At 49.6% G+C, this 68,763-nt stretch overlaps 4 protein-coding genes and 1 non-coding gene across 5 annotated transcripts in view; all 5 read left to right on the plus strand.

The window, feature by feature from the left end:
- The first annotated feature begins 8,836 nt into the window (after positions 1 to 8,836).
- KRT78 (keratin 78) lies at positions 8,837 to 17,389 on the plus strand. The gene is made up of 10 exons (XM_020894990.2): positions 8,837 to 9,751; positions 10,101 to 10,315; positions 11,364 to 11,424; positions 12,095 to 12,190; positions 12,973 to 13,137; positions 13,485 to 13,610; positions 15,890 to 16,110; positions 16,359 to 16,393; positions 16,474 to 16,572; positions 16,720 to 17,389. The coding sequence occupies exons 1-10, from the start codon at positions 9,386 to 9,388 to the stop codon at positions 16,878 to 16,880; spliced, it is 1,545 nt and encodes a 514-aa protein (XP_020750649.2). The 5' UTR covers positions 8,837 to 9,385; the 3' UTR covers positions 16,881 to 17,389.
- A 5,438-nt stretch (positions 17,390 to 22,827) lies between these two features.
- KRT79 (keratin 79) lies at positions 22,828 to 35,200 on the plus strand. Its single transcript, XM_020895020.2, has 9 exons — positions 22,828 to 23,386; positions 25,300 to 25,520; positions 26,580 to 26,640; positions 26,741 to 26,836; positions 31,920 to 32,084; positions 32,280 to 32,405; positions 33,343 to 33,563; positions 34,278 to 34,312; positions 34,541 to 35,200. Exons 1-9 carry the CDS (start codon positions 22,910 to 22,912, stop codon positions 34,744 to 34,746), a joined length of 1,608 nt encoding a protein of 535 aa, XP_020750679.2. The 5' UTR covers positions 22,828 to 22,909; the 3' UTR covers positions 34,747 to 35,200.
- A 4,767-nt stretch (positions 35,201 to 39,967) lies between these two features.
- LOC139031001 (U6 spliceosomal RNA) lies at positions 39,968 to 40,074 on the plus strand. Its single transcript, XR_011483431.1, has one exon. It is a non-coding gene; the product is annotated as a U6 spliceosomal RNA (small nuclear RNA).
- A 2,635-nt stretch (positions 40,075 to 42,709) lies between these two features.
- On the plus strand, positions 42,710 to 51,419 carry KRT4 (keratin 4). The gene is made up of 9 exons (XM_020895018.2): positions 42,710 to 44,826; positions 46,457 to 46,671; positions 47,585 to 47,645; positions 47,978 to 48,073; positions 48,620 to 48,784; positions 49,042 to 49,167; positions 50,097 to 50,317; positions 50,567 to 50,601; positions 50,710 to 51,419. Exons 1-9 carry the CDS (start codon positions 44,128 to 44,130, stop codon positions 50,946 to 50,948), a joined length of 1,857 nt encoding a protein of 618 aa, XP_020750677.2. The 5' UTR covers positions 42,710 to 44,127; the 3' UTR covers positions 50,949 to 51,419.
- Positions 51,420 to 63,912: 12,493 nt separating this feature from the next.
- Positions 63,913 to 68,763, plus strand: part of KRT3 (keratin 3) — a 6,143-nt gene continuing 1,292 nt past the window's right edge. Inside the window, exons 1-7 of the mRNA XM_070454370.1 lie at positions 63,913 to 64,608; positions 65,646 to 65,866; positions 66,416 to 66,476; positions 66,804 to 66,899; positions 67,181 to 67,345; positions 67,768 to 67,893; positions 68,212 to 68,432. Of these exons, the coding sequence (XP_070310471.1) occupies positions 63,913 to 64,608; positions 65,646 to 65,866; positions 66,416 to 66,476; positions 66,804 to 66,899; positions 67,181 to 67,345; positions 67,768 to 67,893; positions 68,212 to 68,432 (1,586 nt within the window). The remainder of the gene's footprint in view (positions 64,609 to 65,645; positions 65,867 to 66,415; positions 66,477 to 66,803; positions 66,900 to 67,180; positions 67,346 to 67,767; positions 67,894 to 68,211; positions 68,433 to 68,763) is intronic.

Raw genomic sequence — 68,763 nt, forward strand, 5'->3', positions numbered from 1 at the left:
GAGAAAGTGGGCTCAGTAGTTGTAGTGCACAGGCTTAGTTGCCCCATGGCATGTGGGATCTTAATTCCCTGTTCAGTTCAGTTCAGTTGCTTGGTCATGTCTGACTCTTTGCGACCCCATGCACTGCAGCACACCAGGCTTTCCTGTCTGTCACCAACTCCAGGATCTTGCTCAAACTCATGTCCATTGAGTTGGTGATGCCATCCAACCATCTCATCCTGACCAGGGATCGAATCTGCGTCCCCTGCATTGAAAGGTGGATTCTTAATCACTGGACCACCAGGGAAGTCCTGTAACTTGCAGTTTTGAAAATACTATTCTCTCAGGCTGAAGTCTGAAAGCAAGGAGACCAAACCAGTCAATCCTAAAGGAAGTCAACTCTGAATATTGATTGGAAGGACTGAGGCTGAAGCTGAAGCTCCAATACTTTGGCCACCTGATGTGAAGAGCTGACCTGTTGGAAAGGCCCTGATGCTTTGAAAGATTAAGGGCAGGAGGAGAAGGGGGCAACAGAGGACGAGATGGTTGGATGGCATCACCGACTCAATGGACAATGAGTTAGAGCAAATTCTGGGAGATAGTGAAAGCTGGCATACTGCAGTCCATGGGGTTGCAAAGAGTTACACACGACTTAGTGACTGAACAACAGGCTGAAGTTCCTTGGGGATGGAGACAGAAGATTCAACCCCCTCCCTAGGGCTTATTGCTTAAGATGGCCACGAGAGGGTGGCTGGTGAGAGGGGCTGAGGAGGGGCAGGGAGCTGGTCCAGGTAAATCCCCAACTTCATCTCCCAGTCTAGTAGTTCCTACTGGGCCCCAGACCTTATTTTCCCAGGGTTGCAGGAATCCTGGGACCTTTCCCCTAGAAGTTGCCTCATGGGCCTTTCACCCTTGGGTGTTGGGAGGCTGTAACATGCCACATAAATATTTGCCAAATCAGGAGCGGTTGCTAGAAGCAGGACACCCAACTGGCTGAACCTGATTGGGTCTGAGTGGCAGTGACTGCGTGCTGGGCCCTGATGGGCAAGTCTGGACTCAACTCGTGTCTTCTGATCTGTACTCTGCCGCTTCCCTCTCAGCCCAGCTCTCTTTCCTCTGATACCATCAGCTTGCTCCTAAAGGGGTGTTCCTGGCTCCCACAGTCTGGGACAAGTCGTGCTCCACAGAAGGGCTTCCACCTTCCTCACCCCCGGCCAGGGGAGTGCAGGAGCCAGTTTGTGCAAAACTCGTGAGAGCTAATTGTGTTCACTTCCTCCCAGCTCTGCAGTCAGGGCCAGGATGCTGGGAGCTTGAAATCAGCCATGGTGGGAGCGTTTATACCCTAGAAAGTGATGGCACACACTACAAAACAGAGACGTGTTCTCACGACCCTGCAGACAGCCAGCTGTTATCCTGCAGCACCTGCTGTTCAGTGAAGCTCAGCCAGTCCCCTCCCTGCTGCTCTCCCCAGCTCCTAGCAGAGGGGAGGTTTCCGGTTCTCTGTTGACTAGGGAAACATGGGCACAGGCCTATTCTCAGTGGAGACTGTGGCCTTCCTGAGAAGACTACAGGATCCTTAGAAGAGCTGGGTTCTCCTCCTGGCTGGACATATTCCTGTCTTCGAGATCTTGGGTAGTTGCTTTTGCTTCTGTGTCTGTGAACAAGAACAATACCCAGTTTTCAGATTGTGGTGAAGACTAAAGAAGGTTAAGTTTCTACAGGGCCTGGTACAGTGATTGGCACTCAGAGGGTCTGCAGTAAAATTTATTTTGTGATAGAATTAATTTTTTTATTAAAGTATAGTTGATTTACAATGTTATGCTAGTTTCAGGTGTAAAACATGGTGATTCAGTTTTACACACACACACGTATATATGTATATATATTTATTTTCCTTTATAGATATTACAAAATGTTGATATATTTCCCTGTGTTATACAGTAGGTCCTTGTTGATTATTTTATTTATTTCTAATTAATTAATTATAATTGGAGGGTAATTACTTTACACTATCATGATGGTGTTTTGCCATACATTAACATGAATTGGCCACTCTATTTTATATCTAGTAGTGTGGAGAAGGAAATGGCAACCCACTCCAGTACTCTTGCCTGGAGAATCCCAGGGACAGAGGAGCCTGGTGGGCTGGTGTCTATGGGGTCGCACGGAGTCGGATATGACTGAAGCGACTTAGCAGCAGCAGCAGTTCATATCTGTTAATCTCAAACTCCTAATTTATCCCTTCCCCCCCATTCCCCTTTGGTAACCATTTGTAACTAAAAAAAAAAAGATTCCATGTGTGAGAGATATCTCATGGTATTTGTCTTTGTTTGGCTTACTTCACTGAGTATGACAATCTCTAGGGCCACCCATGTTATTGCAAATTCTTTTTAATGGCTGAGTAATATTCCATTGTACATATGTACCACATTTTCTTAATCCATTGCTTTGTCACGGGACCTTTAGTTTGCTTCTGTGTCTTGGCCATTGTAAATAGTACTGCAATGAATACTGGGGTGCCTCAACAGAATTTTAAAAACATGAACACGTTATACATGGAAAATGGCTATCACTTCAAAGTTAAGAGTTTGGTGTTGTCCCTCCTCGCTCCCACCCTCAACCCAGAACTTGGAGACACGCATTTAAATTCTGAGCTTCCAGGAAAGCTTAGAAAATCCTTCCTTTCCACATTCTTGGGAATGTGCTCCCTGTGGGTTTTGGGGGCTCACTACCTGGGCACAGAGGGCCCACAGGGGCACTAGTTTGGCTCACCTTGGGGGCACCCTTCCCTGTTATAGTAAGCCCATCCCTGGGTGGGCATCATCTTCCTTCATCACCAGTGCAGTGAGGAGGGCAGGGGCTACTCACCCCAGCCCAGCAGGCAGGAGGGTGCCAGGGCAGAGCAGGCTGGCATGAGGGTGCTCTCTCTGGCCTGGGGGAGAGTGAAGGGCAGGCCTTTCATCTCCCCCCTCCCCTCATGCCCTGACAGGCCAGGAGAGCTGTCAGCTGTCTTACAGGTGAGATAGAAATCAGCCACATCCCATGGGTGCTGCTCCCTCCCTCCCTCACTGCACTGGTGATGGAAACTTTGAATAGGGTTGAGGTTGACCTGTGTTCTGTGTAAACCAAAGCACAGAGAAGAATGTTTTACATTTTAATAGTTATGTTTTATGTGAATATGAATTAGAAAAAGATTAGAACTAGCACACAAAAGCTACATTTTCAAGGATATTATGGTTTAGGGTCAGGATAAGAAAGGGGTGAATCCATTTAAATTCTATTTTAAGAATATATTAAGGACATACCAGTATGTCTGGCATTACACAATGGCATGATGTTGGAAGTTGAATGTGAGTGCCTGATGTTTGGGAGACTTGGAAGATTCTGGGTTAGAATTTGGTATGTATTTCTCAGTTGCAAAGGCTGAGCTGAGGAAGGGGTCCGTGGTGCCTAGATCAAGGAAGTCATGGGCTGTCTGTTATCGGGAAAGGGAGACTGACTAGAGGCAGGCACAAGACATTTGAGCCTTTCCGTCTAGTTCCCCACAAACAGGATGGGACAGGAACCAGTCCCTTTGTGGACTTTCGAAAGCCAGGGAGACCCGAATGGGTGTGGGTAGCCATGCCTCACCTTGACCCCAGGCGATGACTTCCGTTCTTTGGGGATGTGCCCAAAATAAGCACACCTGCTTTTTCAAGAAGACGCCAGAACCACAAGAATTGTACCTGCATCTATAGTGGCACCTCCAACACTTTATTGCATTTTCAGTTCAGTTCAGTTCAGTCGCTCAGTCATGTCCGACTCTTTGCGACCTCATGGACTGCAGCACGCCAGGCTTCCCTGTCTATCACCAGCTCCTGGAGCCTACCCAAACTCATGTCCACTGAGTCAGTGATGCCATCCAACCATCTCACCCTCTGTCGTCCCCTTCTCCTCCCGCCCTCAATCTTTCCCAGCATCAGGGTCTTTTCAAATGAGTCAGCTCTTCCCATCAGGTGACCAAAGTATTGGAGTTTCAGCTTCAAAATCAGTCCTTCCAGTGAATACCCAGAACTGATCTCCTTTAGGATGGACTGGTTGGATCTCCTTGCAATGCAAGGGACTTTTACTGGTCTTCAACATATATTTCCCACTTCTTCCCTACTCCCCATCCAGACTGCAAACACCTTGAAGGCAAGAACTTTCATTAAATTTTGTTTAACTTGGGCTGGCATAGTGTCTGGTACCAGCTGGTGTTTAATTAGTGTTGATCAGGGATGAATGTGGAGGAATGAGTTTCACTTTCAAATCTGCTGTGTGACTTTGGGCAAGTCATTCTACCTCTCTGGACTTTAGTTGGTTGAGGTGTCCTTCAACATGGACATTCCTAGGTCTCCTAGAGGAGTGCGGTGAGGTGGTTAACGGCAACGACTCTGGAGTCCATCTATGTGCATGTGTGCTCACTTTGGTCATATCTGACTCTGCAACTCTATGGACTATAGCTCACCAGATTCCTCTGTCCATGCGGTTGTCCAGGCAAGAATACTGGAATGGGTTGCCATTGCTTCCTCCAAGGGATCTTCCCGACCCAGGGATCGAGTCGGAGTCTCCTGCATCTCCTGTACTGCAGGCAGATTCTTCACTGCTGAGCCACTGGGGAAGCCCTGGAGTCTATCTACCTTTGTTCAAATCTTGGTTCCATTCCTACTAGCTGTGTGGCCTTGGGGAAATTATTTTTTCTCTCTGTGCCTCCCTCTGTAAGGTGGTGATAATCCTAGTACCTACTTCATAGGGTTGGGTTGTTAGGATCACCTGGTTGCTCTAAGTAAATAGCTTAGATAAAGGACAGCTGGGTAGATTCCCAAACAGCTGAGCGTAGAGCTACAGCTGACTTGTAGCTATATGGGGATCTGTGAAGGAGCATGCTAGAAGGAGGGAACAAGTGCAGAGGTTCTGAGGCAAGAGTGTTCCTGGCATGTTTGTGAAAAAATTAGGGGATAAACTAGGTTAGGTCTCTTTCATGCCCTGTGCTTTTCCTGAAAGAAATACACTGAGACGATGTACAATGGCAGAGGAAGGGTTTCTAGTGGCATGCCACAAGCCTCTGTCCTTGTTTTCCTTCAAGACAAAAGAGGAATCCCTCACTATCATAACAACATGTCTACTTGCACCCCAGGGCAGTCTCTCTCAGATTTTCCTCCCCATTCTGCATTCATATGTGTATTTCTCCATGGCACTGTATAACTGTATATTCTTTTCAGATGGGAATGGGGCCTTATCCATCTTATATTTCCTGTATCATTTAGCTCAGTGCTCTGCCCACAGTAGGAGCTCAATAATACACACACACGCACACACACACACACACGCATACACATGACTATGTTTGCTTGCTCCCAGCCTTGTCAGGGAGTGAGGTGCTTTGGACAAGAGAATTGAGAGTTACAAGGATATCCAGAGCTTGAAAGATGAAGGAGATCAACAAGATGACATTGAATGGGGAGTCATTTATTTAACAAGTGTTTACCGAGCACCTACTGTACTTAGGCAGAGTTCTAAGTACAAAGGATATAGAAGTGAGCAAAGAGACCAAATCCTCACGTTCATGGAAATGATATTCTAGAGTAGGAAGATTGACAAACAAAATGAGGAAGTGAAATGTATGGCCTGTTAGAAAGTACCAAGTGTTCAGTGGAAGGAGATAGAGCTGGGAAGGAGGTAAGAAGTGTCAGAGCAACTTGGTGTTTCAGTTTTGGTTTGGGGCAGCCAGAGATGGTGACTTGTAGTTACTTGGGGTTCTGCGAAGGAGCATTCTAGAAAGAGGGAATAGCAAGGGCAAAGGTTATGAGGCAGGGGTGTTCCTGGCATGTTTGAGAAAAAATTAGGGGATAAACTAGGTTAGGAATCTTTCATGCCCTGTACTTTTCTCTCCTTATCTTAATTGCAATTAAATACTTGTTTAATTACCTGTTCAATGTCTCTTTCTCTGCTGGACTCTAAGCTTTCTTAGTGCAGAGGCCGGGCCTTGTTCTCTGCTAAATTCCTAACTCTCAGCATAGGTCCCGCCCGGCACACAGGAGGTGTTTAATCATAATTTGTTGAGTCCACAAGTAAATGTGGGGACTTCCTTGGTGGTCCAGTGGTTAAGAATCCGCCTTCCAATGCAGGGGTTGTGGGTTCAATCCCTGGCCGGGGAACAAAGATCCCACAAATCTCAGGGCAGCTAAGCCTGTGGGCCACAACTAGAGAAGCCCAAGCATTGCAATGAGAAGCCCTTGTGCTGCAACAAAGATCCAGTGCAGCCAAGATTAAAAAATAAGTTCAATGTGAATAAATGGCTATTGGGTAAAAGCATCCACTGCACAAGCAGAACAGGCTTGAGTGCAATTAGAGGGAAAGAGGTTGAGGAGTTCTAGTTGCAGCCACAGGTGAACTCAGGGTGGAGCAGTAAGAAAAGGGGCCGCCGAGGAGTGGTTAATACAAGTAGCTGCCCTGGCTGGGTATCCTCGAAAGCAGGACTGTGGTAGGTAGGGATTGTAGGGCTTGAGGTGTGGCTGAGGCTGGTTGACTTGGAGCAGGAGATTTAACCCAATGGGTAAAACCCACTGGAACTGTCACATGCTGGGTTTAATGGTAAGTCCATGATTTGAGCCATTTGCACTTTACTGCCCTGTAAGTGGGACCCTTTTGTGTACCTTTGTGTGTAACACTTGGGCTTCCCAGGTGGTGCTAGTGGTAGAGAACCCACTTGCCAATGCAGGTTAGACATAAGACTCGCAGGTTCAGTCCCTGCATCGGGAAGATGCCCTGGAGGAGGGCATGGCAATCCACTCCAGGATTCTTGCCAGCAGAATCCCCATGGACAGAGGAGTCTACAGTCCATGGTGTCACAAAGAGTCAGACATTACTGAAGTGACTTAGCACGTGTGTACCACTTAGCCTCTGAGGGGTCTAGTATTCATATCTCCAGATCATTTTGTCATTCTCTCCATCGTGGCATGATTTTTTTTTTTTAATGGAGGAAAACATGTTACAGTAGTGTTTGAGAATTTAAGGGGATTCAAGAAGGTCCCTGGGTATAACTGTCATGGGTAAGAATTCACCTGTTAGACAAGTACTTTGAATGCCTAGTGTAAGCCAGACCCTGAGCTGGATGGAGGAGTGGACAAGGCAGACATGGTGGAGTCATGATTAAAGGTCTGTTTATGGGCTGTTCCTGAATCAGTGGTCTGAGCTGGGTGGGGGCTCAGGCTTCAACCCTATCAGCTGTGTGGGTGGCCTTGAGCAAGTCGCTCAAACCAGAGTGATGGGTCAAAGCAGGCTTAGAGGTCATCTGGTGCAATCTCTTAGATTACTCAAGGTTGCAGTCTCTGCACCTACCCTAAACCCTATGGGGCCTCAGAATCCTTAAGTGGAAAACAAGGGCATTGGACCAGAGAACCTTGAAGCTCTCTGGCTTTAATACTCTGTCACATGCTCAGTCGCTTCAGTCATGTCCGACTCTTTGCGACCCCATGGACTGTAGCAGACAAGGCCCCTCTGTCCATGGGATTTTCTAGGCAAGTATACAGGAATTGGTTGCCGTGCCCTCTTCCAGGGGATCTTCCCAATGAAGGATCGAACCCTCATCTCCTGCAGTTCCTGCATTGCAGGTGGATTCTGTAGTGCTGAGCCACTGGGGAAGCCCTTCTGATACTCTGAAACATTACAAATATGGGGAAGTTTCAAGTGTGACCTTTGCCCTTCACCCTTGATATTGGTGGGGAGGGAGTGGTTGCATCCAGCCGGCAGAGATCTTTCTCAAGAATGTTTGTGCCTCTGTGGAGTGGTCCCCAGGGGGCTAGGGTTTGGAGGTGGGTCCTCAATGGGAGTCAACCCATTTCCCAGATTCTCTTTCTAGACTCCAAGTCTGCCTGCACTGCCTCCTCTCTTCTTGGTGTACCTGAATCATTTCTTGGATTGTTTTCCTTCTCTTCTCTTTCTCACCTGAGTCCTCAGTCCCTTGATCACCTTTGTTTTCCCCAGAGGAGGCCTGGCCTCTTCCTCCCCTTGAGGTCATCTGTCATTCAGTTTCCTTCCGGGTTGTCTGCTGGATGGGGCTATAGGGGAAAGAGGAAGGGACTTTTAATCCTCTAGAGGGAGGGGAGACACGCTCACTGTTGTCTGTTGCCAGGGTTGGAGCGTCTACGGGATTGTTTGCATTGCTAGGACTGACTTCCTCATAGCACATCTCTTGCGTGTTCGTTATTCTGTGAGTCTCTGTACTGGCTTTGAGTTGCATTATCAAAGACCCCAGTACCCCAGCTTCAGGGTGCATCAGGCTCTAAGAAATGAGGGGAGGACGAGGGAGAAATAGCCCTCCCTTCATGGAAAGTAGACATTTTGGAAATTTCTGAAAATCAGAGCTGCTAGCCCTCCCTGCCTGCAGTGGGAGGGCAACAGGGGAGGCAGCTGAATGCTGCCTGCATCCTCCACTGGGTGGGAGAATTGCTGAGTGATGAACCGTCCTGCTCCTCTCAGGGCAGGGATTGAATCTAAAGCCACAAAGCTCCTATGTTTGTTCCCAGTCCCCAAGGGAAGGGTGCTTCTAAATGTACATTTTATTTTAGAGCCTGGGAGCTCTGATGAGTAACTTGATAAATGCAGTGCGAGACCCAGGTTGATGGGCCTGGTGCTGTATGTTTGTGGAAGGGACACAGCTGGGCTTAGGAATGCTTTATCTGCCACCATCCCAGGTGGAGAGGCCTGGTTTGTGTCGGGTGGCGCCTTGTCGATGATTGCTGGGTTGGGCAAGAGGAGGGACTTGGATACCCTGTTTTTCTGTTTCATTTCCAAATCTTGCAGTGTCTTTGAGCCAGCGATGACAGTAACACCTCTATTAACCTCCTGGCTTCTCCTGTGCTGTAAAGAGCCTTCCTTCTTCTACTCTTGTATGTGGAGCCTCCTTTGAGAAGCTGTGCTCCCCTGTCCAGCATCTGCAGGGCACTCAAGTGCTCCATTTGAACCCCCTCCATCTTCTTCTCCCCTTGAATGTGCCTCCCTTCTTTCCCATCTCCTCCTCCAGGAAGCCTTCCTTGAATGACCCTCAGTGACTTTGCTCAGGGCCCTCTCTCCCCATCCCCCAGCACTGAAGTCCCAGTCTCTGGCTGCTTCCTGGTCTTCAGAATGTGCCCACACTTCCTGTAGCCTGGAGCTCAGAGGGCAGGCTCTGGGTCTCTTCCCTGGGCCCTGCACGTGCCGGGCATCTATTCCCAGGCGTGTCAGAAGAGGTCAGCTGGAGCCAGTGACAAACACAGTCAGGCCAAGAGCATCTTGCTCTCCAAGGCCCAGCCCAGGCACGGGAGGGGATAAAAATCTCGTGCCGGGCCTCAGGGCAGGAACTCGCTCTTGAGGATCCTTTGCAGCCCTGAGACCTTCAATCACTGCCATGTCTCTCTCTCCCTGCCAGGCCCGGAGGGGCTTCAGTGCTCGCTCAGCCTGTTCTGCCCAATCAGTGGGCCGAAGCAGGGCTGGCTTCAGCAGCAGGAGCCTCAGTTCCTTTCGGGGGTGCCGAGGAGGCTCTCGTGGAAGGACCTGGGGTTCGTGGGGAAGGCTAGGGGTGCAGCTTGGGGAGGGGAGTGGTGGGCCTGGGCTTTCCCTGTGCCCTCCGGGAGGCATCCAGAAAGTGACCATCAACCAGAGTCTTCTGACGCCACCGAAGATTGAGATCGACCCCCAGTTCCAGGTGGTTCGGACTCAGGAGACCCAACAGATCAGAGTCCTCAACAACCAGTTTGCTTCTTTCATTGACAAGGTGAGGGTCTGCTCAGCTAAGCCCCTGCCTCGGAGGAACTGTTTTCGATGGACTTGGGAAAGGGGCAGTCTAGCCTCCTACTCCTTTTCTAATCACTTACGGCAAGGAAGTCCCTCTTGTGGTCTAACTGGAGTCTCTCTGGTTATGCCGAGGCTATGTTTAATTGGTGTTTTGAAATTCCCTTTATAGAAATGTCATTATAATTCACTGAGAGTGTGGGCAAATATTTATCAAAGGCCTCAAAGGCTCCAGGCCGGCTAGTGTTGCTCAGGCTAGAGAGTTGTCCCGGAGGCTGTGCCCAGGCAGGGAGTCTGGCAGGAGCCTCAGGAACTCTCTGCTTGTGTGGCAGGTGAGGTTCCTGGAGCAGCAGAACAAGGTCCTGAAAACCAAGTGGCACTTGCTGCAGCAGCAGGGGTTGAGTGAGAGACCCCAGGGCCTGGAGTCTTTCTTCGAGGCCTATCTGGTCCAGCTCAAGACACAGCTGGAGCGGCTGCAGAGGGAACGAGGGCCTCTGGACGCCGAGCTGAAGTCCTGCCAGGGCCAGGAGGAGGAGTATAAAGCTAAGTATGTGAACCACAGCATCCCCATGGGGCCTGGGTGGTAGCTGGGAGGGCTTGAATCAGGCTGTCTGCTGGAAGTTGTCCTTCCTCTGAGCTCCCGGAGTCATAGGACAGGCCTCCCCTCTGGCCTCTGCATCCCCACTCTCTCTGATTCTCAGGGGGCCCCATCTGCTGCAGGTAAGAGGCCCTCCTGCCTCTGATACCCAGGACTAGAGAGCCTCAATTCTAGCAGGCCCTGACTATGAGGGCCACGTTTCTGGTCAAGGTGGGGAGGGGCTTATTTAAAGAATGTTCCTGTGGGTTTTTTTCTTGAGAAATTCCTGTTGAGCAGGCTGTGGGCTAAAGTGACTCAGATATTCTCTGGTCTCAGAGGTAGAAGGGAATTCACCTAGTGGGACCATCCCTGGGCCTGTGGCATGATTCACAGCTGGCTGTAGTTCTGGATTCCCCACGAGGTCACCTGGTGATATGGGGAGAGCTCTGAAGCCACAGAAGGCTCAGGTTTGGCGACTATGAGCAAGGAATAGCTGTGTGGCCTTGAGCAAAGAATCTCAACTTTCCCAGCTTCAGTTTCCATATCTGTAGACTGGGATAATGCCTTTCTCATGTTCCAGAGTCATTAGGAGGTTGGCTCCAGGGCCCACGTGGAAGGTCCTAGAAAGACTGAGGCCAGGAGACCTGGGTGTTAGATCTGCATGGGCCACCTAATTATCTATAACCTGGGCACATCTTATAATCTCTCTGATAAAATCCAAAATGCCTGCTTCAGATGATGATTGTGAGCGGTAAGTGATTGTGAGAAGTGTTTGAAAGTGCCTTCCAGACGTGAAGCTAAGTGACCTGATGTCATAGAGGACCTGGGCTGAGAGAGTGAAGAGGGACATAGGACATGATAAAACTTCCTAACGGAAGAATAGAGGTGCAGGCTCGTGGTGGGTCCCGCTTTGGAGCATCTAAAGCAGAGTGACCTTCGCTTGGAGACTGTGCTTGGAGACAGTCCTCGGCTCTGATGCCAGTGCCCTAGGCAGCATCTTTCTGTGCTTACTTGGCAGGTACGAGCTTGAGGCCCATAAGCGTGCCACACTGGAGAATGACTTTGTGGTCCTCAAAAAGGTGAGTGGGTTCAACTGCTCTACCTGAATCCTTTAAAAAAAAAATTATTTATTAAGCTGCACTGGGCCTAAATTGTGGCATGTGGGATATTTAGCTGTGGCGGGCAAACTCTTAGTTGCGGCATGTGGAACCTAGTTCCCTCATCAGGGATTGAACCCCAGCCCCCTGCTTTGGAAGCACGGAGTCTTAGCCACTGGACCACCCGAGAAGTCCCCCTATCTGAATCCTGAGCCATTCATTGTGCACAGAATCTGGGCTGCGAGAGCCGTGTGTGTGTGTGTGTGTGTGTGTGTGTGTGACATGTCACATGCTGTCACATATCTACAGGGACCCTGTGGGGAAATGGAACATAGATACAGGGACCCTTGAACAAGATCCGATTGAGGGACTATGTGATGAGCTCTGGGAGTCACTGGCGGAGAGGGTGGGGAGGGAGTGGAAGAAGACGAACTGGTTGGGATGAATTAGGGAAGGCTTCCTGAAGGCGGTGTGGGTCAATGGCAGACAAAAGAAAGAGCAGGGCAAGGCGGGGCTGAGAGAGGAAGGAATGTGAGCTGGAGAGGGCCATAGGGGTGTGTGTGCTGGGCAGTGTGTGAACAGAACTCCTGGGTCAGAGAGGGACCCCCGATGAGGATGTGGGGGTACATGGTTTTTGTCTTTCTGTCCCCAGGATGCAGACGGGGTTCTCCTGAGCAAGATGGAGATAGAAAGCAAGGTGGAAGATCTGAAAGAGTACATCTGCTTCCTGAAGCATCTCTATGAAGAAGTGAGGATTCTCCAGGGGCAGAAGCGATGGTCTGCCTAGGGCAGGCGGGATGAAGGAGGGGGACAGCACAGGCAGGCTCCCTGTGGCCACGGCATAGTGGGAGTGGCCGGGAGGTGAAGCCTGGTTAGGGTGACTTAGACACTGGTCATTCGGTCCTTTGACAATCACTGAGCATGTACCAGGTGAATTGCTAGGTATTGAGAATACACCCACGAATAACCAGACAAAAATCACGAGGCTAGGAGATAATGAACACAATAAGCAGTAGACCTGGTAAATAAATAAATTACATAGCATGTTAGAAAGTGATAAATGCTATGTAAAAAGGAAAACTGGGAGAGGAGGATTGGGAACATGGAGGGGTAGGGCTGGTGGCAGTTTAAGAGTGGTCAGATGGCCTTATTTAGAAGACGAAATTGGAGCAAAGATCTGACAGAGGTGAGGAAGTTAGCCACATGGTGGGGGGTGGCTTGAGGGATTCCCGGCAGAGGGAGCCAGGAAATGCAAGGAGAAAGAGGGAGGGGATGTGATAGATGGTCAGGGAGTGACGTGGGCGGGGTGATTTGGGCCCCTGAGGACATGTTCCTTTAACGTCCAGGAGTCCTTGGACTGCCCTCACTTCCAGATAAGAGGACAGGGCATGCTCAGTGCCAGCTGGCATGAATGAGGGCTGCCTCTGAAGGGGGGCGCAGGAAGTCAGGCACTCTGCCCACTTTCCCTGGGGCTCCAAGGGGAAGGGGGAGCCGGGAAGCCATGGGACACTGAGTTGGTCCTCCCTGCAGGAGCTGGGCCAGCTGCAGACCCAGGCCAGTGACATGTCCGTGGTGTTGTCCATGGACAACAACCGCTGCCTGGACTTCAGAGACCTCATCGCCGAGGTCCGAGCCCGGTATGAGGAGATCACCCGGACCAGCAAAGCCGAAGCCGAGCTGCTGTACCAGACCAAGGTGCCGGGGCTGGGGGGCTAGCACTGAGCTGGAAAAGACTGGGTCTCCCTGCCTGCCCCCCTGGGGTGGTTGTCCACCTCAGTCTGGTTGGGGCAGTTCTGATAACCTGTCTGGAGCACCAGGGCTGGGTGGGTAGCATGTTCTCCCTCTCCAGGAGGGAGGCAGTGCACGGGAGACGAGCTTGGAGTTCCACAACCTCATCCCACCACGTCCTGGTCTCAGCGTTTCACCTGCATTCCGGATGAGGATGTGAGGAGGCAGAGAGCCGGGGCCATGGTCAAAGGTGAGGGTCAAAGGTCAAAAGTGGGGTGCTCCCCACTGACGGTGTCACCTCTGTTCCCCCTCAGTACCGGGAGCTTCAGGCCTGTGCCCAGCTTCACGGGAACAGCATGAAGGAAACTAAAGTCCAGATCACTCAGCTGCAGCAGACAATTAAGAAGCTGCAGAGTCAGATTGAGAACGTCAAGAATCAGGTAAGGGTCCTGAGCCCCCAAGCCCTCTGTTTTACCACCTTTGTGCAGGGGTCACCGCGGGGTTGGTGTGAAAGTTTGAAAACTCATTGGAGCTTCACATAATTTGGGGTCGAGAGCACTTTGATCCCCATGTCAGAGGTGTTCGGCTCTCCTCCAGGGGATTCTAGCTGCACGGGCTCCGCACTGCCAACCCAGGCCCAGCCTTCTCACTGCATTCCACGCCCACATGCACTTGGCGCTTTCGGCTCCTAGGGGAGAGGGTTAATTCATATCTTTTCTAATCTCTTCTTTTGACACTTAGTCCTCAAGTCCAGCAAGGACTCTAAGACCATGCACTGGGTTTCCTGGTCCCCTGTTGGGGAGGGAGAGAACCAGGATCTCAGGGAGCGGGGGACATGGGCAGGATGGTGGGGTGCCGAGGCCCCCTTAGGGTCGGGTGATGCTGTGGGTGGGAAGAGCGGGGAGAGGTGAATGCAAAGGATGGCAAGGGTAGGGAGGTGGTTTCCTGCTCCTCCTGGAGACCTCACTTCCATATTACAGACTCTTAAGTTTTCAAGTGTCTTTGCCCTCACTTTCCCTAAGCCCAAAGAATCGTTCTTTTGGGATCAACAGAGGGTTGAGAGCTGAGACCACAGAGTCAGAGGGTTTCCTCAAGCACTTCAGCCTGATTCCCAAGTCATGTGTGGCCCGTGCACGTGTGAGCAAGGCACAGATCTTGGAGAAAGTTCTTGGAGTACAGATCATTCAAAGGTCATACACAGTCTCCAGACATCCTGACCTGCTCTCCTTTGAAGTGCAAGGCAGGACCAGAGGTGAAGGTGACCAGGTCCTATTACTCAATTTGCTGCCTCTTTGTTTTGCCCGTAATTTTGGACTTTTTGCTTTGGAAGCTTGGGGATTCTCTGGGGTGTCTGATAAGATACAGATTCCTGGGCCTCCCACTGGCAACAGGGAGTCAGAGTCTCTAAGGGTGGAACCCAGAAACCTGCTTTCTCAACAAAGGTCACCAGGTAATGATGAAGCGCGTGGAGTCTGAGCCCAGTGGCGAGCGCTTAGGAGAGTCACTATGTGCCCACATCTAGGAAGCACTGTCCTTCTGTACAGAGAGGTGTTTTTCCTGGGAGAATCCCTCCTGGGGACCCACCCCCTATTACTCCTCCTTTTCATGCACGAGCCTGATGAATGGAGACTAAAGTAAGAGCAGTGAACTGGACCTCAGATGTCCTGGGTTAGGGTCCCAGCTCCACCTCTCACCTCCTTTCTAGGGCTGAGTTTCTTCATCAGGAGAAGGGAGACAGTGTCCCCATCCATGGGGTGCTTTGTGGAAAATGAATAATGAGAGCCTTTAGGGAATGCCTTCCTTCCTGACCCGAATGTGAGGGTAAATCAGCTAGATGGCTGATTAGACAGGGATGCAGTCTTTCCTCTAGGAGTTTTCTATCGGATTGGAGAGGTGAACACAGAGAAAGTGTTTTTCGAATTGAGGCCCATAGTTTGATAGACTCTGACAACACCGGGACAAAGTATTTGAAATGGGGTTTTTCTAAAAAGCACATGGATAATGACCCATCCAGGACAGGAGGAGCTGTAAGTACCCTGGGAGAGAGAAACTACTTGAGGGATGGTGCTGAGGGTTAGGGCTAGTGGAAGAAATACGGAAAAATCACTGGGGAAAGTGACAAAGGAGATGGATTCATTTCCTGTGGCTGCTGTGACCAAGTATCACAAACTTGATGGTTTGAAAGAACACAAAACTGTTCTGTCTGGTCCAGAGGCTGGAAATCTGAACTCAGGTGTCAGCAGCTGTGCCCTCTGAAGGAGCTGGGGGAGTCCTTCTTGGCGTCTGGTGGCTCCAGGAATTCCTTGTTTGGTGGCTGCCTCACTCTCATCTCTGCCTCCATCTATCTCAGTGTCTGTATCCCCTCATCTTTTTCTTGGACATTGGTCACTGGATTTAGGGCTCACCCTAAATACAGTATGATAGCATCTTAAGATCCTTAACTCATTACATCTGCAAAGACCATATCTTTCCAAATAAGGTCACATTCTGAAGTTCTTGGTGGACATGACATTTTTGAGAACACTACTTAACCTGCTCTAGGATTTAAGAAGCAGAAGAGGGAACACTTCCTTTTAGAATGAGAAGAGCTGGGCGTGGCCAAGAATAATTTTGGGCTCATGAGATTACGGTCCATCTTAGCTTTCAAGTTATAGTAGGTACTTTGGGTGCGCATGCCATGTTGACAGTCACTTTTTCCCTTATCTCCATGCTTCGCTAGAACGCCAGCCTGCAGGTCGCCATTGCTGATGCTGAGCAGCGTGGGGACCTAGCCCTCAAGGATGCTCAGACCAAGCTGGCCGAGCTGGAGGCCGCCCTGAGAACTGCCAAGCAGGACATCGCGAGGCTGCTGCGTGACTACCAGGAGCTGATGAGCGTGAAGCTGTCCCTGGATGTGGAGATTGCCACCTACTGCCAGCTACTGGAGGGCGAGGAGTGCAGGTGAGCGGCCAGTCAGGGCCCAGGGGATGTGTGAGCGAGGTGGGGGTGGGGGATGCCAGGCCAACACAGGATGCTGAGAGATTTCTCCACACTCTGAACTGCTCAGGGCCACCTATTCTGCCGGGAGGGATTTAAAATTGGGGGATTCTATCTGCTCAGAGTGTGCTGCTCCAAGAGGCTGAAAAGCACCCTGGGATATTCTCTGCAGCCCTTCTTAGTGTTTCTTCCTCTTGTCTTTTCTCCTCCAGGATGTCTGGGGAATGTGCCAGCCAGGTGACTGTCTGTGAGTATCAGGGGACTTCAAGAGAGGGGTTCCCACAGGCAATTGAGGACTCTGCTGTGACCCTGCCTCTTTCTTGGCAGCTGTTGGGGGAGGCAGCACCGTCGTGTCTGGAGGAGCAGATGGTGGCCTGGTGGGCACTTGTGGACTTGGAGGCGGGAAAGGCAGCTTTGGGTCTAGTTGCTCCAGCGTCGTGAAGGGAGGCTCCAGCATCGTGAAGGGAGGCTCCAGCATCGTGAAGGGAGGCTCCAGCGTCGTGAAGGGAGGCTCCAGCATCGTGAAGGGAGGCTCCAGCGTCGTGGAGGGAGAATCCAGTGTTGTGAAGGGAGGCTCCAGCATTGTGACCGGTGGCTCCAGCATCATCCTGGGCTCTGGGCAGGGCCCTGTTGTGGGCTCTAGCTCTGTGTCTGGCTCTTCCTCTTGCTCCACCAGCCACACTATCCTGAAGAAGACGGTTGAGTCAAGTCTGAAAACGTCTGTCACATACTGAGTGACCAGAGGCCACCTACTCACCCCTGCTTTCCCGAGCCCTCTTAGGTCTTCTCTCATCCTCATCACTTCCACCCCTGCGCTGCCGACTCTGCGTCCACTGCCCACAGCCTGAGCCGGCCACAGGGGACTCTGCAGAAGTCCGCGGGTCCTGCCTGCTTGCTGTTCTGAATGCTCGTCCAGTCTAGCCTTGCTCTGCGTGCTAATTTGCATCTTTAGTTGTCTGCTGCCGGCCCCAACCAAGGAGCACAGGGCCCAGCCTCAGCCCACCAGCCAGCCTTGTCCTCCCCTCTCTCTGCAGCCTTCGACCGAGCTGGGAAAACTCCTGATTGGGCTTGGCGAGATTGCATCTCCATCCCAAGGGAGTGGGTCGAGGCCCACTGACCAGAACCTGAGGGCTGGAACCAAGGGCCACACCTTTGCCTTCTTCACCTGCCTCTGGGCCACCATTTCCGTATTTCTGTCCATTTATTCTCTGTGAAATAAAGCAGCACCCAGCTCTCCCTGCAATGGGTCTTCCTTTCTTTCTCCTGCTTCCCCACTCCTTCCCTCCCATGAATTTTTTTGAGTGCCAGGACTAGGGTTACTCTGGTAAGATCGATCAGACCTGTCATGCTCGCCTAATGTGTCTCTCTTAGCCCTTCTGTCTCCAGTATAACCCCTCCCATTCATGAGAGCCAGACCTTCCTTCTCGGAGCCCTTGGTTTCCAGGGACAGAGTGTGGTTTGGTCGCTAAGTCATGTTTGACTTTTGCAACCCTATGGACTGTAGCCTGCCAGGCTCCTCTGTCCATGGGATTTTCCAGGCAAGAATACTGGAGTGGGTTGCCATTTCCTTGTAACTGGCCTTTTGCAGCGAATTCACATACCTAGGGTTGGGAGATCAGGATTTGTGCTGAGGTTCTTTTGTGTCCTCTTGCTTCTTCCAGTCTCCTCCCAGTGATGTGCTGGTTCTAGCTCTACCCAGGGTGGTAAGCTTGGGTTTTGTTATCTCACTTCCATCTCTCACCTCAGAAATTTAACCTGCTGCTTCTCCTGGGCAGGTGAATTCAGCACTGATGCTAAGCCATAACCTTATACATGTGTTCCAAGGGCATTTAGAAGACAGGCTGCAAGGCAGAGACAAAGGTTCCTTTTGGCGATGTGCAGCTTCTCTGCCACTCCTTCCAGCAATTCTGCTCTGCCCCAGGCTTGCATAGCTCATCTCCCCAACCCCCATCCCACAAAACAAAAGCTATGCAGGTACCCAGCTCACTCTCCTCAGAAGGCAATTTATGGAGTATCTACATTGTTTGAGTAGGTCCTGTGGGCATCTCACACCTCACACAAATCAGATCATTAAGGGATTCCTTCCAACACTCCACTATGCTCCCTGGTATGCCCGCCATCTCCTCCATCTCCACTGATGTTTTAGTGGCTCTCATAGCTTGCTCCCTAGTTAACTGCCTACAGTAGGCTCTATTCTCAACCAAGGACAGCCCCACTCATCCTTGTTCTTCCTTCTTCCCAAGATTGTGCCCATTTCTCTCTCCCTTGGAAGGCTTCCCTAATTCTCCATGTCAGAATGCACTAGACACTTCCTGGCACAGCCTGTTGCTATTCTTGGCTCTGTCTCTACATGGGTCTGGTCTGGAACCCAGCTTCCATATTAGTCTGAGACCTCTGGGACCTCTGGGTGATCTGCATCCTGGATGGGGATCAGCAACTCAGCTTGTGCCTGAGGTTTGTTGGGGACTTGGGACAGAAAGTATGCCCACCTCTCCTACCTCTTCATGCTCATTTCATCTATGGGCCTGTCTGAACGTGACATTGGAAACTTCTCCCTCCCTCTTTTCAGGGAGCTCTGCAGGAAACCGGGAGTGTGGGCATCAGAACCAGGTGCTTGAAGAGTGGGAGTGTCACCTTCTCATCCCCCATCAGCCCATAGACTCCTATACGTCTTCTTTATTTTTCCTCCTCTCTACCCAGCCAGCTCCCAATACTATGGCCTGAGCTGCAGGTTCAGTTCAGTTCAGTTCAGTCGCTCAGTCATGTCCAACTCTTTGCGACCCCATGGACTGCAGCACACCAGGCCTCCCTGTCTATTACCACCTCCGGGAGCTTACCCAAACTCATGTCCATTGAGTTGGTGATGCCGGCCAATCATCTCATCCTTTGTCGTCCCCTTCTCCTCCTGCCTTCAATCTTTCCCAGCATCAGGGTCTAGGTCACATCATTGTTCTCTGCTTTAGGGGGAGGCCAGCCCTTTTCTCAGACCCATAGGTTCTCTCCATCAAAAGTATCTAAGATGGAGCTTTCCAGCCTTTGCCTTCTGTGAGAGAGCCATTAGTGGGTGAGCACATGGTCCTAGAGCTAGACTTCTTGGGTTTGAATCCTGGCTCCGCCCTTTACTGGTGGTGTGACCAGTTTCCTGACCTCTCATCTCCATGCTTCAGTTACCTCACCTGTGAAAAGACATTCGTAATACAATACTCAGCTCATAAGGCCATGGGGGGTGGGAACATTTAAGGTCCCAGAAGGAAATCAGTGTACTCAAGGTGGTTCCGCTAAATGGACTTTAATGAAAGAATTCCTTACAGAGGTGCGGGTGTGGCTAAGGACACAATCATGGGATGGAAAGTCCAGAGGTGGTCAGTGGTGGGAAGCCATTGCCACTCCCATCACCCCCCACCTTCTCCTCTGGCAGCAGTGGCCAAACTCTGACTTGCATAGAGGTTTTCTGGGGTGTGGGATTTTCAGTGTTAAAGGAGGACGTTCAAGCATGTTAGTTGCTCAGTCATGTCCGACTCTTTGCGACACCATGGGCTATAGCCTGCCAGGCTCCTCTGTCCATGGAGATTCTTCAGGCAAGAATATACTGGAGTGGGTTGCCATTTCCTTCTCCAGGGCTTCCCAACCCAGGGATTGAACCGGGGTCTCCTGCATTGCAGGCAGATTCCTTACCATCTGAGCCACTAGGGAAGGGGCTAAAGTGGGATAGTCCCAGGAAAATCAGGAGGGGATGGTGGCTCTGTGTAGAGCTGAAGAGATGAGAGAAAGAGTGGATGACTGCCTGGGTGATAGAGATGTGGGAACAGGTAGAAGCTGTAAGCATGGAGAAAGGCAGCCACCCCTAGAGCGGGGAGGAGGTTGGGAGGAAGTACCTCCCATGTCTCCCAGATCTCCTACTAATGTCCCCCACTCCTTGGCCAACCCCCACCTCTGGAAGCCAGAGAGCCAGGGAGTGGCCTGCAGGGATCAGGGAGGTCAGGGAATCAATCGGAGCGGAAAGGATGCATATGGAGAATCCCCAGTGTGGGGACTGGATGTTTTTGTTTCGAAGGTGTTTTTGTGTTGAAGATATCTGCCCTGCAGTAAGTGCTCAATAAATGCCGACTATAATAACTGTTCCTATTAGGTGAGAAAACCCTGCCCTGGATGGGGCTCCTCAAGGGCAGTGACTGGTTTCTTCATCGCGGCATCTTTCCTGTCGTTCAGCCCATGTTGGGTGCCAGGTTAACGCCATCGCTGTCTGGCCTCATCCCTTCTGCATCAGCAGCAGCATTGTGTCCCCTCTCTTGTGTCCTCTGCAGGGAGGGGCCCTGGACAGGAAAGGGTCTCCAAAGACGGAGGCCCTTGGTCCAAGCAGCAGATGTGGGGAGGGAGCCGTGCCTCCTCAGCTATGGAAGAAAGGTCTGAATTTGGGTATCCTGTATAAAGATGAGTGGGGAGCCAGACTAGAGAAGGTGGAGTGGCTCCCACGCCGTCTGGGCTGGGGCTGGTGAGACTGTCTCTGATAGTAACTGTGGGCTTTCTCTGCGGGTGTTACCAGCCCCCAGCACATGGCTTGGCACAGAGTTCCAGGTAAACACAGGAGGGTGCCAGTCCCTGGGGAGGGGTGGAGGGTGTGTTTGTGGCCAACTCTACTCCCACCACCCTGCTGTGCCTGACTCAGATGGCTGACATCACTCCTTTCCCCACATGCGACTGTCTCCCCCTCCCATGCTTCCTGGGGAAGAGATAAGGGAGCTGAAAAAGAGGTTATAGCCTCAGGGACAGGACACAAAGGTCCCCAGGAAGTGATGGTTCAGTCTTGGGATGGAGGGCCAGCGCTTTTGAAAGGACTTCCCTGGCGGTCCCTGGTCATAAGCAGAGGCGAGGGGGCCCAGAGAAGTTGAATGTTGCCCAGGGACACACAACTCAGTGGGAGTTCACCTCCCAGCTCAGCTCCCCCAAATGCCTGGTGTTCTGACTCCAAGCAGGGAGGAAAAAAACCCCCTCCTGGGTATTGAGGGACTAGTTCTGGGAGCATCTTCACCCCCATCTGGTGTGGGAAAGTAAAAGCGTGAGTTGCCCTGTTGTGTCTGACTCTTTGCAACCCCATGGAACCTGCCAGGCTCCTCTGTTCATGGAATTCACCAGACAAGAATACTGGAGTGGGTAGCCATTCCCTTCTCCAGGGGATCTTCCTGACCCAGGGGTTGAACACAGGTCTTCTGCGTTGCAGGCAGATTCTTTACCATCTGAGCCACCAGGGAAGCTCTAGGAGGCTGGATTCAACTCCTTCAGGCAACTGGGAGCCACTACAGCCTCCCAGCCACCTAGAAACCATCCCACAGCCTCCTCTGGGCCAGAGCACCTGCTCTCTGCCTGTTTCCTTGGGCAGTAGGGGTGGTCCCTTATCCTCTCCTTTGGAACCCCAACCCTGGCCCTGGCAGCTGTGTGGGGACCACAGCAAATGCTGTCCCTGCTCCTTTTTTTTGGGCAAGTCTCTCTCCTTCTGGGACCACTTCCTTGCACAGCTGAGGTGGGTAATCAGTGGCACATCCTCACCACTTCCTTGTCCTAACACCTGGCTAACATTACATTGCCAGGTTCTTCCTCAGGGATATGTTTGGTCCCGGCTGCCCAAGGTGGTAGGTACGGACGAGACTCTGTGAAGTGATTTGAGGAGCCCCCTGGCCCCTTCTGGATCGAGATCCTGGGCTCTGTGACTGGGAAGATGGGATGCTGGGGGTATCTATAGGCTTCATGGGGCTTTTGTTGGACACATCTTGTTTTTTTCAGCTGCACCTTGCAGCATGCAGGATTTTAGTTCCCCGACCAGGAATTGAACCGGTGTCCCCTGTAGTGGAAGCATGGAGTAACCAGGGAAGTTCCAACACTTTTTGAATCTGTACTATGTCCAGCCAGAGTGGGGTGTGTCCTCCACCCACTTCCAACTCCTCCTAAAATGGCTGGGTCCTGCTGGGGGAATGCTGCCAGTGGGGACTCAGGTGGCTGTTGAAGCCTCTGGTCTTTGCCTCCCTCATCTTCTGGCTTCGGCTCTTCTACCTCCTTATTATTAAGTGCCCAGGCCTCTGAGTCAGGCAGGGACCCTCTTCTGTCCTGTGTCCCCTCTGCCCAGCATAGGCTTTCTACCAGGCAGACAGTCTGCTAGCATACAACAAAAGAACAGGCTATCCCCAACCCAGGCTGGCATCTGTGTCCCCAACCTGGAGCTGCCAGAAGGCACCGAGGCTGTGGGCCGGGAGAGTGGGACTGGAGCAGGCCCGGGCACCCTCTCCACAGCCCATTGCCCAATGCTTCCGCCCCCACCACCCGCACAGCCCGGGTCCTGGGGCCTTGGCTTACCACGGGGGCCTGGGATCAACCTCAGAACAGAGCCCCATTAACAGTGGCCACCAGGGCTGGGTGGGAGGAGACCAGTCACTCCTGGGTGGTGGGGGTGGCCCTGGGAACCCATGTCATCCTGTTCCAAGTCAGGAGCGCCCCGGGGGGGAGAAGGAGGTGGCATCCGGCCCCAGACAGTCGGCTCAGCCCCGGCTCTGGAGCTCAGGTGATAACTGGGAGCAGCCCTTCCCTCCCGCAGTGGGAGAGGAACACCCCCGGCCCTCAGGGCCCCTCCCTCTCTTCCTGGGGCAATGGGGCAGGAGTGTCTGTGCAGCCCGGGAGCCAGCCCAGTTGGGAAAAGATAAAAAGCCCATCAGTGGCTCAGCAGCTTACTGTGCTCCCTCCCAGCTCTCCGTTCTGCTCTGACCCCGCTGCAGTGATGAGATCCTCCGTGTCTCGGCAGACGTACTCCACCAAAGGAGCCTTCAGCTCCAGCTCAGCCAGTGGTGGGGGTGGCTCCCGGGCCCGCACCAGCTTCAGCTCGGTGACTGTGTCCCGGAACAGTGGCAGTGGCGGGGGGCCCCGCTGTGGCCCCAGCATGGGTGGCTTTGGGAGCCGGAGCCTCTATAACTTGGGGGGCAGCAAGAGCCTCTCGGTCAGCGTGGCTGGAGGGGCCTCAGCGGGGCGGGCACTGGGAGGCTTCGGCCTTGGCGGCGGGGCCTACACGGGCCTGGGGGCTAGCAGGTCGACGCTGGGGCCCGTCTGTCCTCCTGGCGGCATCCAGCAGGTCACCGTCAACCAAAGCCTGTTGACTCCCCTCCACGTGGAGATCGACCCGGAGATCCAGCGGGTGCGCATGGAAGAGCGGGAACAGATCAAGACCCTCAATAACAAGTTTGCCTCCTTCATCGACAAGGTGGGCCCAGGTGGAAGGAGGCAGGAAGGGGCTGAAGAATGCAAGCTGGGCCCCTGAGAGAGGGTGGGCGGGGCGGAGGCTGTTGCAACCCATGTGCACTGGGGTGGGGATGGATGGAGTGACTTTTGAAGCCTTTCTGGCCTGAGCATGGGATGCCTGGACCTGAGTGGCTGGATGGTCTTTATTGTAAGTGATGATGACTCTTGAGTCGCACTCATGAGGCCTTTTGGCCCAGCCCAGCTTGATGGTGTTGCAGTCTTTCTTACAGTCATCATTAATGGGGTTTCACAGTAGCCTTATTGTACAATTAAATAGTGGATTGTCCTCATTATTCCTCTTAGTGGGGTGGCCCTTCCTGCTTCTTGTAATTTTTTAACTGGGAAAACTGGCTTGAGTGTCAAGTCCCCAAGAACCCCATGTGTTGTCTGTTCTCTTAGTTTTGGAGGAGGTCTAAGGATAAAAAATGTTATCTGGACACAGTGCAGTGGTGGGGAGTTCTAGAGGAAGTCTCCTTTTGGCTTCTCCAATTCTTCCTTGCTGTTCCAACCAAGAAACTCAGTGTGGGGGTGGACTTGAGTTCAGTGGTTACAGTTCACCATGACTCAGGGATATGCAGTTTGATCTGCCTCAGATCAGGGGTATCCTGACTCCTTCTCTGGCCCCCAGGCCAATGAGGCAAGCTCTTGTACTAATGCCTGGCATTTCCAGGTCCATTTTGCTGCATTTTCTACACTACCCCAAGGCCCCCAATCAGTGGGACCATGATGAGGAGAATCCTGGTGGATGACCATACATTGGTTCAGTGATTTGTGGGTTTCCAAAGGACCCTAATGCCTCATTTCCTATATGATACCCACAGTGTTTCATGAGTCAGTCTAGGTGACAGTGTATCTATTTTTAAAAAGAGAAAATTGAGGTCTGGAGAGACAAAGTGATTTGCCCAGGATCACCTGGAGGCAGTGGTGGGCCTGGGACTCAAGTTCATGGCTTTAAGAGGTCACTGCTCCTGGCAGGTACACCTGCTGCATGGTGCCCTGGGGCCATGGAACCATGGGCCTGGGGTGCTGTGGAGGTGGGATCCGGAGAGACCAGATGGCAAAGGATGAGGCAAGCTGTTTCGCCCAACCCCTCACCCTCTCCCCGAGTGACTTTTGGTTCTTCTTGTGGGACTGTCCCAGAAGTCAAAGAAGCAAACCCCTCTCAGGCTCTCAGAATCACAGCCTGGGACCTGGGGGCCTGAAAGTTTGTCTGTGTCTGGTGTCTTAGAAGCCTGGTTGGGCAAAGAATCCCCCTGGGGGCCCATTAAACTCACACCATGAGCACACTTCTAAGTCTATAGAGATAGGGCTGGACATCCGTATTTTATAAACTTAAAAAATGTCAAGTTAACAGAAAAGTTTCAATAATAGTACAATATATTCCTATATTTCTGGGTGAAACCCAGATCAACCAGTTTTTAGCATTTTGTCACTTTTGCTTTCTTTTCCCCTCTTTGTAGGTATATTTGTATATATCCATATGTACATATATATACACATATACTATAGATGTTTCTGCATTTAAAATTTTTGATCATGATGCAGAATTAGGGTTCAGAAACGTTGATTTAGTCTGATTTACCCAGGATAAATGAGAAGAGGAGACCCAGGGAGAAGTGACTTGACTGTCACCAATCAGGAAATGACTGAACTGGAACTGTTATATTTATTAATCCTTTAGAGTCCTGGTCATTGGATCGAACTGTCTTTTTCAGCAAAGATGTTTGCCTCAGGAAGTCCTCCCCAAAGCAAGGCATAGACCCCGCACTGCCCCATGGTGTGTCCTGGTCAGGATTGATGGTGATGATGGGCCTGGTCTTTGGTCCCTCCTGGAGCTGGGGGAGGCCCCAGCCCACCCTTCTTGTTCTGGCTCAGGTGCGGTTCCTGGAGCAGCAGAACAAGGTGCTGGAGACCAAGTGGGCGCTGCTGCAGGAGCAGGGTCAGAAATCAGGTGTCACCAGGAACAATCTAGAGCCCTTCTTTGAGCGCTTCATCAACAACCTGCGGGGGAAGCTGGACAACCTCCAGAGCGAGCGGGGGAGGCTGGACTCGGAGTTGAGGAATGTGCAGGATCTTGCTGAGGACTTCAAGACCAAGTGAGGAGTGCTGGACCAGCTGTGGCCATGTGTGGATGGGGAGGGGCAGCATGGGGATCTCTCAAGAGAGGGCCACCCCGTTCCTGGGCCCTAGGACTCAGCTGGGTGGCTGCTCAGACAGAGCTGTTTCCCATGGGGGCTCATACTCTGGACCCATGGCCTCCTGGAGGGTTGTCACAATGTGTAGTAATTTTAAAAACTATTATAAGATAGGGAGAAAAGTGTAATGAACCTTTATGGTCTCATTATCCAGCTTTTATAATTATCAACTCACAGCCAGTCTTGTCTTGTCTATACCCCTACTCACTCCCTTCCCCTCTTCCCTTATTGTCTTGAAGCAAATCTCATTCATCCAAGTCATTTCACTCACAAGCATTTTTATTGGGTGTATTCACAGAGTTCATCTGTATAACTTGATTTAATAATATACAAACACAATGCCATAAGAACACCTAAATCTTTTAAAACAGTAATCCTCAGTATCATCAACTATCTAATCAATGATTGAATTTGCCCTTGTTCTGTAAGTGTCACAAATTTTAAAAATACAGTTTATTTGAATCAAGATGCAAATAATGTACTACACAAATTCACATAATACGATTGGTTGAGCTGTATATTTATGAGTTAAAAGTATAAACATTCATAACTTTCCCCACTGCTTGACACTGGCAGTTTTTACATCTTAAAAGTCTCAGTGAAAGCAGTTGGACAGAAGTTGGCGTTTTCAACGATATCCTGCTGTAGAAAGTAAATGCAAAGGTTAACCACTGTTGACACATCTTCACCTGTTCCCATAAAGCCTCCCAAGGGCTCTGATTCAAAGAGATGGCTGCTCTCAGTTGCCCTATTATTGCACAAATACTGTGTTCACTTGCTCAAAGAGGGTGGGTGGATTATTTAAAGACTGTATCCCAGTTTCTCCATTAATGGGCTGCTTTACAGAACTGCTCCCCAGAGGTGTTCTCGGCCATCGTGGGACCTATTAGGGACTCCTTAAAGCCAACTAGGTTCAGTGTCTTAAAAGGTGAACTGGGTTGAGTCTTCCTTGTGTAACAGGTATGAGGATGAAATCAACAAGCGCACTGCCGCAGAGAACGAGTTTGTGGTCCTTAAGAAGGTGAGCAGATGGTCTTTATCTGCCACAGTGCTGGGCTGACTTGGAGAGGGGCAAGAGTCCTGGGGGCTGAGCCCACTGCCCTTCTCTCTCTCTCCCCCAGGATGTGGATGCTGCATACATAGGCCGAATGGATCTGCATGGCACGGTGGACAACCTGGTGGAAGAGATGGACTTCCTGAGGCATCTCTATGAAGAGGTGAGATAGCCAATGGGCAGGGATATTTACACTCACATACAGTTTTGGGGATTCCTCTTGAAAGTCTGATCAGAATTCAGTAGTGCAACTTCATTGGTAGAATATAGCACCTGGACCCTTAATCCATACTAGCATTCCAGTCTTATTGTGCTTATAATGGGCCAGGAACTGGGCTAAGGTTTTTATATAATCCCCTCAACAACTTCATAATACAGGTACTGTTATGGTCTCCATTTTATAGTCTTGGACACTGAAGCTCTGAGTAAGTTGTCCATGCTGTCTTAGTTAGCTAGAGGCAGTTGTAGAATTAAAACTTCGTCCTTGGACTGTTATACTATTTTCCTTATTGCCCAGTTTGTAACAGAGCAAAGGATGGAGGACTTGAGATGGGCAAAGAGTGGGGATTGAAATTCCAAGTTAGAGCAGGAGGTGAGGTGTGGGTAGCAGGTAGATCACAGAATTTAGGAGGGATTCCAGGAAACAAGGGGGCTTTGAAGATTAAGGTAAGAAGGTTGAACTTGACATGAGTTGATCATGGACTCTTAGACTCAGTAGGGACCCCAAGGCCAATCTTGTGCTCGGTATAAGAGCCCTTTCCCTAATATACCTCACAGGGAACCATGTAGTCTTTACTTGAAAACTTCCAGAGTCAGGGAGCTCACTCTTTTTTTGGGCAGGCATTTCCATTGTTGAACAACCGTATTGGAAAGCTGACTTGAATCTTCTTCCCATAACTTTTGCTCTTAACTGGCCCTGATTCTGCCCTCTGGGCTGCGTGTATCCAATTGTCTTCCAGGTGATGAATGTCTGCCATTTGACAACACTTTAGTGGTCAGGATGATTAGAGAACTGGCTTCTGTGGCATGTGAGAAAGCTGGGGAAACAGCATTCTTAGTCCAGAATTCAGAAAATAGAGGTGGGGAGGAAGGTTATGGATCCAGACTTCTCTTCATGCAGCCTACTGTAATACTAGTTTATGTGTTAATTTTAGAAGCCGTTTCAAAATGTTTGCCCCTTAAAAGTCCCCTGGGTTTTTCCATGTGAATGATTTTAAGTGAGACATGCACCCCCTGTTTGCTGCTGAATTAAAAAAAAGTTTTGTTTTGTATCAGAGTATAACTGATAAACAATGTCATGATAGTTTCAGGTGGATAGCAAAGGGACTCAACCATATATATACATGTATTCATTCTCCCCCAAACTCCCCTCCCATCCAGACTGCCACATAATATTGAACAGAGTTCCCTGTGCTATACAGTTGGTCCTTGTTGGTTATCCATTTTAAGTATTGGGCAGCTGAATTTTTGAAACTGAACTAGAGTTAATGATTCCTTTTTCCTGTGAAGTGTTATTATGGTTTCATCCCATCATTTTAGGTCACTGTGGGTGCTTTGAAACTTGATTCTCCTATTCATATATTGAAGGTGTCCAGTTGGATAAGTGGATATATTAGTGATGCCCCAGCTTTGGCTTATCTGCAGACCTGCAAACTTAACTTTCAGTTTAGTTATTTGATGACCTTTCAGTGTGAATCCTTGATAAACACATTAAGACAGACAGAGCCAACAAAGGTTCTTCTTCCAAGAATGAGATCTTCACTGATGCCTTCCCACAAGGCTGATCTGATCACTCCACTAGTAAATAATTGTGTTTCAAGTGGCTCAGCTATTTTAAAATCCAGTTAACTAAGGCATAATTTGGCCCACACTTTTCTGTCTTACTTTTAAGAATGCCAGAGTAAAAGTATTTCCAAAGAGAAGGAAAGAAGATGTCTTCCAAAATAAAAAAGTCTTGGTCAAACAACATCCATGGCATCCTTTAGTAGTTTGGTAATGCAGGCATAAAAGAAAAGCTATTTGTCTTGATTTTTCCTCAGGGGTGTCATGTTGGCTCCATGCCTTTCACACACAGTTTAGAGTCCATTCTAGAGGTTCATGGGAGATTTATGTCAAGTTTAACTTGGAGAAGTCTAAATCTCTCCCCTTTGAAAATGAGGACATTTCCATGTCTCAGGAAAATACAGTCTTCTACTGTCTGTATTTCTCACAGATCTCCATGGGTATTTCTTTCCTTGGCCATGGCCATGAGGTCCTAGTATTTGCTCCTCTGGCCTGGACCACTGATGTTCTCAACAAGGCCAAGGCCTTTCCTAATCTCAGTATTTGTTTTGGCTTCCATTTCTTCCCAAGTATCCTGCCCTTTTCAGTCTGATGACTGTTTCCCTTGATAGGAAAGAGCAAACGATATAGGAGTAGAGTTGTTGGCTTTGCCTGGGTTGTCTGTAGGGTTAGCCCAATGCTGCCTTCTTGTTCTTCTTGCCTAGAGCTTATCTAAAGGCCTCTATCCACTGACTTTTGCATTTGCCTAAGGATGAATCCCCATGTTCATCCTTGGCTGTGTAGCTCTCCTTCAAACACCTCTGTGTGTCTCAGGAAGAGCTTGTTGTGGAGTGTTCTGTGTCATACTGCTGACTTCTTGGGTGTCTCCCTCGCTTTTTCTCTACTGGGATCGTTGATGGTCATTCACCATCTGGGATTTCCTCATTATCTTCTCTTAAGATGGCCTCTCTTTTAGGACAGGTCAAGGGTGCCCAGGCCCTTTTCTCTCAGTGGGAAGGAACTGGCTTTCCTAGTGTCTCAAAAATCTTTCCGTTCCTTTTCTGTTCGTCATCCATTTGCTGCATATTGCTTAGTACCTTCTGCACAACCATGGAAGAACAGTCTGCCTTTGCAGGTTTCCATATGATATGTTGAGAGCCATGCTGGGACAGGCGAGGTGCATGGGACAGGCTGTGGCTGACTCTTCCTGGGAGGGCTGGGAGAGTTTCAGAGGAGACAGCATTTTGGATTTCGAAGGAAGAAACTAGAACACTTTCTAACACCATACACAAAAATAAACTCAAAATGGATTAAAGATCTAAATGTAAGACCAGAAACTATAAAACTCCTAGAGGAGAACATAGGCAAAACACTCTCCAACATAAATCACAGCAGGATCCTCTATGACCCACATCCCAGAATTTTAGAAATAAAAGCAAAAATAAACAAATGGGACCTAATGAAACTTAAAAGCTTTTGCACAACAAAGGAAACTATAAGCAAGAGGGAGAAACTATTTTCTCCCTCAGATTGGGAGAAAATAATAGCAAAAGAAGCAACAGACAAAGGATTAATCTCAAAAATATACAAGCAACTCCTCCAGCTCAACTCCAGAAAAATAAATGACCCAATCAAAAAATGGGCCAAAGAACTCAACAGACATTTCTCCAAGGACGGGACTTCTAAAGAAGGGGCAAGTAGAATCTGCCAACTAGGGCCCCAGCCTGCACCATGACACTGAGTACAGTGTGTTTGGGGAGCAGCAGGTGAACCAGGCATCAAGAGTGTGGGAGAATTAGGTGAGGAGGTTAGAATTAGGTCAGAATTAGAATTAGGAGGGAAGGTGAGTTGACCAAGTGACCAAGCCAGGGTCACTTTCTGTGCCTCCTTGGGAGGTAAGAGTGAAGACCAGAGCAGTCGTTCCCTTGCTTGCATACCAGTTGTGATGGCTAACACAGCACTTGGTAATTGATTTTATGGTCTGGTTTTGGTCAAGCCAGATCTTAAGGAAATTCAGAAGGCCAACCACCAATCCCTGGCATGTCATACAGGGCCGGAAAATGACCTCGTGGCTTCCCTCTGGCCTTGGGGGGGGGTGGTCCCTGTGGGATCCAGCCCTTGCTACATCTCTCTGGCTCCTTTCCCCATGCGTAGATAAAAAGCTCACACCTTAACTCCACAGCTCACACCTTAACTCACTTGCATTAGCTCTTTCTCTGAAAAGCCTGCCCTATTTATCCTCTAGTCCTAGCAAGAACATCCTTATCCGCTCTTGGTGGTGTCTGGTAGATAGTGTTTGCCTCTTCTCTGAAAAATTCCGAGTTAATTTTCCTCAGGACCACACTCTGGCATAGGGCTATAGAGGGACCCTGAGCCGGGGAGGGTGATGAGTGATGCTGCAAGATAATGCTGGCAATGCACGACTGTGTAGATGATTTTATCTGTGGCATATGCTTCGTCGGCATATTGACTGACCTTTGGAGAAGGCTGGGCAAATAATGCACTTTACTCAGCACTCACCAGGTATGGGTCAGGTATGAATCTGAATCCTCAGATCAACTACATTATGAAGGTATTATCATGGCCATTTTATAGAAGAAGAGACTGAGGCCTTGTAAGGCTTAGTGACGACCTCAGTACCACAGCTAGTGAATGTCAGACCAGCATTCGAACTTAGCTTTGTCTGTCTTCAGAGCTTGTGTCTTTCTGCCTGGCCCCCACCTCCATCCCATTCTACCTTTTAAAAGCCAGTCTAATTTGAACATCTAAATTTATGTCTACTCTGATATCAGTTTTGGCTTTGGTAGTTCTTTCTTTCTAATTTTTTAAATTGAAATATAGTTGATTTACAATATTGTGTTAGTTTCAGTTATATGGTAAAGTGATTTGATTATACACACACATATATGTATATATATGGGCTTCCAGGTGGCGCCAGTGGTAAAGAACCCACTGCCAATGCAGGACACGCAGGGGATGTGGGTTTGATCCCTGGGTTGGGAAGCTACCCTGGAAGAGGAAACGGAAACCCACTTCAGTATTCTTGCCTGGAGAAGCCCATGGACAGAGAGGCATGTGGGCTATAGTCCATGGGATCGCAAAGAGTTGGACATGACTGAAGAGACTTAGCACAGCACAGCACAGCACAACCTCCTGTGGGCCAGCTGTGGCCCTGCCTGCCTCCCGGGGGTTCTGAGGATTAAAGGTGAGCCTGCTGGCTCAGGGCCTGGCAACAACTAGAATGCACTCCTTCCTTCTTTAGGCTCTTGGAAGCCTGCAAATCCACACCAAGAAAGAGGTCTGTTCAACTGGGAGCCCCGTTTCCAGCTGGAAAGACTAAAGTTCTGCTGGCAGCCTTAGATTCATTCTAGGGTGGATCCTGGAGGGGCGGGAGCATGGCCTCTTGATGCCAAAATCACTCCTCCACCCCCTGCTCCCCTGGCCTGGGACAGGGGTGCTGGAGACAGCTACATCTGTTTCTGCAGGAGCTGAGCCAAGTGCAGACTCACGTGTCTGACACCAGTGTTGTCCTCTCCATGGACAACAACCGCAACCTCGACCTGGACAGCATCATCGCTGAGGTGAAGGCCCAGTATGAGCAGATTGCCCAGAGGAGCAGGGCTGAGGCTGAGTCCTGGTACCAGACCAAGGTGAGAGAATGGTTGGCTCAGGGGTGTGGGTTGGACCTGTACCCAGACCTTCCCCCTTAGTGAGAGGCTCCTTGGAGGCTGGGACCAGACACATCCAGCCTACTCATCCAGCTGTGAGGTGGGTCCAGGGGCCAGCAGTTACCCAGGTGGGCCTGGAATGATTTGATAGCTCACTGCCATTTCTTTGGTCTCCAGTATGAGGAACTGCAGGTGACCGCTGGGAAGCACGGGGACAACCTGAGGGACACCAAGAATGAGATCGCTGAGCTCACCCGTACTGTGCAGAGGCTGCGGGGGGAGGCAGATGCAGTCAAGAAGCAGGTGAGCCTCTGGTGGGGGCCTAGGGTCAGGCCTGGGTGTTGGCAGAGGTGTGCTCAGGGGTGAGGCCTGTTCTTCTTCTCATGGATGGGATACACTCAAACGCTGGACCAATAAGATCAAGCAGCTTCTCTTACAGGAGAGGAAACTGAGGCTCAGAGAGGGACAGGGACTTGCCCAAGATCACACAGCATATTAGTGGTAGAGTAGCCCCCTCCAAGAAGATTGATCCCATCTCCAGAAGGTCAGAGCAGGAGTCTCAGCATTCAAGAGTCCGGGTCCCAGTTGCTGACTTCAAGGCATAGGCTTCTCCTAAGAGCAGAATGAAGCATTTGGTTAATGGTGAGCTTGTATGATTTATTTTATCTCTTTTGTGGCACTGAGGTGAGTTGCAGCAGGAAGGTTTTTTTTTTTTTTTTTAAATTTCTTTCTTTCTTTTATTTTTTGACTGCGGTGGGTCTTTGTTGCTGTGTTCGGGATTTCTCCAGTTGTAGTGAGCAGGGACTACTCTTCATTGCGGTGCATGGGCTTCTCATTGTGGTGGCTTCTCTTGTTGTGGAGCATGGGTTCTAGAGTGCTCAGGCTCGGTAGTTGTGGCACATGGGCTTAGCTGTTCCTCAGCATGTGTGATTTTCCCAGACCGGGGATCAAACCCATGTCCTCTGCATTGCAAGGCAGACTCTTAACCACTGAACCACCAGGAAAGCCTCCAGAAGGGTCTTAAGATGAGACTTCAGGAAGAACTTTCCCAGTGGGGCTCCATGATCTTGTTTGTATAGTATCACCTCCTCTCTCAGAGGAATATTTCTCTTTTCCTTCATTCTCAGTTGGTTGGGGCGGCAGTCAGGGGAGCTGGGGATGGTGATGTCTGGTTCAAGGGCAGAGAGATGGATGCAATGACCCTGGAGGGTGTGCCCAATACCTCTCATGCCCTGGGCAGTGCCAGCAGCTGCAGACTGCCATCGCGGATGCAGAACAGCGCGGGGATCTGGCCTTAAAAGATGCTCAGAAGAAACTTGGGGACCTGGATGCTGCCCTGAATCAGGCCAAGGAGGACCTGGCTCGGCTGCTGCGTGACTACCAGGCGCTCATGAACGTCAAGCTGGCCCTGGACGTGGAAATTGCTACCTACCGCAAGCTGCTGGAGAGTGAGGAGAGCAGGTGCGTGCGCCCCCCCCCCCCACCTTTCCCGTCCTGATTCTGAGGGCTCCCAGCCCTGCCCTGTGGGAGATCCCATGTAGTTGGTTCTTGTGCCAAGGGTAGGAGGGTAAGGGAGCAACCATGGAGCTGGGCTCGTAACTCATCACCTGAGACTCTCCTGCTTGTGTTCAGCACCTCACTGTGTGTCTCCTTGGCTGGCACTGCCATCAGTGATCCTGATGGTGTTTGGCAGGCCAACAGGGGACAGGGTTTTCTTTTCCAACCCCAGATTCTGACCCTAGCAGAAACTTTGAAAAAAAATTCATCATCTCTGTTCTTGTGGAAGGCATGAGATGTAGAGAAAGTCACCTTAGCCAGAAAATGGGCAGCTCTGTTGTGAAGTGGGTTTTGTTTCCCATCCCACTGGAGCTGGGGGGTGCTGCTTATGGTGCAAGTGTGGGGGGAGGAGAGGGCAGAAGAAGGATGAAGCTGCCTGGCCTACTGAATCTCTGCTTTCTCTGCTACGCTGGCTTTAGGATCTGGCAGAAAGGTGCCTGGCCCAGGGCAGCCCCGGGCCAAGCTGGGTCCCCTGATTTTGTCATGTGGCCTCGGCTCCTGAGAGTCTCAAAGCCCACTGAGTTGATCTGTTGTAAAGACAGTGAGAGGGAGAGAGAGAGTTTTTACTTGGGCTCCTGGGACTACTGATCCTTCACCTGGCCTGTCTGTTTCCCCCAGGATGTCTGGAGAATGTCCCAGTGCTGTCAGCATTTGTGAGTATTTTGCCACCCCGGGCCCGGCCCCAGTCATCTGCTCAGTCCTTTCAATCTGTCCTTGAGCCCTGGAGACAGCTTCGGGGGGTCCCAGAGAATGAGCTTCCTGCCCCCAGTTTCCCAGGGCACCACTGTCTGAGTTCATTCCCATCACTCACTGATGTCTGAAAGCCCTGAATCCTCTCCTGACACGGCTGCCCCGCCTCACCCAGACCCTTTCTCTTGCAGCGGTGACGGGCAACTCCACCACTGTGTGCGGAGGCAGTGCGGCTGGCTTCGGGGGTGGCATCTCCCTGGGTGGGGGTGGGGGTGCCAGCAAGGGCAGATTCAGCACAAATGCGGGCTACAGCACTGTCAAGGGAGGGCCTGTCTCTGGGGGCACCTCCATCCTGCGGAAAACCACCACGGTCAAGACGTCCAGCCGGAGGTATTAGCTGCTGTCTTGTAAGCTGGGGCCCCTGCGCTTCTCTCTCCACTCCCCATCCTCAGGAGCAAGAATAGCCCCAGGACCACTGACCCAGGGTACAAGCATGCCAGATGGTGCACGGGATCTGCATTTTGGGAAGGGCTCAAATCTACCCAGGTTTTCTCCTTAATTCTGCAACAGGATGGGAGGGGTGGTTAAGGCCACCAGTTTGCAGGATGTGTTTGGATGATTCAAGGATGATATTTTGACCATGGAGAGGAGGTTGGATTTCCCCAGGCCATCTCGGCTTCTCTCACCTTTTCTGCTCGTCTGCTCTGGGCTCAGGTCAGGCTGAGAAAGGATAAAGGAAAGTCAGAAGTTGGTCTCCCATCTCCCAGAAGACTACCCCCTCCCTGAATCTCCCTACGTCCCCCTCCTCTGTCTGTGCTGTGATGTATTTCAATAAATGGCAATTGCAGCTAGCTGTCTGGGGCTTGTCTGTCCTGCCCAGAGAACAGAAACTGTCAGCTGATTAACTCAGTGATGGTTAGGCAGCAACAACCACATGCTCACAGTATCTCAATCATGCTAAAAGCACATTAGTTCAGTACCATTACCACTGTAGGCTTTGGCTCTTACTCTCCTCCTGGAGAAAGCTGGAGGGACTATGTAAGTAGCTTCCAGCAGGACCCAGCTCCCAGCAGCTGTCTATTGCCCAGCCACTTCCCTAATGCTACTGTGCCCCCTGCCAACTCTGCGGGGCAGGCAGCATGTGTTCAGTGGAGAGGTCTTGGGCTTCACAATAGGTTTAAGTTCCAACGCTACCACTTACTAGCTGTGTGACCTTGAGCAAATTACTTAGCTTCTTTGGGCCTCACTTTCCTCCTTTGTAAGGGGGCAACAAAGAATGAGACAGAGGATGGTTGGATGGCATCACCGACTCGATGGCCATGAGTTTGAGCAAGCTCTGGGAGTTGGTGATGGATAGGGAAGCCTGGCATGTTGCAGTCCATGGGGTCTCAGAGTCGGACATGACTGAGTGACTGAACTTCCTCCTTTGTCAAAACGGGTGTGATGGAAATGTATGTAAAGCATCTGGCTTAGAAGAGCCTTGGCAGGAACTACTTCCCTTAGCTTGGGCTTCTGGTTCCCAGATCACCATCTTGGAGTGAGATGATTTCTCTTTTAGCCCTCACATCCAGTCATCCATAAAAACTCACATTTTCCTGCCAATAACAGACTATATATGGTTCTCAAGTGCACATGGAGCATTTTCTGGGATAAATCCTGTGTTTGGCCACAAAATAAATCTTGGGAGGCAGCTATGCTCACCACTATATCACTGATGCTGCACATAAAACAAGTCTTAGCAAATTCAAGAAGACTTAAATAATATAAAGTCTTTGCTGACCACAATAGTATGCAACTAGAAACCAATAACAGAAGGAAAAGTGGAAAATTCATGAATGCATGGCAATTAAACAGTACACTCCAACAACAACTCCAATAACCAATAGATCAAAGAAGAAATTAAAAAATGGAAATAAAAAAGTATCTGGAGGCAAATGAAAATGGAAACACAACATACCAAAACTTATGAGATGCAGCAAGAGCAGTTCTAAGAGGGAAATTGATAGCTATAAACACATGTATTGAGAAAATAGAAGGAACCCAAATAAACATCTTAACTTAAAACCTCAGGGAACTAGAAAAAGAACAGAGTAAGTCCACATTTAGAAGAAGGAAAGAAATAATAAAGATTAGAGCAGAAGTAAATTAAATAGGAAACAGGAAAATAATAGAAAAGACAAAACCCCCTAAGAGTTGGATCTTTGAAGGTAAACAAAATTGACAACCTTTAGCTAGACTAACCAAGGAAAAAAGAGAAGGCCCAAATCAATGAAATCATTAAAGAAAGAGGAAACATTACAACTGATACCACAAAAATACATAGGATCAGATTTCCTGGTGGAACAGTGTGTAAGAATCTGCCTGCCAATGCAGGGGACATGGGTTCAATCCCTGGTCTGGGTAGATTCCATATGCTGCAAGGCAACTAAGCCTGTGTGCCACAACTACTGAGCCTACATGCTGCAATTTTTGAAGCCTGTGTCTAGAGCCTGTGCTCAACAAGAGACACCATTGCAATAAGAAGCTCACACACCACAATGAAGAGTAGTCTCCCCTTATTACAACTTGATAAATCCCGTGCAAAGCAATGAAGACCCAGTTTGGTCAAAAATAAACAAATAAAATTATAAAAAAATACATAGGATTATAAGAGGTTGTTATGAACAACTATATGCCAATAAACTAGACAGCCTAGAAGAAAGGGTTAACTTGGATATATATCACCTACCAAGACTGAATCAGGAACAAACTGGAAATCTGAACCAATCAATTACCAGTAAGGATATTGAATCAGTAATTAAACGTCTCCCAACAAGGAAAATTGCAGGACCAGATGGCTTCATTAGTAAAATTTTTACCAAATATTAAAGGAGAATTAACGCCAACCCTTCTCAAACTTCTCCAAACCCCAAAGAGAAGGGAAAACTCCCAAACTCATTGCATGGAATTAGCATCAAAGCCAGATAAGCACAATACAAGGAAAGAAAACTACAGACCAATATCCCTGATGACTATAGATACAAAAAAATTCCCAACAGAATACTGGAAAACTGAATTCCGCAGCACATTAAAAGGACACTACACCATGATCAAGTGGGATTCATTCCTGTGATGCAAGGTTGGCTCAACATACACAAATCAGTAAGTGTGATACATTAACAGAATAAAAAATAAAAACATCATATGATCATCTCAATGCGCGTGCTTCGTGCTAAGCCTCTTCAGTCACGCCTGACTCTTTGCGACCCTATGGACTGTAGCCCGCCAGGCTCCTTCGTCCATGGGATTCTCCAGGCAAGAATACTGGAGTGCACTGCCATGCCCTCCTCCAGGGAATCTTTCTGACCCAGGGATCTTCATCATCTGAATACATGCAGAAAAAGCATTTGAAGGAATTCAACATCCACTCATGATAAGAATTATCAACAAACTAGGTATAGAAGGAACATACCTCAACATAATAAAAACCATTTATCACAAGCCCACAGCTAACATCACACTTCAAGGTAAAAGGTCACAAGCTTTTCCTCCAAAATCAGGAACAATGCAAGGGTGCTCACTCTCACAATTCCAATTCAGCTAACTGAAGTGGTAATCAGATATTAAAAAAAAATTGAAGCAGAGTTAATTTACAGTGCTGTGTCAATTTCAAGTGTACAGCAAAGTGATTCAGTTATACATATACACATATGTATATATCTTAACAGAGAAACAATTTTATTGAAATTATATTTCACTTCAATTCAGTTTAGTCGCTCAGTTGTGTCTGACTCTTTGCGACCCAATGGACTGTAGCACACCTGGCTTCCCTGTCTATCACCAGCTCTCGGAGCTTGTTCAAACTTATGCCCATCGAGTCAGTGATGCCATCAAGCCATCTTACTATCTGTCGTCCTCTTTTCCTCCTGCCTTAGATCTTTTCCAGCATCAGGGTCTTTTCCACTGAGTCAGTTCTTTGCATCAGGTGGCCAAAGTACTGGAGTTTCATCTTCAGCATCAGTCCTTCCAGTGAATATTCAGGACTGATTTCCTTTAGGATTGACAGTCTCTGCCATCAGGAAGCTTCCATAATAAGCCTCTTATCCTTATCCATCAGAGGGCAGACAGAATGAAAACCACAATCACAGAAAACTAAGCAAACTGATCACATGGACCACAGCCATGTCTAACTCAATGAAACTATGAGCCATGCTGTGTAGGCTCGGGAGGGTCATGGTGGAGACTTCTGACAAAATGTGGTCTACTGGAGAAGAGAATGGCAAACCACTTCAGTATTCTTGCCTTGAGAACCCCATGAACGATATGAAAAGGCAAAAAGATATGAAATTATATTTAGGACTTGAGAAATAGAAACAGTTTCATCATATAACAAAACTCAAAGATTATACTATGGGCCAGGAAGATCCACTAAGGACAATGTGTTATGTTACTTAGAAATACTTGTCTAAGTCTGGGAATGGCCCAGACACGGGTTCCCAGGCTGAATTTCTGGAGACTCAGGACCCCACGGGCTGCTCTCAAGTGGTCTGGGAGAGGCCAGCAGGCAAGAAGATTCATAGTTTTCTCCTATGCACCAGAGCATCTCCTCTTTTAGCTGTTTTACAAATGGGGCTGTGCATTTGTTTTTTTTTTTTTTTTGATGACAAGAATGGTTTTACTGCCAGAACATGTTGGGTTACCCCTGCTGACACATGCCCGGGGGGTGGGAGACCAGAAGGGCTCTCTGCCCCTGGGAAAGGAGAGACTTTGTGCACAGACCCTGCTTCCTGATTCTAAGGGCTCCCCACCCTCTCTCTGTCCTCACTGTCCCCGTTCCAAAATGCTGACTGGTCCTTTCTGTAGAATTTTTGATCCCCAAGTTGGCTCTGGCTCCCCATGGAGTGACTCAGGGGTGGCTGAAGCTGGGTGACTGAACAGGGTGAGGGCACCAACCCGGTCAGGGCCGGGGGTGGGGGTTGCTTTCCCACACCACACACCAGGTTTGGGGCTAAGAGTAAAAGACTTGGGATCCTGGTAATCCCAGGACTGAATGCCAGGGCTTGCCTCCCTCACCCACAAAGCCCCAGGCAAACACACCCTCCGCTCTGCTCCACACCCCTGTCAGCTGTTCATCCCTCTTTGACAAGGTGGGGAACCGCTGCCAGTTGAGGAAGTGTCACAAGGACAAGAGTGGAAGGGTGGAGGTGGGGCAGGGAACCGGATTTTAGCTGTTGCTGCCACGTAGAGTCACCTGGTCTCGTTTCCTGCCTCTGGCCCAGGGCTGCAGGAGGCATCCTTCCCTTTTTCATGGATGGAAACTCTTCTTTGCCTTTCTCCCTTGGGGGAAAGGACTCTCTTGTACACGGAGGGCATGCTGCCTTGAGTTTTTCAGGCTATAGTCTGAGAATTTTGTGAACTTCTGGGAATTCTGACTTTATAATGAGCCACAGAATAGGGCTCTAGTCTAGAACTTTTTTTCTGTTTGGTTTGGGTTTATTGTAGGATTTGTCATTTAGCTAATTTGGACTTAGTTGGAGGACACAGAATTGGCCCCCCCACGACAGGGTCCTATCTTATTGGGTAGTTGTAAGGACAGGACCACATGATCCAATCAACATTCCTTGGCAAAAGCAAGGACAGTGCTCACTTCGGCACCACATATACTAAAATTGGAACGATACAGAGAAAATTAGCCTGGCCCCTGTGCAAGGATGACACACAAATTCATGAAGTGTTCCATATTAAAAAAAAAAAAAAAGCAAGGACAGAACACTTAGCGTGCTGGCCGAGACCCTGTGGCTGCTCTGGTGGACCACAAGCTATGGGTCAAAGTTACCGTATAATTGTTTTTCCTGCAGTTTCTGATATAAACCATTGGGGTGTAGAGATCAAGTTCACAAGCTTTGAAGTTAGATGGACAGGAATGGCCACCTACCTCCATCACTTCCTAGCTGTGTGATCTTAGTCAGATTATATAACTTCTCTCAACCTTGGTTGTCTGTGGCTCTAAACAGCCTGGCGACCCCCTTTTGCCGGGTTGTTGTGATGAAGGGAATTCTTACAAGAAAAGCACTCAGTGTCCAGCGCATGATGGCAGTTCTCTGGGAGAGTAACTGCTACCTGGAAAGCCAGGCAACCTTTCCCTCATCTTTCTGTTTGAGGGATGATCTCTGCCTCAACTTAGGGTTTGCATGACAAGAAGTACCTCCATTGAGGATCCATGGTTTGGGTGTCTCACGGGCACAAAATAAGATTGATTATATATTATAGATTATTTCCCTTAAAGTCCCTTCCACTTCTGTTGGCTTTCTGTTTTAGACACACCTTAAGGACACAGAATTTTCTTGTATTGGGGTGTCAGAGCTATAGACTATAAGACACAATGGGCACATCACAAGAGACCATGGGGATACATCTCTGGGGAGGAAAACCCTGCTCCTAGCCTACAAAAGTCCTCATCAACCCCTAGAGGCAGCCAGGAAGATGGAACCATGAGTGGGAGATGAGGCAGGTGAGGGGTCTGAGCCCTGGGTACTGCCCCTTCCCGCCCTTGGGGCAGAAAAGCAGACAATCAGACCTCGGCTTCCCTAGAGGGTGGCTCCAGGTGTTCCCTGCTCCTTCAGTTACAGCCTCAGCCATGCCCACTAGGGTGGAAATTGGTAAACCCTGGGATACTTGCACCCTCAAAGCCCCATCAGAGAAGGCAATGGCAACCCACTCCAGTACTCTTGCCTGGAAAGTCCCATGGATGGAGGAGCCTGGTAGGCTGCAGTCCATGGTGTCACTAAGAGCTGGACACGACTGAGCAGCTTCACTTTCACGCATTGGAGAAGGAAATGGCAACCCACTCCAGTGTTTTTGCCTGCAGAATCCCAGGGACGGGGGAGCCTGGTGGGTTTCCGTCTATGGGGTCGCACAGAGTCGCACACGACTGAAGTGACTTAGCAGCAGCAGCAGAGCCCCCTTGACCTGAACTGTTGGTTCAAGGTTTGCTCAGGTGCCCAATTCTGGACTGACTGTGGCACAAATTAGACAAACTGATTTTATATCAGGCAGGATAGTATGGGTGAGAGGCCAGGGAGGGCAGAGCCTTTGGGAATAGACTGATGTCATTTGGGGTCGTAGCTCCACCACTGTGTGACCCTGGGGGCTACTTCTTCTCCCCAGGGTCTTCCAAGTCATCATTTGTAAGCACAGTTGTGATGCTGATTACAGTTTCTAGGAAGGGTACGTGATCATATGTATATAAAGCAGTCAACGCAGAGCCTGGCACAAAGCTGGCACTCCATAAATACTCATTGAGAGGGTGAAAGGATGTCCAACCTTGACCCTCACAGGAGATGGTCCTGGCTCTAGAGTGCTCACCTACTATAGATGGATGGACCATGGCTCGGTCTTTCTCCAGCGGACCTTTGATGGAGCCCCGGTGGAGGTGGGGTGTCTCCTATCCTCCCTGCCATAACCCTTCCATCCACTCATTTACTTTGAGGCCTTCTGGGCAGGTGCATAGAGAGCCCAGCAAAGGCAGAGGTAGATGGGGACAGAGGCTGAGGTGTGGATGAGAAAAGGGAGGACAGGGAGAGGCGATGAGGGTGGGGGTGGGGAGAGAGGAGCTGGCTGGAGGAGAGAGCTCCCAGCCAGTCTAGTCTTCCTGAAGCCTGGTTCCCATGACCTGGATCCATGCAGCACCTTCGCATCCCATGGGCCTCCTCAGTCTCTTTGCATAGAAGGGGCTGCTCATTTTTTTTTTTTTTTAATTATTTTTGGCTGCACCGGGTCTGCGTTCCTGTGAGGGCTTTCTCTAGTTGCAGCAAGTGGGGGCTACTCTTTGTTGCAGTGTGAGGGTTTCTCATTGCGGTGGCTTCTCTTGTTGTGGAGCCTAGGCTCTAGAGCACAGGCTCAGTAGTTGTGGCGCATAGGCTGAGTTGCTCTGTGGCACGTGGGATTGTCTTGGACCAGGGATCGAACCCTTGTCCTCTGCACTGGCAGGCAGATTCTTAGCCTCTGGACCTCCAGAGAAGTCTAGGGCTGCTCGTTTTTGCAGTGGTCAGCTTTCATTTGGTCAGGGTCAGCTTGGGCCTGTGGGAATCATGCATACCCTCTTCACTGCCATTCCCCAGTTTCGGGATAGCAGTCTCATTAGAAATTGAGAGGAGAGATGAAGATTCATCTGATTTCTCCTCAAAAGTGGCAACACTGAAGCCTGGGCAGGAGGTAAGAATGAATTTTCTCCTGACCTACTGTGTACTAGACGCTGTGGGTACATCATTTCATGATCTATGAGATCATCTATGATCAATGGGTTCTGAGAGGTTAGGTGACCTGCCCAAGATTGCACAGCCAGTTAGTAGCACCAGGTGGGATTTGAACACAGATCATTGCACTCAGTGGGAAAGACTTTAAGTTCGAGCTTAAAACTAGGGTATTGTATCTGAAAACATTGCTCTGAGAAGGGGCTCAGAGGTTTCATTATTCTGCCAAAGGGATTCCCCATCACTCCATTGTTCCAGCTCCTGCCCCGAATGCTGAGACTGTTACGGGAAAACAGAACATGGCCTGTCTGGGTGAGCCAAGCAAACAACTGGGCAGCAAATGGAGTGGCGTGGCACACACAGTCAGGACCCAGCCTGGAGAATGCTGACCTAGAATCTGGTAAATGCAGGCTGGAGTCCCAAGAAGGAATGTAAGTCCTGAGAGCCCAAGGCAGAGTCGCCTGTATTTTTGCCTCCAGATCCATGCATGGCAGATAGTAGGATTTCAATAACGTGTATGGAGTCAAAGCTGAGTCTTTTAAAATACTATTTATTTTTGGCTGCCCTGGGTCTTTGTTGGGGTGCACAGGCTTCTCATTGCAGTGGCTTCTCTTGTTGCAGAGCATGGGCTCTAGGGCATGTTCACTTCAGTAGTTTCAGTGCGTGGACTCGAGAGCGCGGGCTCAGTAATTGTGATGCCCAGGCTTGTAGTCCGGTGGCATGAGGAATCTCCCTGGACCAGGGATCAAACCCATGTCCCATGCATTGGCAGGTGGATTCTTAACCACTGTACCACCAAGGAAGTCCCAAGCTGAGTCCTGATCTACAGTCCTGGAAGTCTAGAAGGCTGGACTATGGATTTCCCCTTTTGTATATATGTGTGTATGTGTGTGTGTGTGTATGTATGTGTGTGTGTGTTAGTTGCTTAGTTGTGTCTGACTCTGTGTGACCCCATGGACTGTAGCCCACCAGGCTTCTCTGTCCATGGGATTCTCCAGGCGAGAATACTGGAGTGTATTTCCATGTCCTCCTCCAGGGGATCTTCCTGACCCAGGGGTTGATCCTGGGTCTCCTGCATTGCAGGCAAACTCTTTACCATCTGAGACACCGGGGACTCCCTTTTTGGGGCCAAGTGCACACAGAGGTATAGTAATGTTAGTGACAAATATACGGGCAGTCTCTGACAGGTCACAAAGCCCTCACTCCTTGTAATCTCAGGATCTTGACAGAAGGTGCAGGCAAATATTTGTATTATTTCCAATTTATGGGTGAAGCAACTGAGCACCAGAGAATGACTAGCTGCAGGTTTGCAAAGTGTGCATTTGAAGTCAATCTCTCTGGTTCCAAATTCTGTGGAGTGAGCGACAGAGCGACGGTTGTCTTGTCTGGAGCAGGGAGGCCCCTGGAGGCTGGTGAGATTAGAGTGCAGTGTCGGGTGGAGGGGTGGTTGTGACCCAGGAGGCCCTGGGACACTGGTTCAGCTTCTCGGGGAAGAGAGTGTGCCCTCCGAATGACTTTTGTAGGTGTGTTTGTGACAAGTTCAGCAGATGCAAGAAGGATGGACCAGTGCCAAAGGCCAAGCCCAGAGATGTTTCAGATTTTTCCCTTTATGCCCCTGCAACCAAGCCCTGCTCTCCAGCACATATAAGCGACCCAGGCTGGTGCTGCTGCAGTCAGTGACCTGGCCCCTCTCGCTTCTCCCTGACAACTCTGAGCTTGCTCCCCTCTCTCCAGTCATGATCGCCAGACAGCAGGGCATCCGAGGCGGGTCCCGTGGCTTTAGCTGTGGCTCGGCCATCGTAGGTGGGGTCAAGAAGGCTGCTTTCAGCTCGGCCTCCATGTCTGGGGGTGCAGGCCGCTGCTCCTCTGGGGGCTTCGGCAGCAGAAGCCTCTACAACCTCGGAGGGAACAAGAGCATCTCCATCAGCATGGCCGGGGGCCGGCAGGGTGCTGGCTTTGGGGCTGCAGGTGGCTTTGGGGCTGCTGGAGGTTTTGGGGCTGCTGGAGGTTTTGGCTCTGGTTTTGGTGCCGGCGGCTTTGGCGGTGGATTCGGGGGCTCCTTCGGTGGACGAGGTGGTGCTGGCTTCCCGGTCTGCCCTGCTGGAGGGATTCAGGAAGTCACCATCAACCAGAGCCTGCTGACCCCACTCCATGTGGAGATCGACCCTGAGATCCAGAAGGTCCGGACTGAGGAGCGTGAGCAGATCAAGCTCCTCAACAACAAGTTTGCTTCCTTCATTGACAAGGTGAGCAGCCGCTTGGTCAGATAAGGTGGTAGAAGCCAGGGTTTCGGAGTCCCAGCATCTCATACCTAAGCCTGCTGCAGACTTGGGAAACCTGTGAATTTCTCTGGGCCTCTGTTTCCTACCCGGTTAAGGAGAACCATTACTCTTTCTCTTTTGTCCTGTGGCTGGTGGGAAAATAGGCTGCTCAAAGCAGTTCAATGTTTGAATTTCCCTAAGGTTGCTATGTGCTTCTGGGCAAATCATTCAACTTTTCTGGGCCCAGTCACCCCAGCTATAAAGTGGGCTCATCGTTTCTCTGCATTTTCTCTAGATTTGGGTTTCAGAAATAACATGGTCAATAATTTAATAGTTCAGTCTAGTTAATATGATTGCTTAACTACTAGTACTTCTGAATTTGGAGCAGAAGAAAACCAGGCTGCTTTCTCAAATGAGAAAGGGACTGATTCCAGGGGCAGATTCCAGGTCCCATGAGGACCTCAGAAGGTCATTTCGTTCATCCTCCTGACTCTCGGCAAAATTGTTCATTTTGGGGTCTTTTTGAAGAGGAGGTGGGCTGAATCTCTCCCTTTTCTTTCTTTTTTTTTTGGTAGTCTACTTTCCTTCTCCATGCTAGGTCTAGAGGTTCAAGACTTTTACGCTGTATGCTATGTTTATGTGTGATGGATGATAGCAAACAGATTAGTTCCAGAGAGTCATTAATCCAAAGATGAATGACTGAATGGATGGGTGTAGCACATTTGGCCCAGGTTGCCCTGGTTCTCTGTGCAATGAGGTCTTAGTTCTCTTAGATGAATGGGGCAAGAATGAATGATCTTGGAATAGATTGAATGGCAATATTTGTTCTTGCTAGTTTGAAGAAATCCCTAGTAGCTTAAAAGGGCTTCATAGTGACTCTATGACCTACAGGTGTAAAAGTAAGACTGATAGTTGGGTGCTTACTTGTCTTCTCTCCCATCATCAGTTTAAGTTCAAATTATGATCAGCCACCCTTATCTGCTTTCTTTTCTATTCTGAGGCACATAAGGTGGAAATGTCATGCTACACCTTGGTTTATCTGGCTAGATCTCTTCCTAGAGGGAAGGTTCAGGGAAGTTCCCTTGCAGGACTGAGTCTATGAGACTCAGAATATGTCTAGGGCTTGATCTTAAACATTTTATATTCCATTGTTCACAGGTTCACAGGGACACATGAGGTCCATTTATAAGAAAGCTTGTTTAAAAACATCTTCAGTGCGTTTATCATTCCTTTGCCTTGGGTGAGGTCACATTGAATGCAATAGCCCCTAGGCTGTGGTTGTATTTCCTGAATTTGTTTTATTATTTCATAGAAGTTCAGTGTTCTTTTCAGCAACTCTTCCTGGACCCCTGTGGTCCAGTTGTTCTTGCTGCACAGTCAGGCCCCGATGCGTGGGCTCTGCTCTGTTCTTCCCAACACACGTGACCTACTTGCTTCTGTGGAGGGGTCTGCCAAATTGACTCCAGCAGATGGTGCCTGAAGCTGTAAGGCGGTGGCCCTACTCTGATGGCTCTTGGGCTGCCTGGATGGCTTGGATTGACTGGGTTGGTGTGCCCAGCTCTTCTGCCAGAGTTTCAGGCTCTCATTTGTCGGTTGGTGCCTTTGTTAAATACAGGTGCGGTTCTTAGAGCAGCAGAACAAGGTGCTAGAGACCAAATGGAAACTCCTCCAGCAGCAGACGACTACCACATCTGTCAAAAACCTCGAGCCCTTCTTTGAGGCCTACCTCAATGCCCTGAGGAAGCAGGTGGATACCTTAGCCAACGACAAGGGACGCCTGCAGTCTGAGCTGAAGATCATGCAGGACAGTGTGGAGGACTACAAGACCAAGTATGTAGGGAGCGAATGCCATCCAACAAATCTGAGTGTGCCCCGCCTCCGGGGTTCCTCGTCAGTCATTTAGAATCCCAGGCTCAGAAGAGACCCCGAAGAGTCAGGGATGACCTCCAGTCTGTTCTCCTGCATCTGCCTGGTCACTTTTTAAAATAGGATGATGTCTAGTTACTCTAAGTTGCCCCAAAAAGAAAATTCAGGGAGCTGGGCTTGGCATATACCAAACAGGTGAAAAGTAACACAGCAGGGTGAGAAAAACACAGGCTGTAAAGAGAGATGGACCTGCTTGGCATACTGATTCCTCCACTTACTAAGCTGTGTGATCTTGGTTGACTTGCTTAACCTCTCTGAATCTTAGTTTTCTTCATCTTTATTATTATTATTTACTGGCAGCACTGTGCAGACTGTGGGATCTTAGTTCCCTGATCTGGGATCAAACCCATGCCCCCTGCAGAGGGAGTGCAGAATCTTAACCAGTATGCCCATTATGGGATGAAACTGAGAAAAATACCAGCTCCCTCTCTCAATTCACTCTCATACCAAAGAAGAACAACTGGAGCATTGGCAACTCTCCTAAGAATTTAGTCCACCTAATGGCCAAAGAACAGCTCTTCTATTCAAATAAAATCAACCAGATCATGCTTGTTCTCCTCCTTACATCTTTTCTCTTGCAAACAGTCTTTTTAAAATTTGGTTTCACTCCTCTGAATAAACTAGGATCTAGACTGGTATCTCAAACAATTCATTACTCAGCAAATGTAAATGAAATTAATATCTGCATGAACATGGAAAAATGTAGCCAATTAGATGGAGTTTTTCAAATAGATGTTGGGAAACCAGCAGGAAAGAGTGAGAAACACTAGCTCCCTGTGGACCTATTGTCTTTTCTTTCTCATCTTTCCACTCCCAGATATGAAGATGAAATCAACAAACGCACAGCTGCTGAAAATGACTTTGTGGTCCTCAAGAAGGTGAGGGTTGAAGGAGGGTAGGGATGTACTCCCAGTTCCCTCAGGAGTGGTCTTTGGCTTGAATCATGGGTTTGGTTCATCCTGACCTTCTCCCCCCAACCCCACCCTTCCTTGGTACTATCCAGATCTCACTGAACTAGGAATTAAGGCTGTGAAAAAAGCCCATGTGGATAATTAACTTCCATGTCTGCAGGTGGCTTTAGGGGCAGAACAGGCCAAATAAGGTGAGGCCCTCACACCTCACCTGGTGCGACCTTTGTGTATCACACGATGCCCCTGCCCCTCGTTGGAAGGCTTGTACATTGTCTCTCATCCTCCCTTCTCCTCTGCAGGATGTGGATGCTGCCTACATGAACAAGGTGGAGCTGGAGGCCAAGGTGGATGCCCTCAACGATGAGATCAACTTCCTGAGGGTCCTCTATGCTGCGGTGAGGATTCCATCTCCAACCCTCTCCATTCAGGGAAAGCCCCACCTGTGAGGCTGCTGGTTGGAATTGACAGTCCTTTGAAAGGACTCCCACTTCCTTACTTCAGGGCCATGGGTTCTCAGCAAGGTCATGGATAGAAAGGATTGAAGTGAGAGATTCAACTGAAACCGAGAGGTTCTCTAAACCAGAGGTTGTCTTAAAGTTTGCGTGGGATAGAAGTGATTGTCATTTAGCATTTCTCCAGTGAGATAGATCATTATCTTCCCTTCCATGCCAACATACTTGTGCCCCCTGACCTGGAGTGACTTGTGGTCCCCAGGGAGCAGGGAAGACTAGAGGCATTGCTCTTCTGTCCTGAGATGTCACCAACCACTTGATTTCTGCATAGAAATTTACCCCTCCTCCTCTTCTGTACACTTTGGGAATGCCAAGTCGGCTCCCATCTGAGCCCGTGGCAGGGCCATTTCCATGATGATGGTGGGCCTCTAGTGTCAGAGATTAGGGAAGACCCTTCAGTAGGCCTCATAGGAGACATTTTCCCTGCAGGAGCTGTCCCAGATGCAGACCCAGGTCAGCGACACATCTGTGGTCCTCTCCATGGACAACAACCGCAACCTGGATCTGGACAGCATCATCGCTGAGGTCCGGGCCCAGTATGAGGAGATTGCCCAGAGGAGCAAGGCCGAGGCCGAGGCCCTGTACCAGACCAAGGTGAGTGCTGGAGTTCTCTCTGGAGTTGAGGGTGGCTTCTGGGGCTCTGCTTTTGATGTTTGTGAGCAAGCCATCATCAGCTCGAGCCCAAGAGAAGTCAGAGGTAAACTGATTCTTCTGGGTGTCACTGATCCTGGTCCGCCTGGAGATTACATGACCTTTTGTATTACCCCTGCCACCTGTGGCTATTCTTGCTGAGTTCATTGGAGGATAGACCCCATCCAAACAGCCCTGACCCTTGTTTCCCTGGGTCTCAGGTCCAGCAGCTTCAGAACTCAGTGGACCAACATGGAGACAGCCTGAAGAACACCAAGAATGAGATTTCAGAGCTTAACAGGTTGATCCAGAGGCTGCGGGCTGAGATCGAGAACGTCAAGAAGCAGGTAGGTGTCACCTCTACCCAAGAGTCTCACTACACGGCCAGGGGCCTAAGACATGTCTCCAGAGTAAACAAACAGACAAGGCATCAGGCTGGAAGATCTTGAGCTGGTCTGCAGGGGATTTGTAGCTCTTTGCATAAGGAAATGGCAACCAACTCCAGTATTCTTTTTTTTTTTTATTTTTTTTTTTTTAATTTTTTTTTTTTTTTTTTTTTTTATGTACACATATGACTGTTTCCCCCTTCATATGGTCATCTGAGAACACATTACATTTTTAGTGATGTCTTGTGGTATGTTGGCATTTTCTTTTTTTTACTTTACCTTTTAATTTTATATTGAAGTATAATTTTTTTTTTTTTTTTTTTATTAGTTGGAGGCTAATTACTTTACATCATTACAGTAGTTTTTGTTATACATTGATATGAATTAGCCATGGATTTACATGTATTCCCCATCCCAGTCCCCCCTCCCACCTCCCTCTCCACCCGATCCCTCTGGGTCTTCCCAGTGCACCAGGCCCGAGCACTTGTCTTCCAGTATTCTTGCCTGGGAAATGCTATGGACAGAAAAGCTGGTGGGCTATAGTCCACGGGGTGGCAAAGTAGCACACGACTTAGTTACTGAAAACGAACAAGTCATACCCAAATCTTTTCAGCAGTAACCTAGTTAACATGATATGACACCTCAGTAAATAAGATTTCTTGGCTCTTTTTCATTGTTTTTTTTTCATTTTTGTTGAATCAGTCTGGTGGGGGCATTGGTGGACTCTAGAAGGGGTGAATAAAATCATGAGTCAGGGAAGGTGGGGAGAAGGACAGACAGTACCCTAACATCCTAAGCCAAGTAAAGTGGCTACAGGAGAGGGGACAGATTTCGAGGTCTTGACAACAGGCCCCTAATGATTGATGCCTGTCCTGTGCCGTCATCTTCAGTGCCAGACTCTGCAGGGATCTGTGGCCGATGCAGAGCAGCGTGGGGAGGTGGCCCTAAAAGATGCCTACAGCAAGCGCACAGAGCTAGAGGCCGCCCTGCAGAAGGCCAAGGAGGAGCTGGCCCGTGTGCTGCGAGAGTACCAGGAGCTCCTGAGCGTCAAGCTGGCCCTGGACATCGAGATCGCCACCTACCGCAAGCTGCTGGAGGGCGAGGAGTGCCGGTGAGTGGGGAAGGCAGGGTGGAAACGGGAAATGGAGAGGGTCCAGAGCCATGGCCAGCCCAGGGCGCCTCTGCTGTACCACTTGCTTCAGTGCTGGTGTGTTGCGAACTGGGATGCTGTTACACGACAGGTTCACGTTCAGGCCTCAATTCGACTGCTTAACAAGGGGGAGAGTGCTTGCCACCGGCTTGTTGAACGAAGCGTGGCTCCAGGCTTGCTGAGGTTCACTGCTCTTTCTCTCCCCCACAGAATGTCTGGAGAATGCCAGAGTGCTGTGAGCATCTGTAAGTATTGTCTGCTCCCTGCTGTGGCCATTTGTTTGCCCAGGTTTGGGGTGAGATTCCCGGTACCAGTGCTGTTGGAGTAACCTTGTCCTTGCCTTTTTCCCGCAGCTGTGGTTGGTGGCGCTGCCAGTGCAGGAGGGCTCAGTGGAGGGTTAGGAGGCAGCTCTGGATTTGGCCTGGGCTCTGGCTCCTGCGCAGGAGGCCTTGGTGGAGGGTTAGGAGGCAGCTCTGGATTTGGCCTGGGCTCTGGCTCCGGAGGTGGCTTTGGATTCGGCGGTGGCATCGGTGGCAGTTCCAGCGGCAAGATCATCTCTACCACCACCCTGACCAAGAAATCCTTCCGATAAAGGAGATGGGGGCCCTGCAGCCCTCTGCGGCCAGCCTGCCCAGCCCTGGTGTCTCTGCTTCCTTCACCCCACCTCCACTCTCCTTTCCTGGGGCTCGTCTTACCAGTGTCACCTCAGTGCCAGGACGTGGACTCTGCTCTCTTAGAGTTTGGTAGCTTCTTCCTGATTTGGGCTTGTGATCCAGCTGGAATGGGAGAGGTGTCGACTGACTCTTTACCTCCCATGGACAGAGGAGAATCCAACCAGGTGCTTATCTCCAGGATTATCAGGGTCATGTGTCCCCTCCCAGCCCAACGCTGCCTCCTACCAGATCCTGCATCTCCCTCTACATCAGGACCAAACTCCTTCTCCATCACTGGCAGCAACCGACCCTGCAAGGTCGGGACAAGAACCCCTGAATACCCTGTCCACTCTTCTCCTTCCCTTTAGCCATCTTCGGGTGAATCTTCAATAAAACGCCTTTGTCATTCATCTTTGAGCAGTTGTGTTGTTCCTTGGGAGAAGTCCCCAGAATTCTGGTGAAAGGGAAAGAGGCCAGGGCCCAAGGGATCTTTCTGTCCCTATTAAGGTCATCTCCTAATATCTCAGATCTCTTCTCTTAAATTGCCCAGATTATTGGGAGAAAAGTGCGGTGTGTGGAGCCTGAAGGCCACCTACAGAATAGGAGCACAGACTCAAAACAGCCAATAGTTGTACAGAGACCGCTCATTGCAGGCAAGCAGGGCAGTGTCATCTCAGTGCTGAGACCCAGGCATCTGGCAGGAAGGGGTGCAAGTGTTGAGGCGTGGGGCATAGGGCAGGTATGGGGTCAGATAGTCAGGGGTCTCCACTGAGTACAGAACAAGAGGTTATGGCGCTTATGGAGAGTTTATGGCATCTAGCAAGGCCTCCCTGTCTTCATGGAACTCCAGGCACTGGCTCTCCCTCCAGGTCAGCAAGGCTTTCTGGAACTTGTTGGCACAATCCACAAGGTCACAGTTGTTGGATGGAGCAGGGAAAGCATGTTGCTCTAATAGAGGCTCTCATGCCGAGCCCACTTGCCCCTGTCCTCAGGTGACTCTGGCAGGGTGATCTGAATGGCTGCCCCTGTGTGCTGGGAGAGTGGGGGCAGTAGACGATGCCTGACTGGGGCCAGCCCTGGAGGTTCCGGTTGGACAATCGGAGGTGGGGGTCTGGGTATATTGCCTCTGTGGACCCTCTGTTTCTGGACCGATTCCATGATACCTGGAGCATTACCATCTTCCCTTCTTCAGCAGAAGTTCCCTTGTGTGGTCTGACCTGTATCCCTCTTGCTGTGTTTGCAGATTGCATTCCCCCACCCCCACCACCCACTGTCAATTAGGGCCTCCCACCCTCTATTGCCAGGGAGTGTCTGCAGACCCCAATCGTTCCACATGGTGCCTCCCACGGGCCCTTACTGTGTGCAGACGGAGGGCACATGGTTTGCCCAGGCCGGTCTCTACTCACAGGCAGGCTTAGGATAGCAGGGCAGAGCAGTGAAGGGGCTTGTGCTCCCTGGCGGGTGCCTCCTGCCAGAAGCAGCCGCTCCCTGGGCTGGCTGGCTGCTCCCTCTCAAGTTAATCTCCGCATTGTCCCGGGGCTCACCCCGTGGGCAGAGCAGGAAGTCTTGGACTTCTTCCCATCACTGCACCCCTCCCCTGGGAGGATGCTGAATAGGCCTTTCCCCCCGAGGTTCTGGGGTGGAAGGAGGAGTCAAGGATTGGAAGTAGGAGAAGGGCTTCTCAAGTTCACCCACCAGGAAGCTTCAGGTCACAATGAGCCAACCAGAGCTGAAACACACAATGAGCTGAAACCCAGAAGCGTGGCGGATTAATGTCTTTCCTGTGCTCTGAGCGGGCAGGAGCACAGGAGTGTCACCGTGCGGCCTCTCAGGGCCTCCTCAGTTGAATTTAACGACTTGCAAAGTTAGATCATAGAGGAGATATGTACGTGTGTATCTTAGCATAAGCATGTTTGTATTTGTAGGCAAGCAGCTACACAGGTATGTTTTTAAAATTTATTTAAGAAGACTGATGTTTAACATAAAAGAGCTGCTCAGGGAGGTGGCTGAGGGAGCTGTGACCCCCTTTGTGGCCCCTCAGGATTAGGTGCTAGGACGAAGGGAAGGGTGGGCCGAGAGAAAAAGGTGCCACTTTAGCACCTGCTCCATTTTTGCTGTGTTGAAGATCGGGACTCAACAGTAGACTCTCCGATGCTGGTGAGGTGGTGGAAGGGGACAGGTAGGTGAACTGACAGAGGGCAGGACTCTAATCTTTTCTAAGAGGCAGCCCTTTCTTCTAGGAAGTCTCCTGCCATTCCGCCCTCTTGGCTCACCCTGCTGCTCGGCCTCCCTCAGGCCTCCTGGGGCCTCCTTCCGATCACACTCCCTTCCTTGCACACAGTTTCAAGGCCTGGAGCCTTTCTCTCATCAGACCGGGAGCTTTCTGTCCGAAAATCCACAGTCTGAGGACTTCAGCTGGACAGGCATCACTGTGGGGCTCTCTCCCTTGGGGAGGGCATACTTTCATGTGACTGTGGGTTCATGAGTATGGGGGTTGTTGGGGAGGCAGACATGTTAAGTTCAGACTTCCCATACTTTCAAGAGAGTGGTAAGAGCAATGGTGTATGTATTAGTCACTCAGTTGTGTCCAACTCTTTGTGACCCCATGAACTGTAGCCCGTCAGGCTCCTCTGTCCATGGAATTCTCCAGGCAGGAATATTGGAGTGGGTTGCCATTCCCTTCTCCAGGGGATCTTCCTGACCCAGGGTTCGAACCTGGGTCTCCTGGATTGCAGGCAGATTCTTTACCATTTGAGCTACAGGGAAGCAAGAGCAGTGGTAAATGTAAACAATGAGGCTCTGAAAGCACAGGGGAGAAGCATTCAGTTTTTAAAAAGAAATATTTTATTATTTGGCTGTTCTAGGTCCTAATTTTGGCCTGACAACTCTTAGCTGTGGCATGTGGACTCCCAGTTGCGGCATGAGGGATCTAGTTCCCTAACTAGGGATTGAACCCAGGCCCTTTGCATTGGGAGTGCAGAGTCTCAACCACTGGATCCCCAGGGAAGTCCCAGAAGCATTCATTTTTGCCAAGAGAATCAAGGGAGGCTTCCTGGAGGAGGTGATCCCTGAGATAAATCTTGAAGCCTGAGGAGTCAATCAGGTGAAGGGGTTGTGACCCTGGAGTTGGGGCAAGGGGTCAGGGAGGTAGGGTGCTCTAGGCGGTAAGAATACCAGAGTAGAGGCAGGGGAGCGAGGCACCATGCAGCATGTATGAGAACCCACAGTAGCTTGGCATCACGCCAGGTTAGGAACCGGGAGTGGTGGGAGGAAGGCTGGAGAGCAAGGCCCAGGCCAGGCCTGGAGGGTGGGCTTGGCCCATCATCTGATCTGTGTGGGGCTTTGGCTTTGTGGTCCAAGACTTGGCAAGCTCAGAGCGAGGCTTATCTGAGACAGCAGGTCTGAAAGAGACAGAGGGAACTCTGGGGCACCTGCCTTCAGGGGGTGGCCTTTAGGCCCAGGACACACTTTGGACTCCTGTCTGGGAACAGCGACTTCTGTATCTCACTGCCCTTCCATGTGGTTGTCAGGCTAAGCTCTGTGATGCTCCACCTCCTTCCCCAGTCTTGTTCACCAGGAAGAAATATTCTTTGCTGTCATTCCCTTGTCTTCTATCTCCCCCATAGTGATAGTCATTTCTTCAATATTTGTTGAGCATCTGCTTTATGCCAGAGACTGAATCGCTGTTCCTAAATCTCCTTAGATAACTCACACGATATCTCATGGTCACCTTATTTCTTATTACGATCACAGCCTCTGCTTTATGTCCAGCTGGACTCCCTGAAATTCTGCGCAGAAGAGAGCAAGAGCCATGCTTTTAAAAAATCATCATACTGAAAAATCAATTTAAATTTCCCTTTGACTTTCTCTACCCCAGGTTAAATGATTGCTTAATGTTTTCTCTTTCTCCTCTTTTTCTCTTTTGTTTCAAGCAATTTATTTACTAACTTCCCATTTTTGTTTTGAATTTCCCAGCAAGGAAAAGATGTGATTTCTGCTATTTACAACTTCTGGTTTGAGGAGACACACCAGACAAACAAGATTCAGCATAAGTATGGTGGAGAGCTCCTATAATGCAGAGAAAATTTTCAAAATAAAAGATTCTTCAGGGCGAAACTCATGTTCGTTTTTTTTTTTAATTAATTTTTATTGGAGTATATTTGCTTTGCATCCAGTTTTACTGCCCTGTGGATTGTCTCTGGAATGCTTTGTCGCTGCTGGCCCTTCAGTTTTCTCTTCCAGCAGGAGGTAGAAGTGAGCTGCTTAAAAGCAGAAGGTGGGTTTCTGTTTTGAAAGGTAAGGAAGGTGGAGTAGGTCTCATCAGTTCCCCCTTGACCCCTAGAATCTATCCACAGAGCAGCCAGGCTCATTTGTTTAAAAGTCACCTTGTAGCTCACCTTTGCTGAAACCCTTCAATGGCTTCGCCTCTCAGAGTAAAAGCAAGTCTTAGCGTGTCAAAGCCACATGTGTGATCGGATTCCACTCCCCCCACCACCGCCCCCGGCCCCAGACCTCATCTCTGATGCCTGTTCTCCTCCCTCACTCTGCTTCAGCTCTACTGGTCCCCTGCTGCTCCACAACACACTCCTCACCTGCCTGCCTCAGGGCCTTTGCACATGTGGTTCCTCTGCCCAGCACAGCCTTTACTCAGGTGTCTGCATGTCCTTGCCATCTCACTGCACTCAGCGGTCTGCTCAGACCACTTTCAATGAAATAGCACCCTTCTCATGTCTACCCACCTTTTTTTCTGCTGCCTTTATTTTATAGCACTTTTCATAGCCTGATATAATGTGTCCTTACTTCTTTTAGAAAGTACCTCTTTTAGTTGTACTTCCTCCAACCTTAGAAAATACTGTTGAATTTCCAGAAGCTGTCCTTAGCCATGTTGGGTCTTAGGTGTGGCCTGTGGGATCTTTGCTGAATCATGTGGGGTTTTCCTCTAGTTGTGGCATGCTCTCAGCAGTTGCTGTGCACAGGCTTGGTTGCTCTGTGGCATGTGAGATCTTAGTTCCCCGACCAGGGATTGAACCCGTGTTCATGGCAGGGTGGACTCTTAACCCCTGGGCCACCAGGGAACTCCCTGTATTTACTTCCTTACTGTTGGTTTGTTGCTGGCATGTGAGCTCTAGAAGAGCAGGAACTTCATCACTGCATTCTCGGTGCCTGAAAATAGTGACTGGAAAATGGCCCATGTTCAATAAAAGTTCATAGCCCCAGGGCAGGCTGATTGGGGCTGATGCTCTGCATCTGAGAAAGAAGAACATGAAGTTGAAAACATGGAGAAAATGAAGTGCTTGGGTCATCACAGGAGCAGTCAATTTGCTGAATTGACCTGTGATTTGTCCAGAGTAGCAGAAGAGACTGTATTATCATATTAAGACAGAAGTATACCCCAAAGTGACGTAAAATGACAAATACAAAGTAATAGCCAGGGTCCCCCGAGTACTAACAATGTCTAGGCCATTCTTCGTGCATGCCATACATGGTTTAATTCAATTCTCACAATAGCTATGGAAGATTAATCTCTTATTTCCATTTGACAGATGAGGAAACTTAGGTTCTAGAAGGTTTACTGTGTGATCTTGCCTGAGATCCCACAGTAAGTGAGTAAGAGGCAGAGCTAGGATTCAAATCCAGGACAGCCTGACTTATATGATAAAGACCACATCTAACCCCTCCACTGGCTCAGGATTGATAGGAGCTGACTGCTAAAGAAGGCCAGAGAATCTTCAGTTCAGTTCAGTTCAGTCGCTCAGTCATGTCCGACTCTTTGCGACCCCATGAACCTCAGCACACCAGGCCTCCCTGTCCATCACCAACTCCCAGAGTCCACCCAAACCCATGTCCATTGAGTTGGTGATGCCATCCAACCATCTCATCCTCCATCATCCTCTTCTCCTCCTGCCCTCAATCTTTCCCAGCATCAGGGTCTTTTCAAATGAGTCAGTTCTTCGCATCAAGTGGCCAATGTATTGGAGTTTCAGCTTCAGCATCAGTCTTTCCAATGAACACCCAGGACTGATCTCCGTTAGGATGGACTGGTTGGATCTCCTTGCAGTCCAAGGGACCCTCAAGAGTCTTCTCCAACACCACAGTTCAAAAGCATCAATTCTTCTCGCTCAGCTTTCTTTATAGTCCAACTCTTACATCCATACATGACCACTGGAAAAACCATAGCCTTGACTAGACGGACCTTTGTTGACAAAGTAATGTCTCTGCTTTTTAATATGCTGTCTAGGTTGGTCATACATTTCTTTCCAAGGAGTAAGCATCTTTTAATTTCATGGCTGCAATCACCATTTGCAGTGATTTTGGAGCCCAGAAAAATAAGGTCAGGGACTATTTCCACTGTTTTCCCATCTATTTGCCATGATAGGACCGCATGCCATGATCTTAGTTTTCTGAATGTTGAGTTTAAGCCAACTTTTTCACTCTCCTCTTTCACTTTCATCAAGAGGCTCTTTAGTTCTTCTTCACTTTCTGCCATAAGGGTGGTGTCATCTGCATATCTGAGGTTATTGATATTTCTCCCGGCTTCACCTGCACTGGAAGAAGCAGTGCCCACATCGCAGACAGTAAATGTCCCCCTAATAGTTTCAGTGCACATTATACCATCTTTGATTTTTAAAAATCAAAGTATAGTTTGCAATATTGTGTTACTTTCAAGTGTACAGAAAAATGATTCAGAGTCTTTTCCATTATAGGTTATTACCCACCTCTGATTATTTTATCTTATTTAGATGCCATGATTTTAAGAGCAAAATGGAGTGAAGAGAAACCATGTATACTGAAGATCGGGAGAAGCAATTGGGGATATTTAACTGAGAGGACAGTTTCTGGAGATTCAATAGTATTTTCTAATGTTGGAAGAAAATACAGAAACCAAGGAAGCTAGTTTGTGTTACTCTGAAAGGCCAGATGAGAGCAAACCCATTTCACTTCAGGTCACATAGAAGGCCTGCTAGGACCAGATGCTGATGGACACGGAGGCAAGGAAGACTGGCTGTGATGCAGCGTAGAGGGTCACAGTCCAGCAGGGCATTTCAGCTGGGGACCATGAGCCCTGTCTAAAGGACAGAGCCATCCAACAGAGGAAGAGTCTGGTTGGCAGGAGTTTGAGACCAGAGACTCATGGGCCTCAGTTAGGATGGCTGCTGCGTTATTGTCAAGGTTCTGAGCATCCACATGTGCACAAACATTTGCAGACTGAATAAGCAGTATGTGCTAAGTTGCTTCAGTTGTGTGGGACTCTTGTGATCCCATGGACTGTAGCCTTCCAGGCTCCTCTGTCCATGGGATTTTCTAGGCAAGAATACCGGAGTGGGTTGCCACTTCCTCCTACAGGGGATCTTCCCGACCCAAGGATTGAACCTGAATCTCTTATGTCTCCTGCCTTGGTAGGCAGGTTCATTACCACCAGTGCCACCTGGGAATAAACAGTATGTGGAGCTGGTGATGGATAGGGAGGCCGGGCATGCTGCGATTAATGGGGTCGCAAAGAGTCAGACACGACTGAGTGACCGAACTGAACTGAACTTCATATACATGTGTTACCATTTTCAAATGTATGTGATTATAAGATGCAGTTTTATTTAAAAGTATTGCTGGATTCATAGTAAAAAAAATACATTCTCAAAAGATACTGAAAACATAAGTTTTGAAGGTCAGGATCATTTCTGATGTTAAAAGGGCCTTCAGTTCCAGAGAGGTTGAGTTCCAAATTCACTGATCCCATGAAGAGGAGTCCAGTTCCCACTGGATCAGAAGGCATTAAAGCTAGATCTAAGGAGATCTTCTCTGGATCAGGGTGGTGCCTGGCTGGCCTAGGCAAGCAAGAAAATTTGATGAATTGCCTTCCATGGGCATCCTGAATAGGAGAGGCTGCTTGTGTGCGTGTGTATGTATTTGTGTATGCGGGACTGTCCTGAGGTAGAAGCACAGACTAGCTAGCCTCTTGGCTACAGAGCCCTATGAGGCTTTGATTTTATACATTGCAACACAGTGACTCACTCTTTTCTCTAGGGAGAAGGTACTTAGGCTACTTACTTAAACTTCATAATCCGGGTGCTGAAATGAGTGTAAGCCAACTCTGATTTCTCAAAATGTTTACTGGGTCCCTCAAGCCTGGAGGGCTGGGCCCAACCATCAGGAATTTCAGCTCAAGGATTGCTTCCTCCCCTTCTATCATTTGCATCCCTTGTGACTCTCCAATCAGAATCGACACCCTCGTCCTACTAATGGACTCCCGATCCCTATTTTGCTCCCCGTCCCCTAGTGGACAATGTCTTCTCTGCAATCCCGGGTGCAGAATAATAGACTAAACACACTTAAATTAACACAACCTTGTAAATCAACTATACTGCAATTAAAAAAAGAAAATAGATTAAATTCTTTTTCCCATTTCTCCCACCACTTGTTGGAGAGTTTCCAGATCTGATGACAATGGTGGTTGTGACTTTCCTTCTCAAAGATCCCTCTCCAAGGCAATCCCCTTGAAGGAATGACAAATGTGACTTAGGATCAGTGGGCTCTATTTGCTCCAATGTGGGGCAGAAAGGTGCCTTGCTTCACTTCAGGCCCCACACCTGGACATGCAGCAGCCTCATTCTCTTTGGCACAAAAGGCAGGCCCTCCATCCTGTCTCAACCACATTCCCTACGTCTTACAATCCCTTTCTGCTCTAGCCAGGCCTGTCTCAACCTTGTATTGATCAGCATTCATACTTGCATATATGAGCATCCATTCTGCCTGGGATGTAAACAGAAAATAACTTATTAAAGCACATTGTTGTTCATGGCCTCTCTGGGGGTTCTGCAGCCTGGAACCATGTCCAGCCACCCCTGGAGGCTGCTCTGGAGCAAACATTATGACCATTGCTGCTGTACCTCCAATGCTCGGGGGAAGTTACAAAACTTCACCTCTGTCCGTGCGTGCATGTGTGCTCAGTCACTTCAGTTATGTCCAACTCTTTGCAACCCCATGGAGTGTAGCCTGCCAGGCCCCTCTGTGTGTATGTGGGACTGTATGGGATTCTCCAGATAAGTATACAGGATTGGGTTGCCATGCCCTCTTCCAAGGGATTTTCCCGACCCAGGGATTGAATCTGTGTCTCTTGCATCTCCTGCACTGTAGGCAGACTCTTCACCTCAGAGCCACTGGGGAAGCCCCCACCTCTGTCCATTAGGACTCAGAGGTCTCCATCAGAATCTAGGTTTCATAAGAGTGTCTCTCATTGAAAAGTTCCAGGCCACGGGCCTGGCTCCTAGCTGCAAAGGAGTCTGGGAATGTGTTTCCTGGATTTTACCCTAAGAAGGTGGGGATCTCACTGTGGACATGACCAAAATGAAGGGAAGACATTCAAAGATGTTGTGTAGCCACAGATGACAAAAGTCTACCCAGGTCACCAGGTCCTGAACCTAACCATGCTTGCTTTCATGCTGAACCTTGGCTCATGACCAATTGGGTTGGAACGTCTTTTCTTCTGTCTAGCAAATTCTGTCCTTTGTGAAAATTTCAGCTCATGTTTCTTCCTGAAGCCTTACCATGCAATTCTCCTTTTTCACTGCATTTCTAATTCTCCACGCTCTCAAAGCACCTCTAACTTGGGACTTATAATGTTTGGCTTTTCTGCACTGTGAGTTCTTTGGAAACCATTCTTTTTACCACATAGTGATCCAGAGCATCCATGCTTGGTAAACACATCTCTTATTTGCTCATGGATTTCTCTTTGTCGGGCCAGAAGCTGAGGCCTGCTTCCTCTCATCTCATCATGGAGTTGATGTGGTTCTAGCTATCTGGCCCCATGCTGTTCTCACATTCCCTGGGGAATCTCAGTGGTTCATTAGCAAAGGGAATCATTACTTCATTGGCTTGTTCTTTCGACAGGTATGAAAACTGAAATTCTCCATGTGATTTGTAAACAAAAATAGCTAAAAATAACAGTGAACACTGAACATGTATACTGTGCTAGGTACTTTCTGGACATGACAATGACTATGAGAGAGGTACTTTTAACAACTTAATTTTACAGATGAGGAAACCAAGGCATAGAGAGGTTAATGAATTTCTGCACAGACACACAGAGACAAAGCTATTTCATGGAGAGCAGACTTGTGGTTGTCAAGGGGCAGGGGGCAGGGGAGAGATGGATTGGGAGGCTGGGGTTAGCAGATGTAAACTATTAAATGGAGAATGGATAAATAGCAAAGTCCTACTGTACATCACAGGGAACTATATTCAATATCTTGTGATAAATCATAATGCAAAAAAAGAATTTCAAAAAGAATGTATATATATATGTATAGGTGAATCACTTTGCTATACAGCAGAAATTAACAATATTATAACAGAATATATATATAGCAGAAATTAACAATATTATAAATCAACTATACTTAAATTAAAAAAAGTGAAATCAAAGCTGGGTATATTTGACTCTAAAGCGCATACACTTAAACACTAAAATGACCTAATTTTTGCTGTACGTTTCATAAAACTCATCCATCTATTATCCTGTGAGAACCAGAAGGGTAGAGACTATTGACCATCTTTATCGGTTAATAATGCTGAAACATGGAGAATTTAAATAGCCTTGGTCATGGTTAGTCATGGGGAGAGGCTGGTCCAGCTCTGAGTTTGGTTCATTCTTTAAACTCTGGTTCCTCTGAGGGAGCAAAGCTGAGGAGGGTGTGTGTACAGCACCCTCTGGGCCTTGAGCTAATTTCTCCTGCCAATAATCCGTGGGTAGCAGTTGTGGAAGATCAGGGGTGTAAGTCAGACCTGCTGCAAGGGAGTCCCAGTACTGGGTGGGAGACAGATTATGTGACTCAAAGGCCCAGTCAACTTCAACATGATTCTGTGATGGATTCTTCAACTGATTCTTGATACTGTGATTATATAGTTTTTTTTTTTTTTTTTTCTGGAGAGGAGATGCCACTCATTTGCACATGTATTTTCTTAAATCTGAACACCAAATTCAAGAGGTCTGGATTCTTTATGCTGAGATCATCTCTGTTAGCTTGGACTATCTTATGTAAAGAAAGAAAGTGAAAGTCACACAGTCGGGTCTGACTCTTTGTGATCCCATGGACTGTAGCCTGCCAGGCTCCTCTGTCCTTGGAATTTTCCAGGCAGGAGTACTGGAGTGGGTTGCCAGTTGCTTCTCCAGGACCTTATGTAATGGGATTTCAGTTAACCTTTGACTAGTTTATTTGGCTGTAATCCAGCAAACAGGCTTAATTCATTCATCAATTGTTCCATTAAGTGACTGATCATTCACTCAACCAACCAACCTTTAGGAGCATCTATTATTGGCACAGTGCTGTGCTAAGAACCAGAGGGTCCAGTGTTTGGACAAAACTGTAAGCTCCTGAAAAGTTTATGGCTTTATTCCGCGGGAGGGACCATGATGTTGCAGAGCCTGGAGGTAATGAAGTAGGTTGAGGACACATGGGAGAATCAGGCCACTGAAGAGAGGATCACTTCCTCTGCACGTGGGCCACCCCCAGCCCAGCCCAGTGAGCGATGAAGAATCCACCATCCTTCTCTCTTTCCCCCCATTCTGAGGAGGCCCAGGCCACATAGGCCACACCCATGGCAGGGTCATCTGTGCAGCAGACAGAAGGAAAAAGTCTTGTGCTGGAGCGATCCATGGCTGACTTGGCAGGCTCCACACCTGCGCAGAAAGTCTTTCCTCTTGAACAAGCCAAGCCCAGTCCCTAAGCCTCTGAAAAATTTTAGACTGGCAGATTCTCAGGTTTTCAGAGTTAGACATGTACGACAGTGCTGCTGGCCTTGCCGGGCCTGGACTTCTGAGGCTGGGGGTGGGGATGGGGGGTGGGTGTCTTGACACTGAGGCCACAGACCCACAGGAGCACTTGTCCCCTTCACCAGAGAACAGTTTCTGTGTCTGTCTCCAGTGGCTCATCCAGTGCCTGAGACGAATTAGGTCATCTGTCAATAGGTGTCACATTTGTGGTATAATTGATGTTTGAATTTCCAGTCACCTGGGACTTGGACTGAAACCAGGAAGATGCCAAAAATGGGGGGAGCAAGAAAGGAAGCTTTAGGGATGTTCTGAAGATAGGGAATAGTGTATGGATTTCTTGGGAAGTTTGCAAAATGAACTGGCTTGTTGAATTTTGCTGATGGCTTATCAAAGCACATAGTGTTAATTCCTTCCTCTTTTTCAAGAAGAGTCGTGAATCCAAATGCTGCAGCCTCCTGAACTACAGCTTAGGAGACAGAGGGAACCCAGGAGGCAGCTTTGTGATGGTTCTGAGCTTTGTTTCCAGGAAGGGAAGAGGAGAGGTCATCAATTCATCCTCAAACCCGGCACAGAGCTGGGCACACAGTGGGTGCTCCGTGGCCATGTGCAGTCTGTGGAGTAGACTGTATCACCCCTCCCATTGAGATACTTGCCTGAGCCCTTGAGTGGGCTTCACCGTCTCCACCACCCAGACAACCAGAACCTCTCCAATCCACCTTCCACTCCATCCTTTCCAGAGCTGAGCCCAGCTCTGGCAGGACCTGGGACAGCTGGCCAGTAGACAGATTACTGTGTTTCCTGGGTCCTGCCAGACAAAGCTAGGAGGTGGCCATGCCCAAGCACAGGGCCAAGTCAGGAACCTCCCAGTGCCAGGTAAGCCTGCCACATTAGCACTTTCACCATTTCAGATTATTTTTAAGGTGTGTTTAGTAGCCTAGAACTAACATTGCCTGGAAGGCAAACCCAACCCATGACTATTTGAGATTAATTATCTCTCCTTCGTTTGAGCCCAGCAGCCTCCTAGATGTATATAAAGGGATTTATCCCGCTCAGGTCTTCAGTTTGCGCCTCTCTTCCTCTGGCTCTGAGCGGCCCTGCTGAACTCTTGCACTTTCCCTTCACCGACTTTGCTCACCATGAACAGACAAGTCCGCAAGACATCTGGTGGCGGGAGCCAGGGCTTCTCAGGCCGCTCTGCCGTGGTCTCTGGCAGTAGCAGGATGAGCTGTGTGGCCCGCTCTGGGGGAGCCGGCGGAGGGGCCTATGGGTTCCGGAGTGGAGCAGGCAGCTTTGGCAGTCGCAGCCTCTACAACCTGGGTGGCAATAAGAGCATCTCCATCAGCATGGCTGGTGGCTCCCGGGCTGGTGGCTTTGGAGGAGGGCGCAGCAGCTGTGTCAGTGGCTTTGGGAGTGGCTACGGAGGTGGTTATGGAGGTGGCTTTGGTGGTGGCAGAGGAATGGGAGGTGGTTTTGGAGGAGCTGGTGGCTTTGGTGGGGCTGGTGGGTTTGGAGGAGCTGGTGGCTTTGGTGGGGCTGGTGGGTTTGGAGGAGCTGGTGGCTTTGGTGGGGCTGGTGGGTTTGGAGGAGCTGGTGGCTTTGGTGGGGCTGGTGGGTTTGGAGGAGCTGGTGGTTTTGGAGGACCCGGTGGTTTTGGAGGACCTGGTGGCTTTGGCCCTGGTGGCTTCCCTGGGGGAATCCAGGAAGTGACTGTCAACCAGAGCCTCCTGCAGCCCCTCAACGTGGAGATCGATCCCCAAATTGGGCAAGTAAAGACCCAAGAGCGGGAGCAGATCAAGACCCTCAACAACAAGTTTGCCTCTTTCATCGACAAGGTGAGGAAGCCCTGATGCATCCCCCTTTCCTAAGTTGGGGACTTTGAGTTTGATATTTACATACAGTGTTTAGGATCAATTCAGAGTGGTCCAGGCTGGAGGGGAAGGGTTAGGCAGCATTCTTGGCTCTCATGAGGATGTTCAGGGCTGATGAACCTGCCCACGTAGTCATGTGATTGGGAAAGATGATGGTCCCCTTTGGACCCCCACATCCCCAAGTCCTGCTTGTCTGCCTCTTTGCTCAAGACTCCCACCTGTTGCCTTATCCAGCCTGGGAAGGTAGTGCTGGCAGGGCAGGGTGGGGGTCATGACCTCTGACAGGCAAGGGTCTGACCCAGAACTGGGGGCTATTCAAACATGGGCTGCCCTCTGGGGCTTTCCAGGAGGCCTTGTCTCTCTATGGCGATGTGCCAGGCAAAGGAGGCAGGCACCCTAGAGAAGGAATTCAAGAGGCTCAAGGGGGAACCTGAGTCCCAAGGGGCTGCTGAGACCCTAGAAACTCAGTCTGCACCTCAGTCAACCTTATCGGGAAGAGCAGGGTGCTTGGGGACCTCTAGAGCAGGGTGGCTCACACTGGCTGTCTCTCTCCTGTCACAACGATGATAGTAGCATTTCAACTGTGTCAGTTCCTAGCCATTCACATCCTTTGAAGTGAATATCAGTGGGGTGTCAATGGTGTCTTAGATGGAAAACAATGCTGTTGAGGTTTAAGCACCTTCTTGCGGTGTGCTGTGTGTTTTTGGAATTGGGCTAGAATCATGAAGTCCCCAGGAATACTGAAGGGTCAAGTCTCTTGCTTCCAGGCAGGGGTTACTTCCAGTTTCCCCTCCCATTTCTCCTGCTTCTGTAAGGAAGTCGTCTTGCATCTTCAATGGCCTGACTGCTGTGATAGTCTGACCATACTCTCTCTAGCCACAGTGGGAGCTTTCTAGGCCTTTGTACTGGGAGATGGGGAGATGCAGACACCGAGTTCTGCCCAAGGCAAGGCCCCTCTGCTCCAAGCACTGCCTGAGTTTGCTTCTCCCAATGCACTCCAGGTACGGTTCCTGGAGCAACAGAACAAGGTCCTGGAGACCAAGTGGAGCCTGCTCCAGCAGCAGGGCACACATCCCATCACAGGCACCAACAATCTCGAGCCCCTTTTTGAGAACTACATCAACTCCCTGCGGAGCTACCTGGACAGCATTCTGGGGGAGAGAGGCCGCCTGGACTCAGAGCTGAGGAACATGCAGGACCTAGTGGAAGACTTTAAGAAGAAGTGAGTGACAGGCACATGTGGGAAGATACTGTGGGCGATCTTGTCTCAGAATCCCAATTTTCACTGCTTTCCCCTTGCCCACTGAGAGGGCTGCCCCTTAGCCCACTTCCCTGTATCTTCATAGAGGACAGTTTGGTTCATTTGGTTCCTCCTCATCTTCTTTCCTGAAGGATAGTCCTTTACAAAGAAAATTAGAAGGCTAGAGCTGAAGAAGCACTTTCTCATGAGCCAGGCTGGGGAAGATCCTGGTTGTAGGATCTGAAGGATGCTGGGACAACTCACAGGGTGGTGACCAAGCATCCAGTCTACCGGGGATGGAGGGGTTTCCCGGGACTTTGAACTTTCCATGTTAAGACCAGACAGTCTGCCAGAATGAATGGGAATGATTGGTCCTTCTAATTAACAGGGGGACAGTGAGAGGGTGTGTTTATTTAAGAGGGGCGGGAGGGGGACAGAGGACAGAACAGAGGTAGTTTGAGAGATTCAGAGAACAGTGGCGTTTATGACTACCTCATACTGCAAACAGTGATTTCTTTTTAACTCTTACAGATATGAGGATGAGATCAATAAGCGCACAGCTGCTGAGAATGAATTTGTGACCCTGAAGAAGGTAAGGGCTGTAGTGTGAGGTTTCTAGGGCTTGTAGACACTGGTTTCCAGCTGGGCTGGGGGGAATCCTTGCTCCACTGCTATAGAGCTGCCAAGTTCAGGCAGTTGGAACCAAAAATAAAATCCAAGTGCATCTTAGTCTGGAGAGATGCCTCAAGAAGTCAGTTCACTCATTTTCTAGCTTTTGAGTAGACCTTCCGCCATCCCCTTGATGTGAATCCTTCATGTGGAGACCAGCTTCGGACAAGTACTGGTCTTGCTGTGGCTATAGCTTGCTGTGCATTCCTTGGAGGAATAAGGCCTTTATGTGTTTATCTGTCTTTCTCAGGACGTGGATGCTGCCTATATGAACAAGGTGGAGCTTCAGGCCAAAGTGGATTCCTTAACAGATGAGATCAATTTCTTGACGACACTCTATGATATGGTGAGGATGTTTCCTACCAGGAGGGGGCAAGAGGGAGGGTGAGATACTTTCAGATTGATAGGTAGGGTCCAGGAAGACTGAACCTTGAGATAAGGCCTCTTGGTGGGGCTCCCCAGGAGGAACTGCAAGCATGGGGTCTCCGAGAGGCTGGCAGGCAGGGCGGAGCCAATCCACCTTCCGAGCTGACTCAGCAGATGGGTGCATTGATCAGGAGTCTCTTGAGGCTTCTGTGTGCCGGCTGCAGAGGCCGCACCAGTGAATAGGCCCCTCTGCGTTGGCAGGAGCTGTCCCAGATGCAGAGCCATGTCAGTGACACATCGGTGGTCCTGTCCATGGACAACAACCGCAGCCTGGACCTGGACAGTATCATCGCCGAGGTCAAGGCCCAGTATGAGGAGATCGCCCAGAGGAGCAAGGCCGAGGCCGAGGCCCTGTACCAGACCAAGGTGAGAGCTAGGCACTTCTCAGAGGATTCACTGAAGGTCCCAGGGGGGCTGTGGTCCACGGGATGGCTGGGTGGTGGCCATTGGGTGGCCCCTCTTGATTCTCCTCTTTGGAGACATCCTGTCAAGGTTGTTCGGTTGCAGAAAGTGCTGCCCCCTAGGGGGAAGTGGTTCCACTGTCCCCTGCCAGACCACATGGGACCCACTCCAGCTTGCTACAGGGATTGCGGGGTGGGAGAACCTTCTACAACACACCAGATATTCTCTTCCCCGCTGCCTCAGAGATGTCCCTGCAGAAGCATAATTCAATGTCATTTAAACACAGTGCTTACTAAGTACCTCAAGTTTGGCTGGGTGACATTAGGGATGGAGAAACACACCAGGCAAGGCTGCATCAACACCTGACTGTCCCTTCTATTCTCTAGTTGGGTGAACTGCAGACCACGGCTGGCAGGCATGGGGATGACCTGAAGAGCACCAAGAGTGAGATCTCGGAGCTCAACCGGATGATCCAGAGGCTGAGGGCTGAGATAGAGAATGTCAAAAAGCAGGTGGGACGGCCACGGATGCTGGTGTCTAGGCTGATGGGTGAGGGGTTGGGGCTAGGATCTCAGGACTCCTAGTCTGGGGGAAGGGACTTCTGGGGTCATCTCAGGCAGCACTGGCCTTCAAGGAGTTCAAAGACAAAGCCAGTTTAGATTGCTGGTAAGCCAAAGCCATCCATCTGTCTTCCATGCATGAAAACAGACAGAGGTGCTAAGGAAGAGGTGAGGTTGACTGACTTGCTCTGGGGTAATCTAGTCTAAGACTCAGAGAACCCGGGACCCTCCTACTGGGCTCATCGTTCCTCCTCCCTCCCCCTGCTCCAGAACGCTAAACTGCAGACGGCCATTGCTGAAGCTGAGCAGCGTGGGGAACTGGCCCTCAAGGATGCTAACGCCAAGCTCCAAGAGCTACAGGCCGCCCTTCAGCAGGCCAAGGATGACCTGGCCCGGCTACTGCGTGACTACCAGGAGCTGATGAATGTCAAGCTGGCCCTGGACGTGGAGATCGCCACCTACCGCAAGCTGCTGGAGGGCGAGGAGTGCAGGTGGGCCTCTTATTGCCATCTCTCTGCTTCTCTTCCCTCAAGTCACATGCTGAGGGCCAGATAAATGACCAAGGGAATGGGGAGGAGGCCTGTTATAGAGAGAGGGCCCCACCTTGCACAGGGCTTATAGGCAACCACTTCCTTTGCCAGTTGATGCCCTCCATAGATGGCCAAGTGCATAGGTAACCAGTGTGCATAGGGGTTCTGTGTTGGCCCATGAACAGTGGAGAAAGGCTACTGATGAGCCAGGCTGCTGAATTCTGTTCTGGTTGCTGTCACTTTCATTCATGGACTTGTTGGAAATTTGCTTTGCAGCTGAGCTAGCCTTCTC

Source organism: Odocoileus virginianus, chromosome 24, assembly GCF_023699985.2.
Source record: "Odocoileus virginianus isolate 20LAN1187 ecotype Illinois chromosome 24, Ovbor_1.2, whole genome shotgun sequence".
Classification (NCBI taxonomy): domain Eukaryota; kingdom Metazoa; phylum Chordata; class Mammalia; order Artiodactyla; family Cervidae; genus Odocoileus; species Odocoileus virginianus.

Coding starts and splice junctions, on each gene's coding strand:
- KRT78 (XM_020894990.2), top strand. CDS start 9,386: ATGTCTCTCTCTCCCTGCCAGGCCCGGAGGGGCTTCAGTGCTCGCTCA. Junction 9,752..10,100: donor TTGCTTCTTTCATTGACAAG/GTGAGGGTCTGC, acceptor CTTGTGTGGCAG/GTGAGGTTCCTGGAGCAGCA. Junction 16,394..16,473: donor TGCCAGCCAGGTGACTGTCT/GTGAGTATCAGG, acceptor CTTTCTTGGCAG/CTGTTGGGGGAGGCAGCACC.
- KRT79 (XM_020895020.2), top strand. CDS start 22,910: ATGAGATCCTCCGTGTCTCGGCAGACGTACTCCACCAAAGGAGCCTTC. Junction 26,641..26,740: donor AGTTTGTGGTCCTTAAGAAG/GTGAGCAGATGG, acceptor TCTCTCCCCCAG/GATGTGGATGCTGCATACAT. Junction 32,406..33,342: donor CAGATGCAGTCAAGAAGCAG/GTGAGCCTCTGG, acceptor TGCCCTGGGCAG/TGCCAGCAGCTGCAGACTGC.
- KRT4 (XM_020895018.2), top strand. CDS start 44,128: ATGCAAGAAGGATGGACCAGTGCCAAAGGCCAAGCCCAGAGATGTTTC. Junction 47,646..47,977: donor ACTTTGTGGTCCTCAAGAAG/GTGAGGGTTGAA, acceptor TCTCCTCTGCAG/GATGTGGATGCTGCCTACAT. Junction 50,602..50,709: donor CCAGAGTGCTGTGAGCATCT/GTAAGTATTGTC, acceptor TTTTTCCCGCAG/CTGTGGTTGGTGGCGCTGCC.